Source organism: Chiroxiphia lanceolata, chromosome 12 (genome assembly GCF_009829145.1).
Source record: "Chiroxiphia lanceolata isolate bChiLan1 chromosome 12, bChiLan1.pri, whole genome shotgun sequence".
NCBI classification, from domain to species: Eukaryota; Metazoa; Chordata; class Aves; order Passeriformes; family Pipridae; genus Chiroxiphia; species Chiroxiphia lanceolata.
The window spans coordinates 20,486,083-20,556,756 of NC_045648.1; the positions used below are offsets into that span (position 1 = coordinate 20,486,083).

The 70,674-nt window shown below is 41.5% G+C and overlaps 3 protein-coding genes and 1 long non-coding RNA gene across 10 annotated transcripts; 2 read left to right on the forward strand and 2 right to left on the reverse strand.

The window, feature by feature from the left end:
• Window positions 1–18,968: 18,968 nt before the first annotated feature.
• LOC116793099 lies at window positions 18,969–21,400 on the reverse strand. Its single transcript, XR_004359377.1, has 3 exons — window positions 21,304–21,400; window positions 20,167–20,366; window positions 18,969–19,214 (listed from the first exon to the last, which is right to left on the reverse strand). It is a non-coding gene; the product is annotated as an uncharacterized LOC116793099 (long non-coding RNA).
• A 791-nt stretch (window positions 21,401–22,191) lies between these two features.
• On the forward strand, window positions 22,192–39,649 carry BNIP2 (BCL2 interacting protein 2). Of its 5 annotated transcripts, none has more exons than XM_032699697.1 (12): window positions 22,192–22,241; window positions 26,557–26,694; window positions 27,180–27,310; window positions 28,097–28,164; window positions 29,165–29,338; window positions 31,153–31,329; window positions 31,957–32,059; window positions 32,363–32,494; window positions 33,132–33,218; window positions 33,356–33,454; window positions 34,840–34,875; window positions 37,251–39,649. In XM_032699697.1, exons 3-12 carry the CDS (start codon window positions 27,261–27,263, stop codon window positions 37,297–37,299), a joined length of 975 nt encoding a protein of 324 aa, XP_032555588.1. In that variant the 5' UTR covers window positions 22,192–22,241; window positions 26,557–26,694; window positions 27,180–27,260; the 3' UTR covers window positions 37,300–39,649. The 5 variants fall into 5 exon arrangements, with proteins under 5 accessions (XP_032555588.1, XP_032555591.1, XP_032555590.1 ...); XM_032699698.1 differs by lacking the exon at window positions 22,192–22,241 and adding an exon at window positions 22,279–22,301; XM_032699700.1 differs by lacking the exon at window positions 34,840–34,875.
• Window positions 39,650–41,471: 1,822 nt separating this feature from the next.
• GTF2A2 (general transcription factor IIA subunit 2) lies at window positions 41,472–46,690 on the forward strand. Of its 3 annotated transcripts, none has more exons than XM_032699703.1 (5): window positions 41,472–41,755; window positions 42,523–42,644; window positions 43,318–43,422; window positions 44,670–44,796; window positions 46,388–46,690. In XM_032699703.1, the coding sequence occupies exons 2-5, from the start codon at window positions 42,573–42,575 to the stop codon at window positions 46,411–46,413; spliced, it is 330 nt and encodes a 109-aa protein (XP_032555594.1). In that variant the 5' UTR covers window positions 41,472–41,755; window positions 42,523–42,572; the 3' UTR covers window positions 46,414–46,690. The 3 variants fall into 3 exon arrangements, with proteins under 3 accessions (XP_032555594.1, XP_032555593.1, XP_032555595.1); XM_032699702.1 differs by lacking the exon at window positions 41,472–41,755 and adding an exon at window positions 42,025–42,126; XM_032699704.1 differs by lacking the exon at window positions 41,472–41,755 and adding an exon at window positions 42,175–42,193.
• A 4,705-nt stretch (window positions 46,691–51,395) lies between these two features.
• GCNT3 (glucosaminyl (N-acetyl) transferase 3, mucin type) lies at window positions 51,396–52,714 on the reverse strand. The gene is given in 4 exon segments (XM_032699696.1): window positions 51,396–52,343; window positions 52,345–52,667; window positions 52,670–52,688; window positions 52,691–52,714. Coding segments are annotated over 4 exon segments (1,290 nt in total). The 3' UTR covers window positions 51,396–51,419.
• Window positions 52,715–70,674: the final 17,960 nt, after the last annotated feature.

Here is a 70,674-nt window from a genome sequence, read left to right on the forward strand (position 1 = left end):
TGGCAGTGGGAAGCCATTCCCCCTTGTCCTGTCCCTCCAGGCCATTGTCCCAAGTCCCTCTCCAGCTCTCCTGGAACCTCTTGAGGCCCGGGAAGAGGTTTTGAGGTCTCTCCGGAGCCTTCTCCAGGCTGAACAGTCCCAGCTCCTCAGCTTTTCCTCACAGCAGAGGTGCTCCGGCCCTTGGGGCATCTCTGTGGCCTCCTCTGGCCTTGCTCCAGCAGGTCCATGTCCTTCATATCCTGGGGGCCCCAGAGCTGGCTGCAGCACTGCAGGTGGAGTGCAGGACCTTCAGCTTGGCCTTGTTGAACTCCATGATGCTCCCACAGGCCCAGCTCTCTTGCCCATCAGGGTCCCTCTGGGTGGGATCCCTTCCTCCAGGGTGTCACTCACAGCACAGCTCCATGTCACAGAGCTGAGGGTGCCCCAGTCCCACTGCCCATGGCCCTGGCAAAGATGTCAAACAGTGCTGGTCCCAGTGCTGGCCCCTGAGGACACACATCTCAAACCTCAGATGTTTTGTGGTTGGTATCAGGAATTCTCCCTCTCAGAAGGGAAAGCTGAAGGAAGCAGTCTCTGGGTGGGGGAGCTGTCAATGTGTGTGCTCTGGCACTCGAGACGTGGGACATGAATCTGACTACTCTCTCTGAATCAGCTCACTGCCTTTCAGTAGCAAACTACTGAAAATGCAAGTAATTTGTTTATGAAAAATCAACTCTTGTGTGAGAGTAGACTATACACTTAAACCTGTATGAGGCAAAGCAGCTATATGGGCCTTCAAAACACAACCATAATTCTCTCCGTCCTTTAACAGGACATAACCTGCTAGCTAAGTCACTAACTATTCTGATTATTTTAGACAAATTTCAGTGTGCATTTTCCTTGTGTCTCAGTAACAAGGAGCATGTTTGTTCCAAAATCACCCTACTACAGCTAAATGTGAAACATGTGTACTTGATTCATATTGAGCTTGGAGCTTCTGGCACCAAAATAAAACAGGAGCAGTCCCAACAAATAAATACTTAAATAAACAATAAAGCTGATGCAAGAAAGAGGAATGCTGAGTCCACAAAATGCATTATTAACAGCATATTAGTAGCCCCATTGCCTGAGACTCATAGGTAGTTGTGCCTGCTGTACATAATTCTCTGGCTGTCAAAATAGTAGTGTGCAAGATAATTGAACACATTGAGGCAAAATGGCATGACCCACTTTAATTTCCTTTGAAATCATGACTCATTCATGAATCAGTGGATAGCTCGTCTTAGATTTTAACAATTAAAGCAGTTGGGCAAAATCCTTCTCACTGGAGGATTACTGATGACCTTTGTTCCTCCTCATCTAAATTGGGGGTGTTTTTGTACACATATGAATGTGTTGATACACACATGAAGCCTTCACCATACTTCTAGATTTTCTTTCAGAGATTTCAAAGTGTAGTTGCTCTGCCCCATTGATTTTAATTTTGTTCTTGTGCTTCTCCACAAAAATAACTTCTTTTCTAACCTATCTTTGATCCTGTAAGAACTTTGCAAGGAGTAACCAAAAAGAAATCTGCTTCAAATTAAAATTCTTGAATTCAGGTATGATCATGCAAACAACAGGCCGAATTTATTTAACCTTCAGCCAGCTGCTTAATCCAGTTGAAATTATTGATAGCCCATCAGCAATGATCAAGATGGAGAGGCTAAATGAAGAGGTGCCTTTTCTTTTTCTTTTCCAGCCTCCCTCCACCCCCACTCCCCTTTTTTTTTTCCAAATAAGAGAACCATTGAGCTGGTAACAAGACTTGAAATGCCGTGTCAGCTCAGCTACCGTGGTCAAGGAGATCAGCTGTAGAAGGGAAATAAAACTGTTAAGTTATGACTGCCCTCCAATCAGTCACAGGGGTAATGATGTTTGGCTTTAGTCAGGTTATATGTCAGTAAATATACATCTCTCAGGCAGCCTTCAAGACAGCCTTAAGATCATGCTTATTGTTTTATATAGATAGGGGTTGGGGGCTGATATATGGTGGTCATGGGCCACTGAAATAAATTTCACAGCATTCAGCAGGTAAAGTTAATCTCAATAGAACAGCATGTGACTGCAGCTTTGATAGAACATTGATGGGGCATTTTTTCTCTGTTAGGTCTTGTGCAAATGACTCAAATGCAGATGATATTTTTCCCTGTCTTGATTCTAAATTTGTTGCTCCCTGAAGTGACCAATTACATTTGGTCTTTAGTGCAGAGCTGTGGCAGGATCAAAGTCCAGAATCCCAGTTTATAAACACCACTGTGTTCACCCTGCTCACATGTGAATCAAATCCAAAGGTAAGGAAACCTCAGAATTCCAAGTACTGGAAAATCCAGATGTCATTTCAGTGGTGTGAGTGATAACATGAACTTTGTCTCAGGAGCAAAGGACTGAGACAAGACTTTGCTGAAAGAGATGTTCTAGACCTACAGTGCTGTGAATTAAAATCTTACTTTAAAATCTTACTTATAGACCTAGACAAATATTTTTTACCATATTCTTTCTGATAATGATATTAAAGTTTTCACTTAAGCTTCCTGCTAAGAACTTTGTATCTATTTGCAAATATTGGATCACACCTTCCATTACTGCAGCTTGTCATCAGACATTAAACTCTGCTAAGTCTCTCAGTAGCATTTTTAGAACATAAATTGTATTGTTATAAAAAGCAGAAGGTTCCATTATGCCATTTTCTGCTCTTACTGTTATTCAGCATTACCATTCCACAGAGTAAGAAAACATAGAAATCCAGCCTACCTGCACTCCATGGAACACCAGTGCAATCAGACTGGAATATATTAATGCCATATGTAGGATTTATCCATAAGTAAAACGTGCTTTGGCTCTCAGAGCATAATGTAGTGTCCAGTTTTAATTCAGCAAAAGTATGGCTGTAAGCCTCAGGTTAAACTGAAGCACCAAGCTGTCCTAGGGTGTAGCAGCCTTTATTCCAGATCTAGAATAACAAAACTCTTCTGGTTTGATTCAGTAGGATTTATCAGAGCGATTGCTTAATCCTAAAGTTTTGGTTTGTGTTTTAATTGTCAAATATCAATTGAATAAATGGAAAATCTGTCGGGATAAAGACCAAGAGTGGAAAATCAACAGGTAATATATAGAATTGCAGGCAGATATTGTTGTAAGTTGATTGTATTTCAGGCTTTCAATGTTAACCTTCACTGATGATGTTTTGCTAGGTTTTTTTAAAAGATATTGCAGTCAATGAATCAGTTAAGCTCACAAAATGTAATATTCATATTACATCTGATCATATTTGCTGAATGCTGATCCAGGTCCTAAGAGAAAATTATTATAATGTTAATATAAACATAACAGATTTTACCTTTTAAATGTGCCAGGACAATTTTTATGAGACTCTGAAATGTTGAAGAAGCTTTTTTGTTTTTCTCTTAGATGGTATTAACTAGACCATATTCACAATATTTTGAATTTTTTTCCTAATATCTGACTTCCTTTTAAAGAAGATGCTCTAATATTGTGGGCTTGTAGAGCACTTTGCAGGCAGGTTTCCTAAGACATCACCTGTAGCAAATGATGCTTCGTAAGCTTCTTAATACAAATGTCATCAGCTGAAAAATTCCAACTATTACCAGGAATCCTACAGTTAAATGAAATCTTTTACATGTGAAAACTGAGTAAGAAATGAGAGTTCATGTTGTCTGAACTATAAGTAGGCATGAAATTATTCAGCCTTTCCATGTGATGATCATATGTGAACTTTCCCCTGTCTCAGGGAACTGCTTAGGTGGGGATTCCACCACTGCAAGCATGTGATCAAGAGCTTTCCTCACCAGTGACCCCAATTATCATTGCTGTGTCTTAAATCAGGTAGGCTGTGTCTGCACACTGACTGTATTTGAGGAACACACATTCAGCTGCTCAAAGGAACATATTAAAGGTTTGTGTTGTCCTCATTGAATGCACTAAGTTCCTTCAGGCATTTTTAACTATTTTTGAGCAGTTTGTCAGGGATTGCTGTATTTTAACTCCTGTCCCCCTCCCAGTAAAGTTTAAAAAGCAATAAGTTACAGGTCTCTGAATTTTCTATTATAGATTTTACTACTGGCAAATTCTGACTGTTCTTCTGCTTAATATTTGATCAGTGTCTGGAAAGACTCTCATCTGAAGGGAATGTGAGCAGTAATGAGTTTGATAATTCTTGTCTTGCTGAGAGTTGGCTCCCTTTTAGCAATGCATTTCAGGCTATGAAATTCCTTCTGTGTTTTGCAGTAGTGTCCCTTATATTGAGTTTCAAAACCTCCAAGTCCCTCATGGCATCCCTAATGTCAATGTTTTCTTATTTATTTTTATTTACCTTTTCCTAATTATATGTGTGCTGTCACTCAGTATCATAAGCAGTTCTCCTAAAAGCTCGTTTTTCAGATTTAACATTTATCCTTTTCTTTTTTTTCCTGTCAATTTAAAGAAAAAAAAGATTAAAACAATTCAGATATTAAAAGTGGGTCTCATTTAGGATGTCTCTAAGCTTGAAAAAAAAATTAAAAAGCTCCTGCTACTTTATGATTTAATGAAAAGTAAAAAAGTTTCCTTGATGCGGAAAGGGATCAGTATGAATTTTTTTGTATCGATACAACAAAGTCTCATGAAGGAAACACAAATCCTTCAAAGTCTTTAAAAGCACCTTTTAAATCACTGAGCTTTCATGTATGCCAGAATTTTTGCTGGCATGATATCAGAACAAACCCAAGTCACAACCTTTCCTTGGTGTGAGTGGTCAGTACTGATTGTTACTCCTGTGCTGATACAGATTCATCAGCAAAGGATGATGATCTGTAGAAAACCGTGGAAATAAATATTGGCTTTTTTTCTCACAAATTATTTTTGTAAGAAGAAAACTAAAACTTTTCCATCTGTTTGTCTTAAAGTATAATCACAAACATGTCTCCAAGAACTACCAATATTATTTTTTAACTACTAATCTAATTGCTAAAACTTCCAGTGTAATTACTTAATATTCCATGATAGGCTACCCAAGATGTCCACAAAATTGAAGGCAAATCCAGTAATAAATTACTGAATTTACATAAATGATCTGGTAGTAAAAATTCAAATCTATGCAAAAATGTTCAATTCAGCATTTTAGTTAGGCTGATAAATGAGATCTTAGCAATATCTCTGTATGGGTTTCTGGATTAAGTTTTTTCTATTTATATCCTCACTGTACAGATTTTCAACCCTCATACATAAAGTATATTTCTTATTTTTCTTAGCAGTGCTTAACAACCTACTTTTCAGCTTACTGAAAAAAAAAAAAAAAGGAAAACCTACTTCATTAATGCAGAATTCAGACACCCTTTAAAATGTTGATGTGATTTTTTCGTTTGTGTTCATGCAACAAGGGCAGGCTTTGTGCCAGCACTGGAAGGTACCCAAGGAGGAATGGAACTTAGGAACTGTGCATCCTATGTACTTCCAAATAAATAGCAGAGAGCAATTTGTTAGGTAGTTAACACAGAAGTTAATGAACCCACAGCTGGCCAGAGCCAAGGCACACGTGCCAAACAGTCTTCTGCCAAGGAACTGATGGAGGGATTCATCTCCCAACTCTAAGCATGACCAGCTCCACCAAAGGAGGTGTTTTCAGGGGTTACTCTCCAAATTCAGTGAGCGGGTGCAACATATTCCCTGCAGTGACCGCTTCTGCCCAGTCACTGAAGAGAGCGGTATGAAGGTTGGCTGGTGACTCAGTGAGCACTTCCCGGGCTCTCTTTGCAACCACAGTCAACTGCACTACAAGACACAATTTCTCAGTTTGCTTTTAGTGTCTGGTGGTCCATGGCCATTAGCATAGATTTGGCTTTGAAAAAACACTGTCTGAAGATTTCAAATTGACAAGATCTCTCGGAGCACGGACAAACACAACTAGAGAGAAACTGCATTCTCTGATGTCTGGCCATCCTTGTGCACACTAGTGATCTTTTGGAATTTAGTGGGATACCCTCATAAATGAAGGTTTCTAGAACTGACCTCTATTTTTCTTGCATCTGGTTACTGAAACACAGAAGTATTTCTATTAATTAAGATGAATTATTCTGCTATTTTCCATAGGCACAGTTTCTGAAGGCAACTGCAGCATTAGTTTCTGAGATATTTGTCTTGCCTCATACAAGGTGTTTCATCACTGTCAGAGAAGCTGCCTGTGCAGTTCCCAATGAAGCCTCCCAGACATTTCAATCCCCTCCATGGGGATTTAACTGTGAGTCAACAGACTTTTTAAACCTCACTACAAAAAAACAAAAAAACAAAAAAAAAAAAAAACACACAAATTTTTTTTAATCAGCTCTGGTCCCAAGTATGATTAACAGGAAAATCTCTCTACAGCATTACAAGGGATAATTAAGCTGTAAAGGTAGTCTCTGTTTGCCAAATGGGAAACAATATTTTTACCACAGGCTTCCCCCACCTCAACTTTATCCATCTAGATAAATATAATTAAGTAATGGATGATGGTTTGTTAGCATTTTATTACACATGTTTGCAAGGGCATTAAGAATAATCACAAAATGCACAACAAATATTATAAGTATTGAGGTTTTCAGCAGTAGAAAACGTGACTTTTTAATATCTGGGCTGGAAACGTACTCCTACAAATTAACTATTCCTCTGTGCAGAACAGCAATTGAGATGCTGCTGTCTTAGTTGATTTACATACACTAATTGCTAGTTCCTATTAAGCACTGAGTGGTCACCTTCTCAATAATATTAATAGATTCATATTTTCAGATAGCAGTTATTCACAAGTAGTAGGAAACATTAAATTCACTTTAGATTTTACCAATGAAACTGGATTACCCTTTTGTTTAGGAACCTGTTTGCTGCTTTGCTATTCAAACAAAATGATCTAGTGAGGCTGTCAAAATTTGCAGTGCTTTGTATGTGTATATTATGAAAATGTATATGTATGTATATAATTTTATAATGGGGAAAGTTTCAAATCGACAAGGATGAAAATATTTTTTCCCCTGCACTTTGCCTAAGTCACATGATCAAAATGTCTCTACTTAGTCACCACAGTACCTTTCTTTTAAGGAATTCTTGATTCTGTACATATGTAGTTTAATTTTCTAGGAAATGAAGAGAAAATTGCAAGAGAAACAGGTTTTTTACCTCTGTTAGTTCTTTGTGCTTTGAGGAGTATGTCCAGAGGCAGGAGGGCCTTGGTGCTCTTGCCAAAAGTATGACCACGTAACATATGATGGAAAGAACCATTAATACCCTGCCATAAGAAAGTGACAAATGAAGACCTTAGAAAATGCTTTTTAGAGATAAACACACTTGCTCAATTGAAGATTGAAGAGGCACAAAACTGCCATACTGGAATTTCAAGTGAAACCTCCAATTCCTCCTGGAAGTTAGTGATGTTCAGTCTCACCTGCAGCCGAAGGTCCTGAACTGTGCGAGTGTTGTGTTTCTGCTGACTCCACTGGGAACACTCTGCACTCCAAGGAGCCATAAGGAAGGAGGAACTGCAAATGACCCTACAGGACAGGACAACTCTGAGTTTAAGACAGTTTTGATGATAAACATTGGCCTGCATGAAGCAAAATAGTTAATAACTAAATTTGATGGCATAATTAGTTCTCTTTTTACCGTGTGTGTGTGTGTCTTTGTAACAGTTACTTATTCCTGTGATGTTAATTATTAATAATTATTACCTTGAAAAATACTTCATCCCAAAAAGGTGTGTCAAAGTGCATCAATCTTAAGCCTGAAAGCATTTATTCAGAGATTCTGTATTTCCTCCCTCTTTCATAGAAACATAAAATTTTTAAGATCAAGAGAGCAATTCATGATATCACTCAGTTCTGGGCTGTCCTACCATAACTTAGTCTCACTATCACTTAGCTTTTTTTTTCTTTAAATGGATATTACCTTTACAGATGAGTGAAATGTTTACAACAATGCAAATCTCACAAAGAACCTCCAAATCAAAACCACTGAGGCCTAGTTCATGATTCTTGCTGAAAAGAGATGAGATTTGATTCTGGTGAAGTTTCATTCTGAATTTGTTTAAATACAACTCTTGAAGCAAAATTTTTAGTGGCAGAATTTATAAAGGGCAAAAGCTAAAAGAAATATTCCTTAGGAGTAGGTGTATTTACTTCAGATATCTCTTTAAATGTCCTCTGTAATGATAATGTCTGGACACCAACAATTACAGTAGTTGACTCTTGAGTTCTTTAATGAGAGATAGTTATGGCTCTCATTTTTTGTGTCTCCAGATTTGAAAATATGAGGTGGACATCTGGGGCTCCTGACATTGAGCACTAGCTTTCAGTGTAATTTAGATGCTAAATATATATATCTAAAATGTAGGCTATATGTAATATTTGGACTGTTAAAATCAGAAGTCTCTTAAAAAAACCCAACCAAACCCCATAACTGTGTACGTGTCAGCAGAGGTACTATGGATTAAGATCAGAAAATAAAAAGAAGGGAACGAAGGTCCTTGCTTCTGATTTGCATAAACATTCAGATGATGTTTTCAATTTTGTCCTTTTGAAATGCTCATGTGGCAGTGGAAAGGCTATAAATCATTCCTGTGAGCCAAAATATCATTAGCTACCATTAGAAGGTAAGTTTATCAGTATTTCGACTTTGTTGAAATTTGAATGCCTTCCACGTTCCACGTTTGTAATAAGAACTGTAAATAACGGGCCATTTTGGAGCATAACAAACGAGCCTTTCCTGGGTCTAATGATAGCTTACTTCAGTTATTGCCAGCCTGTTACAGCAACAGACAGCTTTAAAAAATCAGTCTTGCTGCATACACATCATTTTAAGGAGCTGGCATAAAGTTTTGGAGCAAGACCATTCATTTAATTTATACAGATGTGACAAGTACCAGGAGTATCTTTGGTGACCTAAATCTCATCTTATCCAGGGAGCTGCCTTATCTTCTGGGGGTTGCACATGGTATTCTCTTCACAGGTATTTCATATTCTAGAGATTTCCTTTCTAGTCAGGGTATTGCTTATCCTCACTGATCAAACTCATCAATCTGAGGCTAAAGATTTAGTATGCCTCTGATTTACTACATTTTTTAAAAAATTAAGATTTTAAAAATTAATGAAGTATCTATTAAAAACTGAATTTGAAGTCTCTGGAGAATCCTGTTTTCCAAATAGTTACTGGAACCCTGAAGAGTAATATTTAATATATTTTTTTAATTAAGTAAAGCACCAATTCCTACTTAATCACTCAGTTTTGGAAGTTGTAAATTTCAAAACACAGCTAGATTTATTATATCATTGAGAGGTCAAAATAACAAGTCATATTATTAGCATTAGCTACAGCATCATAATGTTCTTTACCTATCTAATAGCAGATAGCTATTTGCAAGTGAACTAAGCTTCAAGTGTTCTGAAAAAATATAGAGAAGAAGAAAAGTCAAGTCCCCTTCAAAGAAACAGATGCATCTTTCTGCCCCTGGTGAGGCTGTCGTGTGTTCAGACCAAGACAGAGAAAGCAAAGGATAAAAAAATACCACACACATTAACGCATCATGGAAAGAAATGGTAGGATGGACTTCAGTTTGAAACCACAAATATCTGGCTTGGAAGAAGAAAACAAATTCTCTGTTGTTTAATGTTTTGACTGCTTGTTGGTCCTGCTCTTACTATAGTTAAAATAATGTATCACCACAACATATGAGCACATTGTGTGGAGACCACAGCCATGCAAAAACTCCAATTACAGTTGTGTCTGAGAAAAAAAAAAGAGAAGAGAAATTACTTGTTTTGTGCAGGTATTTTTTTTTCTTTCAGATTTTACTGTGTGGTCAGATTTATTCTGAAGAGAAAGGTGTGACATTCTTGCTTCCCAGCTTTGTTCTACAGGCCAATCACCAACTGGCACAGCCTATATTGTCCTTTTGGCAGCACTCTATTTTTTTACAAAGTATAACTGTTCATGATAGTTGAAAAGATGAAAAGCTATTTGTGGAATAAACAGTAACAAAAACTAGCCAACTCTGCACAGTGTAATGGGATTTTAATGTATTCTTCTTGTCGGCATAGTGTATTTCTGTGATAATTTTATGTGACAGCATAATTAAACTGGAAAACAATTCCCATTTCCTATGTATTTTATCTATTTATCATCATTTATTTCTTTACTTTCTCATTCTGCTATAAATATTACTGTAAGGAGAGTTAAATAAGTTAAACCAATGCAATTACTTTTACAGATTGAAATTAACTTCATATATCAATTTATACTGGTTTGTATACAGCACCTACTATTTGCCCTGTACAAATAAATGCATTTGTTGCAGTATATTTATAGTGTCACTATGGTTTCCATGTTTGCACTCCTTTTGACTAATGTTCTATATGTTAAAACTTGACATTTTAACAGTATTTTCAAACAATTTCATTCATTATCAAATAACCATTTATTACATTGTGGCAATTCCAAACCATTTACTGGACCCTCTAGACATTGCTAAACAATGATTTATCAAGGAGTGTGCAAATTTTAGTGCTTATCACAGCAAATACAAAAAGTAACATTAAATACTGACTTGACAACAGCTCTGACTAAATTATTTTCCTTTTTTAATCTTGATGAGTCATATTTAGTAATAGCAGTTTGTAAATGCATTGGATATTGAGAGCAATATTCTAGATTGCTCCATTCTATAAGGCTTTTTCTGGTTTGCTCATTTCTTTTGTGTGCTTAGGGGATAAACTGAAGACTGTGGGACACAACAGACGCATCTCTTACTGTCTTTTTATTTTCTTATGGTGCTTATGATGCCCCAACAATGTCCTGTCTGACAGTGGTTTTCACATTTTACTTGAATCTAACAAAATCCACCTCTAGCCAAATCTGTATTGATTTTTGCTTCCCTAGAGTGAACAGCGGTGATGCAAAAGATTTTCAGTTCTGTTTTCAGGAAAAATCTCCTCTTTAGCAATGTTCTAGCCAACAAGTAGGACTGATTTAATTTTGTATATGAACACCTGGCTGCAAAATGCTGTGCTTTTACCTCTGTTCCTTATCTCCCCTATTTCTGTTGAATTTGAGATCCACAGGATGTCTGTGAGAAAACAGACTGATACCCACAAATGATTTTTAGGTCTCTGGAAGAACTTAGGTGCAAACTTTACAAGGCAACAGTATTGGAGGGAGACATCACCATTCTCAGAGATCTCATTAATCACTGCAGAGCTCACACATTCAACTCAACGTGAACTAAATTGAAAAGCTTAAATATTCCAGAGGATATTCATAGGAGTTTCAAGGACTTGGGAGTATTCCTCATTTGTGAGGTTCATACACAGACTATAGCTGAACAAATATCATTAACACTGAATTTAAATGATCCCTAAATCAATAGTTTGGCATTGTTGGTTGATGCTACAGTATCATTAAATAGCTCCAGAGAAAGCCAAGGCCTCACTGTGCAAAACTAACAGCTTAACATCATCCTATGCAGAAGAATTTATAGTCTACAGGGCTTCTTTGTGAACTGGGGAAGAAGGAACCACACCTTAGAATGGGATCTTCCTTGACCAAGGTCCTGAAAGGAACAGGACTGAAAATTACACACGGATTTCCCATATGTCAGTCTTAATTTCAAAGGCATCCAAAAGGCTTTGATTCATTATCTCCAGTTCAGGAGGGGTTATTAGGAACTCTCTGTTACTGCTTCCATGGGAGAGCCAGCAGAGACAGCTTTTGCTCATTAAACTAATAATGCAGTAATTTAGTTCAAATTGCCACAGCTTTCAACTGGTTCTGATAAGATGGGCTTTAAACTGTGGTAGAAAAGAAATAGGTACCTTCTTGTTCTGCAGCCTGTGTCACAGTCTGACATCTTCTGCCACAAAGGTGTAGCTGGACTGGGCAACTGCAGCAGCCAAAGTGCACCACCTCATACCTGCAGAAAGGCAGAATCCTGTCTGCTTGCTGAAGGTCTCACTGCCCCCAGTTTCAGCACTTCAGTTCTTTAATTTTACCCACACCCTGCACATTTAACCCCAGGATCTCAAGGTTTCTGTGTTGACAGTAAGTCACACTTGGAATTTGGAGGGAGGGGGGTGGTTTCTTGAGGTTTATGTTTGTTTGATTTTTGCTCAGCAGCTCTCCTGGTATTTTTCCGAGAATCTTGCCAGACTGGTAGGGTATGACCAAGCCTGAAGGACACTTACAGAGTACATAAGGGAAGTTCATCCAGAAACAGTAAACAGTGATAAACAATTAAGTTTATCCCCTTGCAGCTGCTCACTTGTCTTCTCAAACTTCATAGATCTTTTCTAGAAATTCTTCATCTATTCCTGAATCTCAGTAATTTTTAACATGCTACTACTTCAAACAAAACTGTCAATGAAGTCTGCTAGGACAGATCAGGCACAAAAAGAAGTTTTGATTTAAACCAAACAATTTAAGTGATGCCATATGATGCCAGAATAAATGAACCATTACACCAATGTCCCTGCTTATTAAAAACAAAACAAACTTTTCTTAGAAAATGGAAGTGCCTGAGGACCCCGAGCAGTCAGGAGTAAACGTTTAATCCTGGGAGAAATGCGGGCTGGGTTCAGTCACGGGGCAGAGCAGAAGGGCTGCTCAGGACCAGGCACCTCAAACCAAACACTTGGGGCACAGAGGGCTATGGCCAAGCACCCCAGTGAGCTCAGGTGAGTGCCAGTGGGCTTGCTTGCTTTTATTTGAATCGGTCTAAATGCCAGACTCCTCAGACTGTCAGGTTTGTTCAGACCCAATGCTCGTTGGTCCAGGAATTCATCCTGAGGTGACTGGTTTGTTAATCCATTTCCAGCCTCCTTTTCCCCACTAGTCTGCCTACTGGAGGTTGATTCCCTGATTTCCACTACTTGGACTGATCATTTGGCTTCTTTTTCACTTAAGGCTATGAAATCAAGTTTGAGGGGGTTTGGGTGTTGGTTTGGTTTTGGTTTTGTCTTTGGTTTGGTTTTGGTTGGTTGGTTTTTTGTTGCAGACTGTACGTTACAATCCATGGAGCTTCAGCAACCATTAGCTACTGAGTGCCAGAGATAAGGCCTGATAAAGGCAAAAAATGGTTTTTAATAGAGTCAGGGTTACCAACACTCACCCTTAGAATCCAGCAATGGAAAAAGAGCTTTGTTATTCTCTGTGGTTTGCAGCCAAGGTGTGAGGGAGGGAGCTCTCTGCTCACTTAAGGAGATATTATACAAAACATTAAACTCAATGAGGGTATCTGTCAAAATCTAAGAGACTTCATCTCTGCTGTTACCTACCTTCCATTATGGATTAATTTGACACTAATTGCAAAAATGATTTAATTTAGCTAATCTTCAGAAAATACTGTTTGAAAATTAAAATTAATGGCTAGGATAAAATCTAGGCATTCTACCTGAATAAAATCTTGGACATGAAGGGCCAGGGACTGATGTAGAAAGCTTAGATAGGAATTACCTCAAAAAATTGCATTTCATACATAATGCAATAGACAACCAAAAATGAATTTAAATAAGAACATGACAGGTACCAGTGGAGGAAATGTCAAAGAAATCATTTACTGATGGAGAGGGATGGAAAAAAACCCAAATGTGAAACATTTTAGCTCTAAAAAGAACTTGGGGACTATATTTTTTTAGATCTAAAAAACCTCAAGAAATTACACATTTTTTAATTACACACTTATAGTTATCCAAGTATTTATCAATTATCCACTGGACAAACGAGAGAATGTGATTTTTGGAAGCAGTTTTGTAGTTCAAAAGTCAAATTTGTACTAGCAAACTAATCACAGCTTTGTGATGGTCTTCCAAGCTCCTCTTTCTGATAAAGGCACTGCGTAACATGATAGATTTTCATCTGTAGCAGATGGTACAAGTCCCTGAAGAATCGTACAGCAGCTGTTCCCAGGCAGAACACAACACACCCCGAGCACACTTCGTCTCTGCTCCCCCTGCACCCAGCCCAGCAGGGCTGCAGTGCCCCCGGCTCGGGGCACTCGGGGCAGCAGAGCTGTGTGCCAGAGGCTCTGGCCAGCAGAGGTGTGAGAGGTGCCAGCTCTAGGGCTGCACACCTTGTGCTCCTCCCACCAATGTCTTCCTTTGCATTCCTTTCCCCTCTTAAGTTTGACACAGACAGTCTGCCTTGTCAGGGAGCAGTAATGTCTGAGCACACAAAGAGCACGGCTTCGCTTTTCCTTGGCTTTGCACTGAACAAAAGGGTGACAATTCAGCACCTTCCCAGTGCCCAGCCTGGCTGTGCAGCGCAGTGGGAACCCTGCCTGGCCCAGCACAGCCCCAGTGCCCGTTCCCTGTGCCCCTGTGTGCTCACCCCATGGAATTAGCAACGCGCGCAGCTTGCAAGGCAGAGCAGGCTCGGTCCTAACACGCGGGTAATTAAGACATTACAGTTGGCTATTTGCTAGGCTGACTCAGGGGAGTGGTAATAGGATATGGAGTCTTTCACCTTAAGTTCAGCCATTTTTGCCCCCAGATTCCCAGGTAGTGATCAGTAATTCCTCATTAACCCTGACACAAGCTGAATCTGACTCTACTCAGGCATGTTGGATGAGTTCTGAGCACGTGTCTGCCAACAAGGACATTATCAGTCAGTGTCTCTGATAATTACATTTCAAAGTGAAGAACTCCACTGCTGTGAGTGAGCAGCAGAAGTTGATGTCTCCCTGTGGCATTATTTTAACTCCTCTTTGTTGTTGTTGTTGTTGTCACCAAACTCAACAAGCTATCATAAGCTGTCACAATAGCAGCAGATACAGATATAGGTTTTGATGACTACAAATTGACCACTGTTCTTAGGTTCCTCTGCAAACAACTAATAGGAATACAACATTGGAAAAACATTTTTTAAACAATACCAAATCCGACACCTAAATTATAATGAAACTCCAAGAGGTCCCTGATTTCATGATCCTACCTGCACTGCGAAGAACGTAAAGAATTGTTGCCTCTTGACATCATTCCCTTGCCAAAGGGCAATTACCTCCTCTGTATGCATTGCCTTAATCATGTCGTGTCCCATAAATTTGCATGTCTTCCAAGGAAGCACAGTGCATTGCCAGCAGCCTGACAGGATACATCAAAACAATTTCCTGGTGTGTGTTTACATCGGCTTTGGCTCCTGAGCTGCTTTAGCTGCAGTTGCTCCTCAAAACAGCACAAATTCCCTCTCTCCAAACTGTGGTGCTGGGGATAGAAGGTGGAATAAGCAGATATGGATGGGTACATTGTCCTTACCAGAACTGGGCTATACTTTCTAGATTAATGAACTGCAAATCAACTACACAAATGAAACCACACGCTGGATATAAACACAGTCCTCTGAGAGGGGCTTGTTGTCACAGGCAGAGAGGGAGGGAGTGTACACACAGATGTGTGACGGGGGTGTAATGAATGCCAGCTTCCCTCCTGCCTCTCTGGGATACACGGGGATGACAAACTCTCTGAGGAACAATTCCTTTGACTGGTTCGTTGAGGAAAGGAAACTTGTCATGCTGCCAAGAATAAAACTGCTTCTGGGCTTAGTTCTGAATTTTATAAAGTGAATAAGTGAAAAATGTATACACATTCACTTCAGACCCAAGTCATGAATAATTAAAAGAATATATAATTGTACCCGGTTTTCCCCTCAAGCTCAACCAGCAAAGATATCTTCTGTCCATGTAACAGGGTGCTTCATGTGTTTTGTGGTTTTTTTCAGAACCTGTTAGAAGTGAGCTGAACCAAGTATCACTGAATGCATCCTGCACCAAGCATGAATAACAGCCTGACCATCAGAGCACACAGAAACACAAACTGAGAACCCAACTGTTTCCTATGAAGGAAGCTGCAGGTTTTTTGATTATGCACAAATATTTTCCTAGTGTGATTCATCCACCCTTGATATTGGATTAAGACCACAATATGATAAAAATAATATTATTAACACAGCATTATTGTAGACATTAATCTGATACTGCAAATGGCAAAGACGAGACCTTTTTTACAAGGCACAGAAAGATAAGAATATTTACCATGTCAAAAATAACTATGCAGAAAATAACCTCAGAAAACAAAAGTTATCTGTGCGTATGTGTAACTGTCTCCTTTTTCTGACACAGGCAGACCTGCCAGTACAAATTAAGGACTGTGAGTTAACAGTACACAACCACACGTTTGTCTGCAGTGCTATTGGTGTATTGGGATTGTCTCACAGTCCTTATCTGAAAGAGTCAGATGCAAGAGATCTCCTATTGCTGTTATTTTTCCACATTATTCCCACAGTTAATAGGTCCCTCAGTTTTCAGCCGAAGTGAAATTAATATCCACTTTTCTTGAGGGCATAGAAATTAGCAAATATGGTATTAATAGCAATGTATTTAGTACCTTTCACTTGCAGATACAGAAATCTTATTTAAAGAGTAATGAAGAACATCAATAGATTCTATAAACTAAATAATCATAACACGTCCCCCCACCAACACAGACAGAAGGATTCTCCTGGCTGCTAAGCTGGCTCTTGCTTTCTCTCGTACCAGTATGGCTGTTTGTAGCCAACTGTCATGGTTTGAGATAGCCCAAATTCCAATTCCCTAGCTCCATCCCCCCCCTCCCACATCTCAAACCAATGCGAGATGGGTTTTTCCAGACAAAACACAACCAGACTCAGAATGGGGAAAGGGAATATATTACAATGACTATACAAATAAATACTACAATACATTATACACACGACTACAACTATCTCTACCATGACATAAGTATTTACAATGGATCAGATCTCTTCTCCCCTCCAAATAAAAGTCCAGGAGGGAAAGAAGGACAGATCCCTTCCAGTCCCTCAGAGCAGCAGCTTCTTCAGAGTAGCAGTCACTAAGCAGCAGCATCTTCTAAGGCAGCAGGTTTCTCTCTCTCTCTCTCTTCTGTTTCTTGCAGCAGCTGATAGCTGGATCTCTGCCAGCACACACGAGGGGGGGTGGGTATCCCCCTCAGCCACTCGTCTCTCCAAACGAGTGGTCTTCCGTGGGCTTCGTCACCCCAGACAAGGTCGTATCACCACGTCATATCACGAAGCACAGGGGGTCTTCGTGACGGTCTGGTATCTTCAGGAGATTCAAGCTCCTTGCAGGGCCTCTGTGCCCTGTCTCAGGCTGCGAGCTTCTTTGTAGCTTGCAGCAAGGGAGGGCCTCAAGGCCAACCTCCCACACCGTCCTGGCTGAGCTCTCAGGACGTCCGAGCTTCTCAGCTCCTCTCTGCAGTGCATGTTGCACTTCAAGGCTCTTTCAAGTAAGAGTCTATCAACTTCCTCCTTCCAGGAGGTCTCAAAGGAGTTTTGGGGGGTCTGGTATCAGTTCTTACCCCCAAGAACTCTGTAGCACTCAGCTGCTGACTCTCTTTCCCTCAGGTCTCCTTCCAGGAGTCCCTTCTCTGGTGCTGCATGTCTTTGTTGCTTCTTCGGTTCAGTTCTTATCTGTCTTGGCTCTCTGCCACCGTTTCTCCGGTCAGTGCCGGCTGCTGCTCTGCGCCCATGGAGAAAAACATCTCCCGGCATAACTACAGGCACCTAGCCCAGCTTTATGCTGTTCCAGGTCCCCACAGGCCCCAGCTGGGGCTGGGGGCCAAAGCCCCCCTGTGGGGCTCAGAGCCCCTTCCTCGTGGCTCACAACATGGCCACCTTCTTCCAACCTAAAACTACAACTCTTCTCTTCCGTTTGGTTGTGGTATGTTTACATTTTTGCAGGAGCGCTCATTGGACAGAATTTCAAAACTTCCAGGGGTTTCCACCCCTTGGGGTCTACCACTTTTCTCATCCTCTGGGGGAAAACAAAGTCCAAACCACTACACCAACAAACTGTTCTCTGCTAGAGAAAAATATATAAACACCCCTGAAATCATACCCATAGAGGATGAACAGGTTCTCATTTGTGTGTAGGTAACAGCTCTGCCCCTGAAATGGCCAAGGTCTGGGTTTTGGGTTGACTCTTAGAAAGATGTGCATTCTCTCTATTTGTTGTACTTTTCCAGCTGAATTCCAAACACAAGTTCTTCACTGAAACCTGGCTTAGACCTTGGCTTCTTTTCAAAAGTCAGGGATTTGTTCAGAGATAGAAAAAGACAAAACATGGGGGTAGGGGTGTCAGGAGATGTGAAGTGCAAGTCTGCTGAAGAACTAGTCCACTGCAGCATCGTGGGGTGGATCTGAAATAGCTCAGGGGGAGTTGGGAGAGGGGATACAGAGACACAGAAAGACTGTGAGGAGGGTCACTGTAGGATCAATAATCTCTCATGATATACCAAGACCATGAAATCCACCTACTGCAGTGGGACCTACTGCTGATTCCAATAGAACGGCTTTCCAGAGGTGGTGATAGGAATAGCAAAAGTGAAGCAAAATATTACACACTTCCTGCCCACAGATCTGAAAGCTGCTGCTCCATGATGTGCTGATCTTGTAATTTTGTATCACAGGTGTCTAAGACAGGAGCCAAATTATTTGTATGGGCTACAAAACCACAGCCCAAAGACCTTACCATCAAAAAAGGGCAAAATAAAGTTGGGGGAAAAAAAATCCCACAACAGTATTTGAACTTCCTGCATAGGGAAAATAGCAAGAAGAAATTCTGTACAAATGCAGTCTGTACATGCAACCCCACAGAGACAGACATTCAAATTCATGTTTTCAAATTCCAACATTTCTGAGCTGTTGTTTGAACCACTTGAAAGGGGGGCACTTTTCATCTAGGTGGTGGGGTTTTTTTAGATTACTAGAAAATATTTTTCTAATCTGTAAAATGTGAAAGGACTATTAAAAAGATGAATGTTTTGTATTCTGTTGCTTTTGATGACTAATTTCTATTTAAAGGTTAATTGTGAAATATGTGATGCCCCAAAATCGTGTAACAGTTTATTCCTACCATGTACAGGACAAAATCATGCAATAGAGCATTATTCCTTCAAGCCTGTTCTCTTTAGTAAAGTTTTCGTGTTAGAAAATGCTTATATTTGCAATTGTCTGATGTTTAGAAATAGAATTATTCAACATTGCCTCGTAGTTGGCTCTGACCTCTTGTTTGCGTGTGCTCTGGGTTCCATTTCGCACTCGATGGATTCCCAGCTATGTTGTGCCACCCCGTGTCAGAGATGCCGAGTTGCACAATTTGCTGAGCATTGTGGCACGAGCTGAGCGTTGGAGTCCTGCAGACGACACTTGTGCATTTAAAGACAGTTTTATCAGCAACTGAAGCACATTTAGAAAAGCATTAGAAGTATTTAATATGACATTTAATTTTTCTTAAAATGTTACTTTACTGGAAAACTTTCAACCTCTTGACTTTGTAAGTCATGGTGGTCCAATACTTATGACTGCTCTGTTGAAAGACAAGGAAAATTATCTTTTGGGTAATAAAATTATTCTCTACAGAAATTAATCTCATTTTCTACTTTATCTATACCAGAAAAGAACAGTACTGATTCAAAATCTGTACTCTGACAACTGGCAAACCTATGTTTGCTGATAAAACAAGGGGTGTTCAGGTAAGTTTTGATCCTTGTTAACCGAGTGGCCCCTAGAAGGGAACTTTTCTTCTCTGAGGTGCAATGTGCCCCTCTAGGAATCACAGACACCCTCGATCTTTACAGCTCAGCCAGGCCCAGCTCATTCTGGAATAGTTCCAACTGTCACAGATCCTCTGACAACAGGCTGAGCTCTCTTGCCATTCAGTCCTCAATATCTGGGCAAGTACCTCACAAACCGATCACAGAAGCCTCATAACCACACCTTCACTATTAAAAGCTGGGCTGCTACAGACACAGGAAGTTCCAAAGTAGGAGCACTGCTCACAGGTTTGGTGTGCAGCTGGGAGCAGCCAGAAAAAAATCACATCCTTTAGCATGGAGCATTTGGTCATCTTCTTGCATCCTTACCTCCACAAACAAACACCAGTGACAAACAAAGGTGGCAGGATACATTTTTTCCTTTTTGTTGCTTTACTGTATTTCTCCCTACTAGTGGCTACATACTCTTTCTTTATACTTAAGCAGTTCTTGCTTTACATTTGTAACTTTTATATGATAATGTATACAGGCCTCATGCTGTGCATGATACTAGTTTTTTCTGAATATAGTTTCAATGCTCTAATTAATTTACCTTAATAATTGTGCTTTTTTTCCTGTTATTTGTAGATTTTATCTTTGCTGGTTGGTGGTACCTGTGCTTTCTTTTCTTCTTTAGTGTTATTTTTCTTTCTCATGTTTTCCTCCATGCTTTTTCTGCACCTTTAGGCCACTTCTTAATTGTTTCCACACTTCTCCACATCTGTCACATTCATTGCAAGTTCCTTCAGCACCCTACAATAAAAAAAATTTGTTACTGTTATTGCAGCTATCAGGCAGTAGGTCGGCTGTGATTAAATCAGTAGCTGTCTGTATATTATAACAGTATGTTAGTGGTAGGTTCTAAACCTTAGCAAAGCCTTACTTCCATCCTTATCTCCTCCTCCGTAACGGTAAGTAACTACCATTAGCGTTCTGCGGTATGTGAAAAACATTTTAAAAAATAGATTTGTGTAATGTCCTGAGCTTCTACTGTGCATATGTGATGAACAAGGTCTGTATTTTGGATGCCATATTTATACAGCTTAAGTTGTAGTGGCAAATGACGTGGAGATTCAGGGCCTTTGCTCCATAGCTCTGTAAGCAGTGCCTCACTGGTTTGTAATACTGACATTATCTATCCAGTATCTGAAGGGAACTTATGGGAAAGATGGGGCAAAACTAGCCACAAGAGCATTTAGTGACAGGACAAGGGAAATGGGTTCAAACTGAGAATAGGTTTAGATTACATACTAGGAAAAAATTCTCCCCTGTGAGGGTGGTGAGGCCCTGGCACAGGTTGCCCAGAGAAGCTGTGGCTGCCCCTGGATCCCTGGAAGGTCCAAGACCAGGCTGGACAGGGCTTGGAACAACTGGGGCTAATGGAAGGTGGCCTTGCCCATGGCAGGGGGTGGCACTGGATGATCTTCAGCGTCCCCTTCCACCCCAAACCATTCTGTGAGTCTCATGGAGAAGGTTCCACTCCTGCTTCCGACACTGCTCTCACACGTCCCCCACTCAAGTTCAGGCACAGCACTGTCTAACACACGGAGCTCAGCGAGGGCACTGCCTATTTCCCGTTCTGTATCCCGGGCTCGGTCTCTCGGGTAACTCTCCTATGACAAGCGGCCGGGCGGGCAGCGGGCAGGGCGGTGCCGATGCTCAGGGGCAGCAGCTAATTAGGGTTAATCACCTCCGGCCGAGGGCTGCCCGGGGCGGGGCCCGCCCGCGCCGCGATCCCGCGGGGGGGCAGCGCCTCGGCCCCGGGGTCGGGGGGGCGAGAGCCATCCGTGAGCCGTCCCTCAGCCATGGGGGGAGCCATCCGTGAGCCGTCCCTCAGCCATGGGGGGAGCCATCCGTGAGCCGTCCCTCAGCCGTGGGGGGAGCCATCCGTGAGCCGTCCCTCAGCCGTGGGGGGAGCCATCCGTGAGCCGTCCCTCAGCCGTGGGGGGAGCCATCCGTGAGCCGTCCCTCAGCCATGGGGGGACTGGCCGGGGGCACTTGGTGCGTTCAGCCTGGAGGAGGCTGAGGGGAGACCTCGCCGCGGTCTGCAACATCCTCGTGAGAGGCAGAGGAGGGGCAGGCACTGAGCTCTGCTCTGTGGGGACCAGGGACAGCACCCAGGGAATGGCTGGAGCTGTGCCAGGGGAGATTTGGGCTGGATCTCAGGAAAAGGTTCTTTTCCTAGAGGGTGGTCAGGCACTGAACGGGCTCCCCAGGGCAGTGGGCACAGCACCAAGGCTGCCAGAGCTTCAAGAGGGTTTGGACAACGCTCTCAGGGAGAGGGTGGGGTTGTTCGGGACGGCTTTGTGCAGGGCCAAGAGCAGGACTGGATGATCCCGCTGGATCCCTTCCAGCTCAGCAATCCCAGTCCGTGTCATCCTTCCCTCCTGGCGCCGGCCCCGCCCCCACAGAGCGCGCGGGTTTACGCGTGCGCGCGAGTGCCCAACCGCCACGTGACGGGGCGGCGGATGCGCTTCCGGGTGAGCGCGGGCCCGGCCCGGCCTGTGCCGTCCGTGTCCCGGCCTGTGCCGTCCGTGTCCCGGCCTGTGCCGTCCGTGTCCCGGCCTGTGCCGTCCGTGTCCCGGCCTGTGCCGTCCGTGCCGTCCCTGCCCCGCGCTCTCCCCACAGGTACGGCCGCGGGGGGCGGGAGCGGCCAGCCGGGAGCCTCGGGCCGCGGCCCGGCCGCAGGTGCGCAGGGGGCTCGGCCGGGGCCGGACCGGGCGGCGCTGACGGTGACGGGCGAGAGGGGCGGGCAGGGACCCCGGGGACGGACAGGGCCCCCGCGGCCCTGCCGTGCCTGGCATGGGGAGAGCTGTGAGCAGTGAATCCTAGCTGGAAGTCCCCCCTGCCCCGGGATATCCCTGCCCGGACGGGCGCGGAACCGGGGCGCGGAAGTCAAAGGGTTGCTTTGGAGTGCCTTTTGTCTTAGTCCCTCTTTGTTTCCTGCTATTAACGCAATACGATAAATAGTAGTTGCTTGTTTCTAGGTGACTCGTGTGCATGTTTAAGTCCTGCAGAGGAATAATAGTTGTATTTAGGCAGGCTGTAAATTCTTTGTGACAGAAGTCAGTGTTTACATGTAGGTGAGTCTGAGTGGCACAGAAATGCAGATCCCTCTGTGGCTGTGAGTTTGGATTTCAGAGCAGTGTCGGAGAGGAGAGCAGGAGTATTTTCAGAGGTTTTATCTTTTAGCTGCCTGATTTCTCTGTGCTTCAATGCTGAGGGAAAGGAGTAAAAAGGAGGCAAAGAATGACATGTTTTTAATGAAAGCCCTTGTGTTACCTGATGCAAACTTGCAACGGATAAAGTCTGAATGTCTGTCTTAGGTCTGGGAAAGGTGTCTTGGGTTCATGGTCACGTTCTGAAAGCCATTGGAATTATAAAAACATTTAGAAATTGCCGTGAGCTCCATCACGTGGGTTTGTGCACCAGGAGATGTGTCTGTTCCTTGCTTTTGGCTTGCTATAAAATCAAATGGGAAAATTACTTTTAGAGGCACCTCTTTAGTGCTTGGAACCTGGAATTAGCAGATAATGTTTCTGTTGACACAGTGAGGTGAAGTGTGTGGGGGAAAAGTAGGCTAACCTTTGTTGAGGTTGATTTTGACTTTTTCATGTGCAGACAGCTTTCTGTTCTTGACCCATCAAATGCATCATTCAGTCTGTGCTTGTCATTGCAATGACTTTGCAAAGACAAATTTTATATCTGTTGTACTTCAGATGCAGAGATGCTGATGGAGAACTGACTGTGGGTCTGTGTGTTGGATGGGCAGATGGGACCATGGAAGCATGGAACTCCTGTTTATTTGTGTGTTTGCCTGTGAACTTAGAGGGGAAAACCTAATTAATTTTTGCAAGGAGTCTTTAACTTCATTAATAAAGTGATCTTAAGCTTTCTATTGTCATTCTTCCTCTCCCCTTTTATTAAATATTTGGGACAGACTAGAGTCCCTGTTTAGCTGTACAGTAAATTTTAAAAACTGACAACTTTTAATAGGCTTCTTAAGACTGTTTTACTTGATATTCCAGTACCTACCAGCTAAGGCAGCTTGGCGTTAATGAAAGAACTCTGAAAATTATCTATTCTTCTAGGAAAAAGGATGAAAACAGTGTTGTTTGACCTCTGGTGCAAGCAGTGTTGTTCTTCAGATGCAAACTACAGTGGGTTTAACCCACTGTTCTGGAATGGAAATGTGTTCATTAGCTGCAGGGAAGGAGGGGTGGCTTTGAGTGATGTGTTCCTTGTGGTAGTTCTTTTTATAATATCACAACTTGCCTGTTGGGATACTTAAAAGAATGAAAGGCATTGTTGAGCACCAAAGTGGCTCCAGTAAGAGGGCAGAACCACTTGGCAACCCTGCATCAGATGGGCTTTGATGTGTTGAAGTTTCTGACCTTTAGATAACTTCCAGTCTTCCAGTTCCATTTCTTTAAGCAAAATAGAAAGTAATGAGCAATGGAGAGTAAGGTCAGGTTTGCTGTTCTCAGAAAGCACGAGTGTTTGAGTTGACCATGGAGAGTGCCTGGATCAGGTAGAAATTAATTGCTTTTCTGTATGACTGATAAATACTTGCATTATTACAATATAAGACATTTTTCAAATGAAGTTTTTAGATTTTAGTTTTACAGCTGAATTAAAAAGACTTTGGCTTATTAAAAACAGATGTCAGCACTGCCACAGCACTGGTAGGAAGACTGTTCTAAACTCAGCTTTAGTTTGTATACGCAGAATTTTTTTTCCCCTGCTTGTAAGCATTTATATTAATTGATGTAAAATTACTTTATTCATCACTTTTCTAACTTTCTTGAGAAGATTACCCTTCCTCCTTAATTTCTCATTCTTCTAGTTGACAAATGATAGTGCTTTTATATATGAGACTTGAAGTAAAAACATCTGAAACAACTACTCAGTCAGCACGTTAAGTAGGATGCTGAAAACCTAAAGTCACTTATCTGATGTTGAACTCAGAGGTTGCCTTGTAAGTTGTTTTCAGTTGTCCTGTGTGGTATTTAGCAAATGATTGCTTTCTGATCCACCTTAATAAGAAGCTGCTGGCAAGAATTCTGCAAGTAATGTGGAGAGTGTTTTGTAAAAGTATCTTAAACTTTGATAACAGCATGATAAGTTTATCTCAGTGCAATGAAATGCAAGCAGGTAGGAATTGCTTCTGCACTGAAATATTGTACCTTTGCAATTAATAGGGTTACTTCATGTTTGGTGTTTTTTCAAAAGTGTGGTGAGAAAACTGAGAGTCTTGGAGGAAGACTTTAAACTGTAAGGGAACTGTACTGTGAGTGCAGTGCAGGTGAGCTCAGGAGGAGCATCTTACAGCCACCAGCACGGTGATGGGGTTGGTTGGGGGGGTGTTTGGGTATTTTTCCTGTCAGTTTTCTTAATTTTTCCATCTGTCCCCCAAGAGTGGAGTCAGCAGCTCAGGTTTTCTTTCGGGGTTATAGTCAGCTGGGTGTTTACATCAGGTGGTTCATTCCATCCTGGTGTAGCCACTGTGTCCTGACTGTGTAGGGTCCCTGGTGGCACTCCCTGTGCTCCATCCCCGTGTCCCGACACTGCAGAGAGAGCTGCCCAGATTCCCTGGCAGTGCTGAGCACAGCAGGGTGTCCTCTCCCAGCACACATTTCCAGTCCCTGGTGCAGTGGCAGGGCAGCACCCACACACCCACACCTGCTGTGCTGGGTGTCATCACCTCGGGGACAGGCAGGACTTGTTTCAGGAGCACAGGCCCATCATTCAAGCAGCAAGAAACTGCTCCAAACAGGGTCTTAGTCAGAAAGGACAAACAGAAAGAGGGACAATTGCCAGGGGCAACTTCTTGAAGGTTGTGTGCAGCAACTCAGAGGTTCAGGTGCTGAATGATTCAAACAAGGAGTCTGACCGTTCAGAGGAACTAGGCTGTGATGCCTGTGCAGCTTATGCTAAGGAAAAACAAACTCAGGAGCAGTTAATTGAGGGTGAGATAAGGAAAGAGTTTAATTTGTGCCAAGGCATAGATGTTACAGGATGTGCTGGCTGTGCCTGAGATGTTACATTTTATAACACTGCTTGACCAATCCAAGTTTTGTCCATCCCGTTGCCTTTGCTCTGGTCCACCCCCTAGCCCACCCCCTGGGAATTGGGTCTGTGGGCTTTTGGGACCACCTCTTCATCATTCTCATCATCCTCAGAGCACAAAGGGTACACGGTCACCCAGTTCTTGACTCTGTTCTGTTGTTCAGGCCAAGATATGAACGTTCTCTGAACAGTATAGGCCTTGCCTTGACAAAAGACTAAACATTTCTACTGAATTCAGGGGTAGATTTGATATGGGGAGCATGGAATGGGGTAAGAGGGTTGAGGAATGTGTAAACTACTTGTGCTACAGGGTAGGGAACAAGGGCTGCTGCTTCTACTTCTTACAAAACTTATAAAGCTTACAAAATTAGAAAAATAAGAAACTAAAAAGGTCTTAAGGCATCAATTGCTGCCTTCTAGAAATTTAGTTTCAGTTTTCTGAGTGAGGGAAGCGGGGAGATGTCAGTAACAGGTTTAAACTGAGGTCATTAGTGTTTATTTTGTCTATAGTACTGCAGTTTTATAAAAAGATCAGCCTTTTAATTTTTCTTTATTAATCAACTTATGTGGTGTAGCTCTAAGCATTGCAGGAAGTTTTAAGATCTGTCTGTGGTTGGAATCAGGTCAGGAGAAGAGACATTTGGATTTGTTGTGAAAGGAAAGATGATCCTACAGAACAATAAGTGTAATTTGTTTCTTTTTAGCTATGTAAAAACCCCGCATCTCTGAGATAATTGGCAGTGTTGTTGCATTTGAATTTTGTACTTACTGGTGTTCAATGTTGATTGCTCCTTTGCATTTAAAAGTACCATTGTTTCTTGTTTTGATCAGTGTTTCATCATTGATAAGTTTACCTGTTTCTGCCAATATTTAGAGCCAACACAGCCAAGAACTTCAGCTGGTTTGGACTTCAATGTCAGCAGAATGGTTTATCATGTTCCATTACTGGGGATTCCTTGTTGCTGGTGATGGGTGAGCCTGAAAAAACACAGCTTCCCTTGCACATCCCAGGGTGAGTTCTCTGAAAGCAGCCACTTAAACAGTTATATTTTAAGTGTTTGGGTTGGTTGGTTTTTGTTTTAATTTTTAAATGGGTTGTATTTTAGATCTGACTGTGTGGATTTTTTTTCCTCAAAATATACACTTACTTGTTATCTCCTATAGAATCTAGAGACATGTCAGGTTTCTTACATTTTGGAGTAAACTGCTGTAATCATAAATGATAAATCAGGTTGCTCAAGGGCTGGATTTTAACTGAGAGGTTGATCCTGCTTGATTACAGGAAATCCCTTCCAACCTCCATTACTGTATGATAAGCCATTCCATAAGCAGTTTTGTATGGGGAAAAAAAGTAAAATGGAAATTATAAACTTTTCCCTGTGCTGTTTTGGTTTCTATTCTGCATAATACCTCAACCTGGGGATAAGTTAAAGGATATGTTGCCAGTATGGGAATTACAGTAGTATTGAAGTAGCATTTTCTGTTATGTTCCTGCAGCTCCTCTTTAGCCCGTTGTCCTGAAGACAAGAGGTTCTGGCTGACCAGGAGTCTCTGTTAGCAGTTCAAGTTGGCTGGAGAATGGAAGGTGTTGAGTTTAAGGAAGAATGGCAAGATGAAGATTTTCCAAGGTTTTGAATTTTGTTTTAAAGTCATTCAGATCAAACACACAACATCCACAATAAGCCACCTCTCTGTCTTCCTGGTGAACTAATACTCAGTAATGATCTTGAATGTAGTATTATTATATATTAATAGTATATTTTTAATAGATATTAATACAGTAGTCCTGAAAAGGTTTTGTGGTGTGTTTCTTTGTGGTCTGGAAGGGGCTTGCTTTGTGTTCTGTGGAAGTGAAGTAATGCAGGATTGCCACTGCTGACGCTTCCAGTGTTGCTGAAGTGAACATTTGTAAGCTTGGCTTTGTTTATTTTCTGTGATAATATTTTGCAGCTACATTGTTTGCATATTATTACCAGTGTCTCAAGGCCCAAATATTTCACTGAGCAACATTCCTGAGCAAAGTCTGTACCAGTTAAGGCTGCTTCTGATGCTTGGGCCCACAAAGGAACTGCATCAGCTGACTTTGGAGGCATTTCTGTGATCATGTGACTAAACTACTCCTGTCATGTACTGATGTCAAAGTTTGTCAAGCAGGGATGTTACAGGTTTGCTTAAGGATGACACACTGGTAGTAATCAGTGTTCTGTCACATCACCAGATGGTCCTTGAGTGCTGTAAAGGAATTTTCTGCTACTTTGGTGCTTTATTTACTGAGAACTTGAACTTAGGCTAGAAGTAAATTTAGTTCAGTACTATCCCACGGTGGTTTTTTTAGCAGTGTGTAAGTCTAAATATTTGGCATTAAAAAAAATGTAAAGAAGTTTTGTAACAATAATTTCTACTTTGTGCCCCAGGCCCCTGCCAGAGGATGATCCTGTTGAATCTGAAACATTGGCTGCAGCTGGAACAGAAAGCCAGGCTGGTAAGAACATTCCACTCCAGTCAAGCTGCTTCCTACTTAGCTGCTGTTTTAAAGCTCCATTTTGCTTCAGGGGGGGTTTCGATGTGGGGGGTTTCTTCGGTTGGTTTCTTTGGTTTGGACTTTTTGGTCTCTTTTGAGTCAGGCTTGAGGAAACAGCATTGTAAATGGCACTTCTGTATGTGAAGGGTATTATAAATATCTGATCTAGAAAGAAAAGGGTTTTGGAACAAAAATACGAGAGTCTTCATGCTCTTTGAGCAGAGCTATCCAGGTAATGCTGGACGACAAGGAATTATTGCATTCACTTCCTGATCTGTCTTAAAATCTTTGTTCATTATTTGACTTCTGTTCACCAATTGGGGCCTGCCTTGGTTTTGCTCCCAATTTCAGACCTTTGTGGCTATTTAGGAGCATTGCCTGTTTCAATGGTCAGAGGGGAAATAATATAAATGGCTTTTTTTTACATTTTAAATTTTTTTGGATTTTATCTGTGTGCTATACTTGTGGCATTTCTAGTGCAGGATCAGTAATTTGATGTTATTCCCTGCTTTCAAGTGCTGTCTAAATCACACCAGCATTTGCCTTGTGCCTGAAAGCATTCTGTGTTTTCACAAACAGGTTCTTTGACTTTCTGTCCTCACTGTTGTCTGTCAGGTTTTTTTTTTTCAACTTGTATGTTATTTTTTATTTCATCAGAGGTTACTGATGTTACTGATACCTAACAAAAACAAGGGTAGGGACATGAATCTGTTGTATTATTTGCAGGATTTATTTGGTATAATATCTGCAACAACTAGGTAAACTTACAATCTTACAACTTGAGATCTTTTACCTTCTGTTCTTTTCATCCCATATTAAAGTCTTAATCCACAGATACATTGTTTGAATTATTGGCATTAGCATACAATCTCTTAAGAAAGAGGATGGTGCTGTTGTGTGTTATTAATTTGCTTGTCTGAACTCATTTAGCTTTGGGAATAAACCACTTGCTTTTTTTTAGATGCAGATGTTAATGGAACCAAAGTGAGGAAGAAACTAGTGGCTCCAGATATCAGCTTAAATTTGGATCCCAGCGAGCAACCTGCTTTGTCTGATGACTTGGATGAGAGTGGAGAGATTGATTTGGATGATTTAGATACTCCTTCAGAAAACAGTAATGAATTTGAATGGGAAGGTAAGTATTTTGGTCCTTTGCTCAGATGCTCTAAAATATTTCTATTTTCTTATGTGCAGGTCAGCAGTTTCTCAAGTAAGAAATAACTATAACTTGAAGTTACAAGAGGAAAAACGTAGAGGGAGTGATTAGATTAGAAACTGGAAATGGGTGCAATGAATTTTTAAAGAGCAAAAGGCCTCATCTGATTAGTAAACAAGCAACATAATAATAGCTGTAACTCCAAGTAAACTTAGCTGAATAGTATCTATATATACATCTGTCTATCATCTATATATAGATCTATGAGACTTGAAGTTATGGGAAATCCTCTCTGTTGCAGTATATTTTTAAAAGCCACCCTGTCGAAAAAAGTCTCAAAGGTGTTTTCCATGTGTTAGAGGTGAGTTTAAATGGAGGGAACATCCAAAGGGATAGAGATTGGCTGTCCAGGAACTGATGAACTGCAATTTAAGGAGGACTGAGTGGTATTTTTGAAGACACTGAGTAACACCTGTCTCATACCTTCCTGTGGTAAGAATGGCAAAAGCCTTAGGGTTTGCTTGCTAGTAGAAGAGCCTCAATTTTGTGACAAGGAATTCTGAAATTACTTGATAGGAAGTTAACTTAGCTGGAGCCACAGTAGTAATGATCTTAATTTTAAGAAATGAATAGATGCTTTATCCTACTCTTATAGACAAAACTTGGAGATTCTGACAAATTTTATTTGAGGCAAACATTTTGTGTAGAAGTTGAAGCATAAAGTTTAAACTTAGAGTTTAATTATGTTTTAAGGCCCTTTTATGTAAACCAAGAACTGTTGCGTTGGTCAGTGTGTTGAAGTCTCTAACATCTGTAAACTTCATGGCTTAAAAATGTCTCTAAGTAAACATGTAAACTCAATTATTATTTTTTTTATTCTGAAAATAATGTTAATTCCTGACTGAACAGGAAGTTCTGTTCTCATTGTTATGTTTGAAACAATACCTGTGGAGAAAGAAACACTCTTTAGGATAAGGGGGTAGTTTTGTTTTTTGGAATAGCTAAAGACACATTGCAGGTGAAGTTTTCTTAACTGAGACTGGGTGTTTACCTGGATAAAAGGATTTTCCTTGTTTTAAGAAGAATTGGTATTTAGGGGTAGTTTTGCTGTGACGCGAAGGAACTGTTCCAGATGCTTGTGTCTTGTTTTTAAAAGTGGCTGAAAAGGGTTTCTGTCTTTTCTTCCTTTAATGCTGCTGCCTTCATTTTCCTGGAAGGATAGTTTCAATTAACAGCTTTGTCTTGGGAACAGACAACTAACTTGCAGTAGGTTTTTCTCGCTTTGGGTAAGGTCTGTGCAACAAAGTCAAGAATCATCATTGAATTGGTGCAAATTGTCTTACAGATTGCTGTCACATAAATTTCATATATATTGATTACACACATGTGAATTAGATTTAATTTCTGATAGATTTGCCTGCATGTCTGCTTGCAAGGTACCATCAATGTTTTTAATCATGCTTGTATGTAAATCTGTGATCAAGCAATCTCTGTAATTCTCATTGGAGTTAACCACTTTGTCTATTTTGGTGACATTCACTGAGGTCTGTGTTCTGAAAGCCTACAATTAATTAGGCTTCCTACATGAATGGAAATTTTTCATATCCTTTTAACACAGAAAATTACTGCCAACACGAGTATGTTGATAAAATATCCCTGACACCAGCTGGTGTGTGTGACTGGCTAAAGAACACCAAAATAGATCAGACAGCAAAGTGGTTAACCAGTGCTGTACCTGATTGGCAGTGTAATGGTGTTCATAATGGATCTTGAACGTGTTTTACCTTTGGCAGATGATCTTCCCAAACCAAAAACTACTGATGTGATTAGGAAGGGCTCCCTCACTGAGTACACTGAGGCAGAGGAGAAGGACGATGGGCGGCGCTGGCGGATGTTCCGGATTGGAGAGCAGGACCACAGGGTGGACATGAAGGCAATTGAACCCTATAAAAAAGTTATCAGTCATGGGGGTAAGGATTGGCCATGTGGGGAGGGGAACTGCTGAGCAGCTGCTTCTGTAGGCTGAGCTGGGGTGGCACAGGGAGAGCTTTGGGCATAATGGCTTGTGATGGTTCGTTTTTTTGCAGTGTTAAGACACTGCTGATTTAATAATTTTTTTCTCTATTAGACTAAAGTTCCAAAATGTTCACATGTACTAAAGTGCACATATGTAATAAGATGTATTCAATCTGTTCTACAGTGTCACTGCTACCAGTACATTTTTTTTGGTTTTAAGTGTGTTGAAGGCAGTAACTGTAGATCTACTAAGGCCAAAATCAATTCGTGACTTCCCAACAGTCTGTGAATTTTAGGTTGGAAGAAAAGTTGACTTAACTTTAAATAACATAAGGTGTCATTAAATATGCTGAGATGTTGGTTGTAGGTACAGCATTTGATTGACTTCAGCTATTGCTTTAGAAGTAGACAAAAAAGAAATCTTGAGGTTTTCTGTAACTGTAAGAATCTGTCCATGTAGATGTTTGTAAATCTCTTTAAGGTAAATAATGAAAGAGCTTACTGAATGTGCTTGACTTTGTGTAAATGTAGTCAATAGTAGTCATCTTTGTCACTACTGTTGCTCTTTTCTTTGGTTTTAGGTTATTATGGTGATGGGTTAAATGCCATTGTTGTGTTTGCTGTTTGCTTTATGCCTGAAAGCAGCCAGCCTAACTACAGATACCTGATGGACAATCTATTTAAGTGAGTCATCATCTGCCTCTGAATACTGTCTTAATTCCACATTCTGAAACATAGCATTCTAATATAAGGACAGTTACTTCTCTCTCTTTTAAATAAAGCTTTTTATATTTCAGATGAGGGAAAGGTAGCAAATAGAAAAGCAACTATATCTGCTTCCTGGGGAAGGAAAGAAATGAATTAGATGATGTTCAACAGTGTTGCCAACTCTGTTTTTTCGTTATTTTTAATATATTTGAGCATAGGAATTATTAGGAATTACTTTCAAGTGAAGGCTGTGGACAGTAAAGTTTTCTGTCTCTGCAGGTATGTAATTGGCACTTTAGAGCTGTTGGTAGCTGAGAACTATATGATAGTTTACCTGAATGGTGCAACCACACGGAGGAAAATGCCCAGTCTAGGCTGGCTCAGGAAGTGTTACCAGCAGATTGACAGAAGGTAAGAAGCTCTGCAGTGTTTTCTTATAATATTCACATGCTCAGTGATAGACATATTTGGGATGAAGTGCTGTTCAATGTGGTGTCTGGTCCCTTTGGTTAAGATTTGATTAAGGAAATTGCTTAGCCTGTTGAAAACCCCTTCCTAAGCTGGACACTGTGGGATAATGCTCCGGACATGCCTGGGGGGTGCTGTGTGGTGTTTGGATTTTTTTGTATGTGTTTTTTTTGTGTTTGTTTCATTATTGTTGTTACTTGTAGGGTTGAGGGGTTTTTTTAGGTGAAAACAGTAGTCTTAGAATATTAAATATTGTTATCTTGTAAAATATAGCTAAAACTTAATGTATTAATATAAGGTTAATAACGTGTGAGCCACTTCAGTTGTATAAAAAGATTCAAAGAAACTTCTCCTTGGAGTGTTTTTTCCTTGTCATTCTCGTTAAATGGATACTGTGTCTTAAATTTTTATAGTATTTTTTCTTCTGCCAGATGTTGGTTTCTAATAATGGAATGTCAGAATACTAGGTTTATGTGACAGGTGGGCTTGCAAAAACACACTTGTTTTATATTCAAAAACCCCTTGTTGTCAAGCTGCTTTTTTTCTTCTAGTAATTACTTTCATTGTTTAAATTCTTCAGGTTAAGAAAAAATCTGAAATCATTGATTATAGTTCATCCTTCTTGGTTCATCAGAACACTCCTGGCCATCACAAAACCTTTTATTAGGTAATGCTCTGGAAGCTTTTTCTGTTTTTAAGTAATCCTGACAGCTGTTTACTTTGAACTTGAATAACTGTTTTAATACTGGCCTAGTTGAAAATGTTTAAGTTGTAACCGTATACCCTGCATTTGTTCTTCCACAGCTCAAAATTCAGCCAAAAAATTAGGTATGTCTTTACCCTGGCAGAACTAGCTGAGCTCATCCCCATGGAGTACGTTGGCATCCCAGAGTGCATAAAACAGTACGTTTTATTATTCTCCCTGTTCTCACTGTCCATGTGCTGGAGCTGGGGTGTGTTGTAACCAGGGTTTGATTTGACTGTAACACTTGGGAACTTCAGCTCAGATCCCTGCTGTCCGTAGGCGGGTCCATGTCTGACCTCACCTGGGGGTGGAGGAGCTGGAGGCATCATGTTCCTGTAGAGTGACTTCCACGGGTGGTGTTTGTGTGATCACTGAGTTCTGATGTGCAAATTAAGTCTTCTAGAGACAAGGCAGTTGTTCTACACCTCATATATATGCTAAACTGGCTTGTGAGTGAGAAATTCTGGGCATGTTGGTACTGAAGTTATTTATAATACCTTCAGTGTTCTTCAGAGGAACAAGTTAAGTGCTGAAATATCACTTGGGTTGGGCTTTCATTTAAAAGAAGAGCAGTGGTGGGAAAGTGCTGAATCCCTACCCATTACAGTTCTAAACAACTTTGATAAATAAGTGAGGGCAGCATAATGTCATTTTTTTCCCTTCCCTCCAGATATAAATGTCCATTTTAACATCAGCACAATTCTTCTCTCAAAAATGATGATGATGCTTTTGTCAATGGCAGTTGTGGGTGCAGTAATAGAGTAGAAACCGTAAACTTGGGTCTTAAACCAGATGATCAACTGCTCAGCCTGTCAGAGGGGATAACATCCAACTGCTCAGCCTGTCAGAGGGGATAACATCCAAAACCTATGGCACGTTCTGCACTGTCAGAGGCAATCACAAACTGGGAGGACATGGCCTAGTGTGTGCAGGCAGAGGGGCACATCCATGTTGGACAAATCCTTGTGCTCCCACAAATAGCTGGGCATTGCAGGAAACGTTCAGCTGGATCAGTTCCACAGTTGAACTCTAAAATAGAGAGAACTGTTTTCCTGAGGTGGGGATGAAAGAATGCTGAAGGAGCCTGGTGCGCTCTCTAGAATTTTTTTTACTGGGTGTTTTTAAGGATGTGTTATGAATATTCAGACTGTCATTCCAACTCTTGAAAGACTCCTTTCTGTGTTGATAAATCTTTAACTGTTCTGCAGAAGCTGAACTTGGTTAACTTAGAGAGTTAATTGTCAGATTTGGAGGATTGTATCTGGCTCCAAACTGTTATGAATACAGACTTTAAATTTTAGTGATGAATGTTGATACCGTGCAAGAGGTCTCATTGAACTCATTTGTTACGTCATAATAATTAAATGGTTTTTGTTTAATGCTTATAAATACTGGAACTACTATGTATTTTTTCTTAATTATATCAGTTTCAACACTTGATAAGTTTCTACAAACTGTATTGACACTAATACTAGTTTGCAGCTTCTGTTGATTTTGGCCTTCATATGTTATATTTACTGAAATGAAACTTTTCCTCACCAAGGTATGAAGAAGAAAAGTTTAGAAAGAAACAGAAAAGGTATATTCATATTTTGATTAGGGTTGCATCTAGATAAGACAATTTGCACTGCAACTAACTCCCAGTTGATTGGCTTGCATAAAGGAATAAGCATTTGTAAATATAAACATGCACTTGTGCCCAAGTTTTTATGCATGAAAGGAACCCTCTTGTACTTGCAGGCAGTAAATCATCTACAGAAGCTCACCCTGGGGGTTCAGACAGAGATTTGAGAATAGTTTCTATTACATTATTATGGGAGATGCTCACTTCTGAGGGGATACATGTGTTCTCAACTGAGTCTTCAAGAGGCACAAGTAGTGTTTCTGTATGAATCTGCTAAATCCAATTTCCCTGTTTCTAAGGAGAATGATACCTGAAGATGAGCTGTATTTAGGTGCTAAGCTGTCTGTGCATTAGCAGAGATGCAACTCTGTAAGAAGTTCTAATATTGAATCTTGTATTCTTGGTATTCACTACCTTTTTAGTTATTAACTTGCACAGTTGCAATCTAAATAAGTATTTTAGTGCTGTTTGTATTTGCAGTGCCTATGTTCCTTGCTAATAAACATTGGATTTCCATTTTGTTAATTTTCAGTCTCCTGCTAACTATTCAAGCTATTCCAGCAGCTGATGACATTTTTTTGATGGATATGTTATTTTTTCACCCACTAACAATTGTATTGAAAGATTTTGCTACTAACTTTGGTTTTCTTTTTTAATTACTTTTTCTGTGTTTGCATAACTGTTAAGGGAAGCTTATTGTCTAAGTTGGGTAGAGGAATACTAAGCAATTAAAGTAAATGTAATTTAAATTCTTTCTGGAAGCTAGAATGTAAACCTAGTGATGTATTGGACATTCTTGAGGAATTATTCCAATGAAGTGATAATTTTGCAGTGTGTGACCTGAAGTACTAAGCCTGTCAAATTTAAGAAACCCTTTCAGTAAATGTCAAACAATAGTTCTGCTTGATTTTTATTTCCCCAGTGTGCATAATTTGGCCCAATTCTGTTGCAAGGCCCAGTGTATTCAGGATACAACCCAGAGACAGTCAAACAGTAATGCAGAAAATTTTAAAAATCTCAGTACAACAAGCACTTTTTAGTGTCCCGTGCACTACCATCGCTTTTGTACAAAGGAGGGTGTTCCTCAGTGAAAAATAGATGTAGAGAAGAGATCACAGGCAGAATTTGATCCCAAGTCTTCACCTAGGCTGAAAGCAGCTGTAGCATTATTTACTGTATAACAGAGGCAAGGGAGCTTTTCTGAGGCACTGCAGGGAGGTCAGGGCTGAGCTGCAGCCTCAGAGCACCCTTTGCACTGTGCTCCTGACTGGCTTTCCAGCTGGGCTTGTTGCTTCCAGACCTCAGTGCTCCAGACCTATTGGATCCCAATGTACTTGGTTCAGTCCTTACAGCTGCAAGGAAGAGGAGGGGGAAAAAAAAGGCAAGCAAACAGAAAACTTGCCTCCCCTTTTTATGGGTTCGTGGCCTAAAGGAGCTGCCAATGTTTCTGTCATTTTGGAGAACTGGCTGGTAATAGTTTGAGAGACAGGTTAGACAAGTTGTTAGAGGGCAAACTCTTTGTCTCTCTCACTTTGGAACTGCTGTTGGTTTTAAAATTAGTTTACCTCCATGCGCAGCTTACTTTATAGAAGATTGAATTAAGACTGTAGCTTGTTCTTACTGTAGAGAGGAAAAGAATGTTTTGTGCAGGGCTGTCAGTCATCCACTGGTTCCTGCAGAGCAGCATTTTGTTTGCTAGTTGCAAGACAGATGTTAAAAAGTAAAACACCAAGTAAAAACCACCTTTATCAGCATGGTGGTGAATTTTTCCTGGGTAATTCCAAATGTCTTAAACTTAGTAGAAAAAATATTGCAGTTAAGGAGCCTCTTCGCTTTTGTTGATTCAACTAATCCTGTTACCTTCTTGGCTTAATTACTATAACTCTGAAGATAATTCAGTGCTTATTCTGCAGCATATGAATTCCCCAAAGTGGTAGTGCTTGCCAGTATTATTGTATTACCTGTAAGCTTGTATTCCTGTTCGCATTTTTTAATAAAAGCACAGGACCTGCTTTTTTCTTCTGTAGTCAAACTTCACTTGCACTTCTTTTAAATGTTTTCTCTCAAATGCTATAGTATTTAAATGGTTTCCTAACAGTTCTTTTAAATTAATTAATTTCTACGGGGAGGTAGGAAAATAGATATTTTAAAAACTCCCAAGAATGTTGTGACTGCATTAAATAAAACCCTTAATTTAATATTTAATTACTAAAACTTTTCCCATATGAAAACTTTGTGTTTTCCTTTTAAGACTAATAGTTTTTTCTTAATATATGAACTACCTCTCTATGTTAACAAAGTCTTAATTTTAGTGTTTCTTTGCTGAGCAGAGTTGACCAAGAGCTGAATGGAAAACAAGAGCAGAAAAGTGAACAGTAAGTTTGGAGCACAAACAAGACTGAAGAATGTGCAGATGGGATGATGCTGTTTCCATTTCCAATGTGTTCTCTGTGTGTATGTATCATATAACCTGTTGCAAAAGGTGCTTTGGACTAGCACAAGAACTGCTTCCTGCTGTATTGGTTTGTCTTGACTTTAATAGCTGTTTATGTACTCGTTTTATACTGCTAAATGTCAGAGAACCCTATGTTTTTCAGAGGATGTTCTTGCCATTGTTTATCTAAATGATGCATGTTCTTCAGTAAAATATTTATATACCTAAATGTTAAAGGAAAGAGATAATATATATTTTTATGACTGAGCAATATACTGTGTGTGCCTGCTGAAGGAGTTCATTTGCAGGTAGACAAGGCCATAAGTTACTTGTTTTTATTGTATCAATCTGTTTTGCTGTAAATGGTCAAGTGCATTTCTTCACTGTTGCAGAAAGTTGTTTGGTTATTAACAATCACATGAAGTCTTTCACGAGTGCAGAGACCCTTCTTTTTGCTCACACACCCAATACAGGCTCACTCCTTACCTTGAGAGTCCTTCAGTCCCCTGTCCAGGGTGCAGAACTTCAGTTCTGGGAACATCAGGCTCTTGGCCAAAGGGTTCAAGCCTGAGCCACAACAGAAGCTGAACTGTTTGAATGACTAGTAAAGTATCAGACCTTTCTCAGCTGAAGTTGTGAATTTAGGATCTGCTTCAGGACATCCAGACTGTCTCAGCTCCTGCTATGAAGCAAGTTCTTTGCAGTTCTTTCTGGATGCACCTTGGTTGTCCGTAGTAGGAACTCTGGTCATACTCAGTAGAACTTGGGAGTTACACAGTTATTCCAGCCATAATACCATTTTTTTTTGGCAGAAGTATGGGGAGTCTTATGCTACCTGTGTCATCCCTGGAGATGAAACATCTGTTTCTAAAGCTCTTAAGTTTGGTACGTGATACAGCAGTACTTTACTTTTACAAAAGTGATTTAAAGGTTGGGGTTTTTTCTGCTCTCCACAACGGTGGTAAACCTGTGTCTGTAAGAGGTGTTCTTGGACACATCACTACTGTTTATACGTTTATCGAGGCAATCATAATGCAGCAGGGAATATGTTGAAGAAGTTTGTAACATCTTCTGATAAACATTGCAATTTCCCTGTAAGGACAGGTGCATGCAAATAAATTCATTCAGGAGTTGAGCAATATAATGTTCTAGCAAATATATTAAATCTTTGCTTTTGATGTTTATTGTGCTCACAATTTTGTCTTTGCCAAAAAATATCACTTCTCAATTATATTTTAAGTTAGTGTTACTCAGTTACGTTATTAGAAAAAAATCTGGTTGTGTTCAACCAAATTACTGCCTGACACTGCTAAACAGCAGCTGAGAAAGAGTTCTGGGGTCACGATTTTGCAATTAACAATCTGCTGTCTCTAGTGATACCTGTACAGACTCTGGGAGCACACTGATGTCAGGTGAGGGCAGCTTGCCCATGTCTCTGGAAGGTTAAGTCTGCAGTTTGAAGATGTTCCTCTCCAGATCGAAGTTCTTTTGTTACAGTAGTTTCAAAGAGATTAATAAGCAGGGTGTACTTGTATAAGAGGCAATACCAATGTCAAGGTGCCTTGCATACATTCCATCAGGTTTGGCTCTTGCTCTGAGGGCAGAGCACAAATGCTAACAGTTTCTTTTGGGCTGCCTTATCTCCTGCCTCAGTTTCCATGTTGACCCAGATTAATGTCAAGTTTAGTCAGTAAACTGGGCACTTACAGCCTTCTGATCCTTTGACAGTGTGGTGTGTATGTACATGCAAACCTGATTTTTACTGGGTTTCCATGCATCCTAAGCTAAACAGTAAGCATTCTGATGATCTGATTTCCATTTTTTCCTAACTGAAGAAAGGTTTATTCTCAGTGGAGGGGTTGTAGTTCTCTCTGCCCTGTTCCTCTCTCTGTGTATAGTGCAGTGTGGAGAAGCCAGTGCTCTCTATGTGCCATATTTACCAAATGATGGGATTGTTGTTGTGTTTCCTGCTGGCCAAGTGAGTCCACAGTTTCATGCTGCAGGAGTCTGATTTCTTTTGGGGACATGTATGTGCTTCCCAAATGGTTTATTTCTCTAGTGAAGTTGTTGTGAGCACAACAGCTCTTCTGTCCCTAAAGATGCGCAGCCTGCAAAAGAGGTGTGCTGAAGAATTATCCCCCTCTGACTTCTTGCAGCTCATCATTGAATGGTGAGGTGGATGTTTACAAAAAACAAAGTGGTCCCAAAGTTATGAGTAATGTTTTGTCAAACTTATCTTTTTTTGAAATCTATAATATAATGTAATATATTTTAATAATTAAAAACATGAAAAGTCGGAATGTCGTACTTTAATAAAAATGATTTCAAAACTTGAATAAACTTTGTGATAAGATACAGTATTGTAGGGAATTCACCTTTCAGTGACACTTCCTTCTAAAAGTAATACTCATGTTGCTAGAATTCAGTGAGCACTGTTAAGAAAAGCTAATTTCATGAGTCACTAATTTCCCTTTGCCTTGGAGGTCTCGTTAGTTTATATATAAATGCACAGCAATAAGTCATTGCCTGTCTCCAGTGGACTCTCCATGGATGTGACATTAAGTAAAATGATTTCTGCAACAGGGTAAGTCTTCAGAAGTAACAAAGGGATTTTGGAGAAAATGTCATTAAAAACTGATGTGAGTAGACTCTGGATTGAATGTTCTTGATGTTCTGTGTAGGATGGCAGAGCCACATTATGTTGGAAAGGAATGGAAAGGGATCTGTAAGGATTTAGTGCTGCAGCAGGTTGGAGTCTTTGAGCTTCTGGGATGTTGAAATGGAGAATTTTTATTCCAAAAAGCATGGAACTAGTTGGAGTAACGTGTAACTGTGTTCATAACAATGCAGTTTATCATATGTTTCCTTTATTTTCAGTGATGAATAGCACTGACCGCTGTGAGGAGCTGTGTACTGACAGTTACCCTCTGACTGCACGTGACTAGGGCAGAGCCTGTCTTTGTTAGCATGTTGCAGGAGATTTCTTGCATCACACACTGAAGTGCTCTAATGACACCTTCAAACCTTCCAGCAGGTCATTGGTGTCACTTCAAGATGAGATTACAGGTCAATCTAACGACATGACCTAGAAGTGTCACAGGGAGGAGAAGGTGGCATTGGTGCCTGCTCCTGTCAGCTTCACTGGTGGCATCTACTGAAACATCTGTGCTGAACTGAAAATAATGGAGATACACTGGGAGTGAGCACTTTCTAAACTCAATCTGTCACAAAGTTTCTCAGTGAAAAGTGCATTTCTTTCAGTGTCAAATTTTTGTTGGTGTATCCTACAGATTTATACTATACTTACTGTCTAGAAAAATGGTTTAAATTCATGTCTTCTCAAAAGCTGTTGTTTTTGGAGATGACTAATTCTCAAGTCATTCCAGTCTCCCTCAGAAAAGCCTCATGTGAGGAACAGAGGAGAGGGATAACAGCTGGTGTGCCTTTTGTAACTGCAAAGTCTTACAAAGCTCTCAGTGAAAATTTTTATTCAGTCCTTGTGAATGCAGGTCATTCTCTAGGACTTGTTTCACCGACTGGTTGTTGGAGATGCTTGAAATAAGTGCTTTAATTCATTAATACTTTTTAAAGACACCTGGTTTTAGTCAGAGTAGCATTCTGAAATATAACAAATATTTAAATGTTTGTACTCTGAAAGACCTGTGCTGCAGCTTTCTTAGCTTCAAAATTCTAAGCTGAACTGCACTGTTCCCTTTATCACATCTCATTCCCCATATTGAGCTAACAGGAAAAAAGGGCATTTATGAAGAGAAGAGGGTGCAGTTATGTTGGTTTTTCCTGATTCCCTTCAAGCATGACTGAGATCACTGACATTAAAACCATTCTTTGCTCAACTAGATCTTTTTTCAGTTTTGCAATCTGGACTGCCCAGATTACTCTGATTTTAAAATTAATGGATTTTTTTTTTTTTTTTTTTTTTAGTATTGAAAATAATCTGAGAAGAAGCTGCTGGAGTGTTTTGCAAAAGTCAAATCTTCTCTTACCATGCTCCTTGCTCAGCTTGCACAGCTGATAGTTAATACTTATGACATGGAATTCCAGGTTAATAATTATAAATAAGAATTCATGGAGGACAGATGCTCACATTCCTGCAGTTCTGCAGCATTTCTTAGTCGTCGTTAACAAGACAGGGCTGAACAGTGGGGTGCTCTAATGGTTGAATGGTAGATAAAGGGTTACCTGAGCAGGATTACATTGTCAGTTAGTATCTGTAAACTCTGGTATGTGTGATATGGGAAATGAGCAGTATTTAACACAACGGAGCTGCGTAATCATAGAGCACAGCTTGTGAATCACGGATAATAGAGCTGGCATGATTTGGCTGCTGCCATTCTTCACCGATGTGACTTATTTTCTTTTGCCCCTTTAATATAAAAAAATGTAAGTACCAGACTCTTCACCTACCTCTTAAGAATATTATGACCCTTTCTTTTTAAATAAGGGGTCGCGGGGTGACAAACCCACCTGCGAATGAATGTGCGGGCGGTCATTGCTGGGGGGGAACCCGCGTGTCAATAAAGGCCTGACGAGAGGTCTGGGGGCGTGTCACTGGAGCGGGCGCTGTATGTCTGTCTGAGATCGGCCTCTGTCTCTTTGTGTGTCTGTCCGTGTGGGACCGGCCCGTGTCCGTGTGTCTGTCCGTGTGGGACCGGCCCGTGTCCGTGTGTCTGTCCATGTGGGACCGGCCCGTTCCGCTTCCGGGTCACGGGCCGGCCCGGGCGGGGCCGCGGCGCTTCCTTCCGTGAGCAGCGGTGAGGAGGGATCGGGGCCGGGATCGGGGCTCACGGAAGGGGCTTCCCGGGGCCGGCCCGTTCCCCGGTGCGGGGAGTGCGGCGGGGCCGGGGCCGCCCGTTTTGGGGGCGCGGGACCGGGAGGGGACGCGGGGCCGAGCAGGGCCCGGCTGTGCTGGGAATGCCCGGGATTCCCGTCACCTCCCGGGGCCGCGCAGGGCCCGGCTGTGCTGGGAATGCCCGCGGTTCCCGCAGCGTTCCCGGTGTCGGTCCCGCGGCCCCGGGCGCTCCGAGGGCCGCGCGGTGTTGGCGAATTGGCCTCTCCGGTTGTGTTGGCCCCGCTGTGCAGGGCCCGTGGCGGGCCCAGCTGTGCCGGGACAGGGTTCTCTTTATTGTTGGTCGGTTGGTTGTTTTCAGTGAGAGCGAGGACACCGCCGGTGCAGGGCCGTGGATGAGCCGGTGAAACCATGGCATACCAGCTGTACAGGAACACCACGCTGGGCAACAGCCTCCAGGAGAGCCTGGACGAGCTCATACAGGTGTGTGGGATGGGGATCAGCTCAGGGGAGCCTGGACAAGCTCATACAGGTGTGTGGGGTGGGGATCAGCTCAGGGGAGCCTGGATGAGCTCATACAGGTGTGTGGGATCAACTCAGGGAAGCCTGGATGAGCTCACACAGGTGTGTGGGATGGGGATCAACTCAATACAAACAGGGGTTAGTCATTAAAACGGTTCTGTAGTTGCTGTAAATAGGGGCATTTATGGCCAAGGTTTGGAAAACTTACTGACTGAAATCTAAAGCCTTTTGTCCTCCATTCACTTGACATGTATTTTTCTTTATGTCCTGGATGAAGGAGAATGTCTTATGTAAATGGCATGATCCCCAGTTGTGTGGCTAGTAAATGAACAGCCAGATTAAGCTGGAACATTATAATCAATTTACTGCACTTCTGTTTATTTCCAGTGAATATTTATTAGAAGAAATCTTTGTGTAGCACAAAAAATCATCATAGCACATCATTTCTTCTCTTAGAAATACAGAGAAGGAAATAAACACAGGAATGTAATACTTTTGAAAATTGTTCCTCTAGAGATCTGTATCATGTGAACTTCATAACTTTGCTTTGATGTTTTTTAACTTTTACTGCATGTTTGAGTTTGCTTTGTAACAACTCAAAACTTTTTTTTTTTTTTTCTTGAAACTACTTTAGTCTCAGCAAATCACACCTCAGTTGGCCCTTCAGGTGCTACTTCAGTTTGATAAAGCTATAAATTCGGCTCTGGCACAACGAGTCAGGAACAGAGTGAATTTCAGGGTAAGATAATCAGGTATAAAAGTTTCTCCTGAGATACAGTAACTGAGTGTTGATGCAGAATGTCATTAAAAGCTGTGTCCTCCTAGCAAAAACTTCAGCAGGTCCATTTTGATGCTGAAATAATGACTGTTTACGTGTGTATTCCCCATGCAGTTGTGGGGCTTGTTCCCTTATTCTGCCAGGGATCTTTTGAAAGAATGCAAAAAGTAGAAATATTGGTGGGTGGATGAAAACAGGGAAGAGGGCAATGCTTTGATGGACAGCATTGCCATCCTCAGTGTCTTGCAGATTAGGGGGGAGACTTTGCTTCTTTTAGCTGTACCTAGCAAAAGTGGGATGAGGACAGATTTTCAGCCACATCTGTAACATGAAGAGAGTTTTAGATCCACCTTTTCACTGGATCATTTTGTAGCTCTTTTCTGTAGGTATCATAGAAAAAAAAAATTTGAGGGTTTTTCCCAGTCAGCTGCCCTAATTAATATGAAATAGCAGCAAGTTGTTAAATGTCAGCTTGAAAGTAATTCTGAGGAAAAAACAACACAAAAACCAGCTTCCTGTTAACTTCCTCTGTAGTCTGTGTAGAACACATTAATGAAGTGAGCTCTTAAGATGTTAAATTTTTAAACAATATGGATACGTTAAAAGTAGCATAATTTCTTTTCTCTGACAGATTTCACTTGTTTTGTGTGTGGAAAACTGTTCAGATTGTGTTTAGTGAATAAACTAAATGTTAACTGGAGCTTAAGTTCAAGGGTATCAGTTTAAACTGTGTGAAGGTGAAAGCCAAAATGTTCACGTTGACATCCTCAGTAATACATCAAACATGAGTGAACCCCTTTATGTCACATAGGGCAGTTTTGTCATGATTTATCTAAACTAGTGCTTTATTTCAACAACTGCAGAATTCACATCTTGTTAAGATCACTGCTGTAAGCTACTTTTCTTATGGCACAGTGTTTTAAGAAATCTTTTCTGATACCTATGTTTTATGCACATTAGAAAGGTTGTAAAACTTCTTGGCCTCCCTGTGCAGCTTCCCCTTGGGTAGACTGCCATGGTCTTGAAAAGTTCAGCCACTGGAGGGCATTTAAGCTGCAGTTTCCCTCAGAATTGTTGTCTGCATTCAGGTTCACTGGGGGCCTTATGGCAAATCTAGTTCTAGAAGGGGCATAATTCAGTAGATACGTAATATATTTTCTGTTGCTTTTGGCGTGTGTCCTACAGAAAATGTCTCTTGTCTTTTTAAGGGGTCTCTGAATACATATAGGTTCTGTGACAACGTGTGGACATTTGTACTGAATGACGTCGAATTTAGGGAGGTCACTGAACTTGTGAAAGTGGATAAAGTGAAAATTGTAGCATGTGATGGAAAAAGTAAGTATGGAATATGATATAAATAAGCTGGGACACAAGACTTGATCATTTATAGAAAGCTTTGGCCAAATGTCTGATTGATTGTAGAGCTCTGCAGTCCCTTTTACATGGGATGAGAGAGGAAACAAAAGCAAGTTAAATGCTTCCCAGAGGTAGGACTGTGTTGGAGCCTACTGCACACCTCTTGTTGGGAAGCACATACTAAAGCAATTGCAAAGTCAGTAGTGGTACTTTTTGTGTGGTGATTTTTCTACTGTTAACCTCTTTGTTAGGATAGCACCGTGCTTTATTAAATCCAAAGAGTGCTTCAACAGTCTGAGCAAGGAGTTGTCTGAGAAAACTGTCAAGCAATCCTTTGCTGAATTTGATAGTAGGAGACACAAGCACATGAAAAGCTTATGCCAGCGTTTGCAAATCATGTTTTTAAGACTTATATATTGTCTAACAGCCCCACTGTACGTACACTGCTTGCAAAAGTTTACATTCCATATCTGGATTACTTTTGTCAGTGTTCCTTGAAATTCTTTACTGGAAAAAGTAACTTAGTGACTTTTGTGGGAAGCTGGTTTATAACTTTTAAAACCATTAAAGTGAGAGAATATTGCTAAAAATGTGTGAAATGGTGCCACTTGTTTTGTCCTTGGGGAGTGATGCTAAAAGGAAGAACTGAGAATGGGAAAAGCTTTATTTAAATACCCCACAGACCTCTGAAACAGATTCTTCATAGCTTCCTGATTCTGGCATGATTACAATAATCACTTCAAGTTGTACTTCTAAAGAGCTGACAGTATTTATTGTTTTCTCAACTTCTGGTCTCAGCCAAGCATAAAATCGTACCTTTTTTTTTTTGTGTACTTACAGTTAATGGAGGAAACCTTACTTTCCAAGTATTAATCCTGCTCACTCTTGATAAAGTGTGCAGATAAGATTTAGAGAACTGGCTGACTTGAGGTTGCTATTAACATTACAGGGGTTTTTTTCCCACGAGAGGTTGTCCTGCTGAAGGAACACAGTAAACACTGCCTTGTCATTCTCCATTTTGGAGTGACATACCTTTTCCATAGTTCTAAAAACAGTATATTATCAGAAGTTGCACTGGTGTTAATTGGTGGTTCTGACAAAAGCTCAGAACAGAGAGTTGCTCTCAGTTGGTTTATGAAGATCATGCTCATTCTTGCACCTATTTCAAAGTGCAGACTAAGCTCTAGCCCACACTCCATCAGAGCTTGTGCTGCTGGGTGTGCAAAAGCCTTTCTCTTTAGTAGATCTTGAGCAGATGTGCCTGTGGCTGACTGCAGTAAAGTGTTTGTGTATCACAAGTTAGAACAAAGCTTTTGGTATTTTAATGTGTTCATAGCAAATGGTGTGTGTGCACAGCCCTGCAGTTGTGTGCTGGGCTGACTGAGGGGAAGCAGCACAAGCAGTTCATGCAGGACAGTGAGGGCAGTGGGGGAAGTTGTGGAGGTCCAGAACAGGTTCTAAAATGCCTGGGGAATGCTTTTGAACTTGGGGAAGGTATTAGACATGCTGTTGGTTCTCTTCATACTCAGTGGGGGTATGTGTTAGTCTCATTCTCTTTTTTCTTTCCTAGACACTGGTTCCAATACTGCAGAATGAACTGTGGGTCGTCTGCAATATTTTCTGTTAATATGCAGCACTTTCTGGAGAGAAGCATGGAAAGGGACTGTTCATCCTGAATTCTTGTGGTGCAGATGTCAGTTAATCCATACTAGAGAGCGTCACAGAATGACAGCAGAAGAAATACCTGTAGCATTTCTTCAGTTCACTTTATAGGGCATGAATACAACATTACTTTTTTTTAAAATTACAACAGATACTGTTGCCTTTTTTGTTCAAAATAATTTCTGTAATAAACTTTTATTTAAAAACTTTTGAAAGAGTCATCATTGGAAAACATTGTTTAAAAACAATCATTAATATAATATAGTTTCCCCAAATTTTCTAAGTTCTGACGTTAACTTGTAGCACACAATCTCTTTGGCTCTGACGTTTCTTGGATGTTGTTTGTCCAGGTCCCGGATCTGTTCCTTATGTGGAGGTTGTTTCAGTTCACTGAAGGAGGGGGAAGCAAAGGGAAGTTAATGGAATCTGCTGTCAGTGTTCTTTCTGCTTTTTGTTGCTTTGCTCTCCATAACTTTCTTGCCACTTGCTATGTTTTTGTTTGAATTTCAGCTAATCCTGCCAAGTTCATATGATTAATGTCCTTTGTGGTCCTGGAAGATTTGTTGAACTTAACACCTGAAAGTGCGAACTGCACTTTGTCGTTCTAAGCTATTGTAATACCCAGCAGAGCACAAATCATCTCACTGGCTACAGTACCAGCATATTTGCTGCTGCCTATTTGGTTCTTCTTTGCCTGTGTGTTATGGACTGATTTGTTTATTCATTTATTTTGTTGATTTTCTTCAAGAAAATTGCCTCCACTTCTCAGCAGCAGCAAGAAAGTAAAAGATAAACCTTTACACCTTGATGTCGAGCTGGAATGGATGTTTCTATTTAGAAAGTAAATTAACTAAAGGAAAGTGAAGAAAAGGGAAGGATAAGGAGGGGCCATGGGTGACCTCCTGTTTAAACATGGTTTCCAAGAAAAAGGATTTTGTCCATTTCATAGGTGTGCAAACCAGGATGTTCCCTGGTGTAAGCTGTTTGCTCAGGCAGGGCTGTTAATACCTGCCTTCAGGTGTTACCACAGACAGAGTAAAGGGAGAGCGGGAAGAATTTATGATGAATTTCCAGAAGACGAGTTTAATCAGGATCATTATGTACTTTTGCACAATGACTTGGCACAGTGAGACAGACTGAAGTTACAATCTGGAGCACAGATACTGCATTTAAGGGTCTCAGCAGCTTAGGAGGGAGGATTTCAGTTAAAGTACTACTGACTTGGTTTTGCTTTTCTGAAGTCTGAAGCTTCAGGGTGGGGAGAAATGTAGAAGTGGAAAATAGTTCACTGAGAGACTCGTTAGTGTTTTATGGTCACTAATGGCAAGAAAAAAAACACCCTAACACTGCTTCCTGAATCAGTTTTGGTCATGACTGCAAACACTTTACTGGTATTTTGTTCATATTATTTGTGTTTGCTTCTCATTTCTTCTGAATTTATTACCTATTTTCCTCTGAATTCATTTTAACTGACCCACCTTTTTATTATAGGACATCCCAGAGATAATCATGTAGAATATGAAAGAAATCCAAAGCAAGAAGGAAATAGAGCCTCCTAACTAGAGTTAAAACGAGCTGTTTGTGGACCTGCTATGTCAATATGTATTAAGCCAGATGGAGCTCACATAGAGTTGTTCTTGTAAAAATAACGTGAAAACCACTTGGAAATAAAACATAAATTAAAGCCAAGTTTAAACCAGAAAAATAAGTCTGGTATTAGATTTCAGAATTACAGTTTCATCCTCCTCCCATGCATATCTTGAAAGGTAAATTTGAAACATATTTCCTCCCTAAACAACTGGAGGTTTATTTAAAGTACAGGTTGTTGGTTAACAGTTGTAGACAGAAGCATTAAATTTTCACTAGACAAAGCTAATATTTCTGATAGGACTGTATTTCCAATTTGGACAGCCCATTATTTCACTGATGAAGTTCATATGGGGTTTAAGCTATTTTTGGAGGTGACCCTGTAATCTGATGTGCTAGTGCTACCTTGGGCTAGAGCTGGTCCTACTCTATTGCAAGTTTATTCTTTTTTCGGTTCTGCAACCAGCCATGGCAAGTTACGTGATTTCTCTGTGCTCTGTTGCAAACTTTCTGAGATGCCAGATATCTTATTCCTAAGATACTTTGAGATCTCTGGAATGCAAAGTTCTCTATTAGAGATGAGTCATATTTTTTATTGCCATTTGTAATGTTAAGCAGACAAATATTTTTTCTGTATCACTGATTTGACGTATGACTGCACTCATGAATCTGACATTTCTAATGTCTTTGGAAGAGGAAATGCTAAGAACATTCCTTTGTAAGAATCTTTTTGTCTTAGTTCACCTCTAGAATTTGGGAGTTGGCTTGTTCTTTCAGAAGAAATTAAGTCCCTACTAAAAGGAGGTGAGTTGAAAATAAATTTGCACAAGATGGCCTTTGTTTTTGCAGCCAAATCATCTGAGATGAATTGTGAGTAATAACACCCTCAAAACTAGGAAATTTTCTTTGGATCAAGGAAATTGGATTTGACCATAGAACAGATTTGAAGTGGCACTTTCCCCCCTCCCCCAGATCTAAATACTTGTCTCTGTCTCTCCATCTGTAACATTTTTGTGTCAGGGAAGTGTCTGTCAATAGTAGATGAAACACTGTTATTATAACAGTGTATACAAGCAATACGTCATGTTTCTGAGCTGAAAAAGTTAAACATATTTACAAAGCGAAGGGGATAAAAATGACAACAAATCTGTAAGTAACTTTGTAAGTATATATCTTACATACATTTGCAAAATAATAGAGAGGTCCCTCATTCAATAATCTTTCACTATTTCAGGCTGGGATTCCTTCCACCCCTCAAACACCTTTGTAGAAGGTTCTTTGAGAAATAAATTGTTTAGATCTTCTTACAGACATCCATTTCATGGATGGGTCTGGTTTTGATGCAATTCCTTAGAATTCTAACTACGGGGATTTTTTTTTTTTTTTTTTGGTCTCCATGAATGTGCACCTCTTTTTTCCATTTTCCAAGGGAAAAAGGCAACACTTTACTGTAGTTAGAAACACAGGGACACTGCTCTGCCTGATTTAGTCCAGAAACTTGAACATATCCCAGTGCCCCAAGGAACCCACTGGCAGTAGTTTACCATTTTGAGCTAATATGTGTTAATTTAAAGTAAGTGAAAGAGCTCCAACAAGCAAAATCAGATTAGGCAGCAGGGATTAGATGCAGTCTGCTGTGCTGGGAGATTTGAGTTCTTACCCTAACTAGGTAAAGAAGTTCTGTTTGTTCTAAAAGAATGTACTAGACATGGAGAGATGTAATGTTGAACTTGCTGCTGAAACCATTTTTGAATTTTCTGTGTCACTGTCAGGTTAGGATAAAGCTGTAATCTCTGTAGTAAATGTCTGCTTACATAAATTGGAAAGAGTTCCCCCCTAGGACCAGCAATCCTATTACTGTATTTGCTCTTTCTGAATAAACAAATGCCAACAAATTGCTCTTTCTGAATAAATAAATGATACCTCGGGTGTTTATATTTGAGAACTTTCCTTATCAGTACTTGGACTTCTTGCCAATAAAGTTTGCTGTGAAATCATCATGGCATTTTAAAAATCGCTACCTTACAACCAAGTTCACTTTAAAATGTCTAACAAAATTGCAATGACACACCTTTTCAAGTCAGTTATTTTGTCTTCTCCTCCTATTTAAATCAATGTTTTGAAGATCTGTGTGATTGAAGTCCTAACTTCATCCAAATGTAGCCTGGTGCTATGGAATTGCTTCCGATATTCTATGTATAATGATAATTCTCCACTGTAGACCTTAAATTTATAAAGGTGAGTATGCTTACTGACAGAAAAATTACTTTACCAGTTTTTTGGTAGTATAAAGACAATGGAATTAATCCCTCAGCATAATCCCTTAGGTAGTGAGAAGCTGTTGGATTCAAGGAAAGTGGCAAGCTTTAGTATAAGAAGGTGAGGAAAATACATGTGAGTGAAATACAGAAGTTCACAAATCTTTTGGCTTCTAGAAACTTAAGAAAACAATGTGTTGGATGAGTGGTTTGGTCATGTAAATGGCCACATCTACTACTGGATATGATAATTACATTGCCAAAATACCACAAAAAATACCTTAGGGGGGAGAGAGGAAAAGAGAGATGAAGCTATTGGAACAATGTAGGTTTGCACACTGTTGAGCACATGAGCATCCCTCTCCCACGGAGAAGTGGGGTGCTGAAGGGTTAACTGGTTTAATGGCTCTGCCTGGGAGCACAACCGTTCTCAGGGAACCACAGGACACAGAATACCGAAACGCCATCTGTTTCAGCATCTATTTGATTTTATTGAAGGCTGGTGTTTTTAATGGCTATTGACAGAGTCAAGGTTTGAAGTGGAGCACGAGCAGCAGCCCGGGTGCCAGGGGCGGGCGGGAGCTGCAGGTGCTTCGTGGAAAAGCAAATTAATCCCCCTTTCAGCTCCGCTCCTGGCAGGACGTGCAGGCGCCTGGCCCGTGCCCCGGCCCTGCCCGGGTACGAGCAGCAGCCCTGGGGTCACTTCTGCGAACAGACCCCAGCAAGGGAAGGAAAAACGCCCCGCGCGCTCCTCCAGCCGGTCTGTGCGAGGAGCGGCGGGAGCCGCAGGGCGGGGGCAGAGCAGGGCAGGGCTGAGCCTGCCCGCCCTTCCTCCCCTCCGCCGAGCCCCGGCCGGCCCTGCGCGGTCACCGCGGCGCCTCCCTCGGGGCCCGCCGAGGTGCGCGCCCGGCAGGGATCGGGGGGAGCAGGGGGATCCCCTCTCGCTGTCCCCGAGGTCTGTGCCCAGCAGGGATCGGGGGGATCAGGGGGATCCCCTCCCGGTGTCCCCGCGGCGCCCTCGGCTGGGCTCGCCCAGGAGAGCGGCAGTGCTGGCCCGGGAGGGCGGCAGTGCTGGCAGGGGTCCCGCGGGTCCACTCAGAGCCCGCGGCCGTAGAGGGCCCTGTGGCGCAGGTGCTCCTCCAGGCACAGGATGGCGGCATCGTCCACTTCGGGGTCGAACTTGTTGGCCAAGAGATGGTGCTGCTGCAGCATCCAAGGCACGTCGCCCGCCCCGTAGATGCAGACGGAGCGCTGGTGGCGGCCAGTGCAGGGCGGGTACGGCGCGCCCTTGCTGGGGTCGCCCTCCAGGTACTCCCACTTGACCAGGCGGGGAAGGGCGTTCATGTCCGACAGCTGGAACTTGTCGTTGTGGGGTACGGCCCCCGGCACGCCCGGCATGCGGGTCAGGGTGGCCCACACGTGCTCGTCAGGGCTGTAGGTGTCCTTGGACCACTCGAGGAACTTCTGTGCCGTGGGGTTCTCGAAGATGTGCCGCACGAAGCCCCGTGTCACCACGATGTACGCGTTGCCTGTGAACATGGGGCAGTTGAGGGGCGGCGGCAGCTTCTCTATGTCGGTCCGGGAGATGGCCTTTCCCACCTCGTGGTGGAACTGCCAGCGCGCCCGCTTGGCCGCCGAGGGCTTCTCCGACTCCAGGCTGTTCCGGCCCTGCAGCACCTTCAGGGCGCGCACGATCTCGGCGTTGGTCTTGATGGGGAAGTCGGTGCCGCAGGTGTTGAGCAGGTACCGCCAGGGCACGGGGCTCCGCAGCAGGTCCCGCATGCAGTTGAGGTCGGCCTGCAGCCGGGACCAGGAGGCGTAGACCACGTTTTCCAGGCGGCTGGCCACGAAGACGTTGGGGAAGCAGCCTGCGATGGCCCGCACGGCCTCCTGGAAGGCGGCCGGGGACTTGCTGTCCACGTGCACACAGTAGACGTTCTGGGGGGCGTAGAGGGAGCGCAGGAGCCGCTCGAACATCTCGATTTTGTTGTGGATGACCATTGAGTAGGCGATGGGAACTCCGTCTCCTCCTGGCTTCAGCGGGAAACTCGATGAAGCGCCGGGTCTGCCTGAAGGCGCTGCAGTCCCTCGTCATGTTCAGGTAGTGGCCGGGCGTCAGCGGAGCCCTCCTGTTCGCCACCTCCAGGTTGCGGAGCTGCGCCTCCTCGATGGCCCTGCGGTCTCCGCGGACGACGCCCGAGCAGTTGATTGCCGCGGCCGGGGGCAGCTCCAGGGCGCGGTACAGGCGCTGCCGGCAGCGGGGCCGGGCGGCGGGGCAGGGCCGGGCGGCCTCTCGCAGGGCCAGGGCTGCGGCCAGCAGGGCCAGCGGGTGCAGGAGCAGCGCCAGCGCCGCCGGGCCCCCGGCAAACCGCCCGCTCCCACAGCCGCATGGCCCCGGGGCCCTCGGGGGGCTCCGCCGACCCGCACGGGCAGCCCCGGGACCGGCGGCTCCCTGGGAGCTGCTGCAGCAGTGACAGGGAGATCTCGGCGTGACCGCAGGTGAGCAACAGGTGAATAAAAGGGAGTCTCCTCCCCCTCTGTGGCGTGGCTCTGGTTTTACCGGCACTGGAGGTGGTTATCTATCTTCTGTGTCTGTTTAAAAGATAATATTTCATCTTACCCCTGTCCAGCACGTAACGCAAGGAAAATTCCTCTAGAATTCAACCCCGTGTAACGCACGTTTTCAAAAGACTTTCCTAGATCAGTTTGGGGTCTAACCTGCTTTTCCAGTGTTGAGATCATTCTCAGCTCCCAGGTCGAGAGAGAGCGATCGTGATAGTGCTGTGATCTAGAAGCCCAGCTGCAACAAGGCTTTCTGCTGGCCTGCAGCATTTTGAGCTTTAATGAAGGATTTATTGCAAGAGATAACTGGGCAAAGTGGAATCTCTGCTTCTGCAGTGGAAGCAGAGGGTGAAGACAAGGCCATTTGCCACAAAGTGTCTGTTCGACATGAGGAGAATATTGGTGAAGGGTGTCAGGAGCTCATGCATGCACATCCTGGCTAAGGAAGTCTCACATAAAGAGAGAGACAACTGCATATGACTAAAATACTTCTTGCACTGTCATGAACAAAATAATGTCCCCTCAGCTCCCTCACTTTGTATTTGAATCAAACATGTATCTGGTACCATGCTTGTAAAAAAGGACCAGTTTCAACAGTTTCAATGATGAGTAAAAAATCTCTAAGATAGTTTTTAAAGATACAACACAAAGGCATTTTTATTTTTCTTTCTTCAGGTGTATCAAGAAGCCAACTCGGAGAACCTGCAGCTGGACTGAGGACAGTTTTTGTCAGTGTAATTCTGCAAGGGTTCTAGAAAACAGCAGCATTTACTTTCCCCCAACTTCAAAACTATTTGTTAAATTAGTAGCTTTAACCAACTCAGTAAATGATTGTTTTAGACATCTGTCTAAAGTCCAGAGACTTCATTGGGCATTATGAAAAGCAATTATATGATACCTACAGTGTTTCCTATGTGCACAATGTCAGGGTGCCTGTCCTGAGTGCCAAAGGGAATGTGTTTGGGAGAAATATGGGGAAAAGGGCTTGGGGAAAGTAAACAAGCTGCCGGAGAGGGGCTAGCTGCTTTCTCAGGCAAGGAAGGGATTCACCTCATTTAAACGTGTACTTTGCACCTGAAATTTGTCTCTAAGCTATGGTCAGCAGAGACTAGAGAGCTCATTCACCTGAAGAAGAGTCAACAATTGCTAAGTCTGACCTGAGACTTGAAAAATGTGTTTTCAGTGTTCTCAGCTATACTTTTGAAGCCAACAGTGTATTCTGTTTCTGAACAGGGCCAAAAGCTAAATAAAAAAATAACCCCACACCCCAAATCAGTGTATGAAATGACAGCAAATTGCTGCTCTGTTTCAGTTTAGTGTGGCCAGTGGCTGAAATCACATGCGTGGCCAGGTAGAGAGGAGGTCGTAGGAGTAATACACTGCTTGAAAATGTTGTCATACATGTAGGTGAATATCAACCACTTGAAAAATTATTATAATTATTTTGAATTAATCTGTCAACATTATGTAAATTTAGTCAAATTCACCAATGTGAAACTTCTTTGGAAGAAGTTTGTCTCTTAGCATTAACATCTTGAACTTTTTCAGTGCGAGAAGATTGAAACTTTTGAAGGTTTTTACAGTTAGCAGCATGGCCATAGGACCCCACATCATCTACTCTGTGGTGCACAGCTTTTCATATATAAGCTCTTACCTCAAGTTCAAAAAAACACAGCAACCCAAGCAGTCTGAAGGGCTTATGCTTCTACTGACTGAAATATCTTCCCTGCCTACTTTTAGGGTGAAATTTTAAAACTATCTCCTCTGGAAAGTATGAAATGTAGATAACCAGCTAAACACCCTTCTGAAAATCTGAAAAAATGGAATTAAATAAAGCATAATTAATAGCATGCTTTCTGCAAAGCTACCTTTTTTTCCCCCCCATAACAGAAATGTTAACCTACACAAAATAAAGTCATATTGGTAAAGTCCAAGACTTGACAACTTTTTTTTCATTCTAAGTAGGGATTAAAACCTGTTAAAATTTATATTTTTATCTGTAATTGTAACTTCCAACATACTTCACTTTAAACTCTGGGCTCAAATCTTTGGCTTATCCTTTAAATGATGATACATGTCTCAATGAATATAACAGTGAATATAATGATTCTGCTTAAAAATGAGTGTAAAACAACTGTCCTATGGTGAGGATATTATATAGTCCAAGCACTGTCTCCAGGGTAATCAGCAGCCATGTGATCCTTACATCAAGAGATAAATAGCCTGGATATGTGACAGTGAATCACGATGTAAGAGGAGGATGATTTAATCATATTTAGATAGTAATCTTGCAGAACTATCTGTGAGAAGTTTCATAATTTTTCTTGTGTGCTTTTTGCAGAAATGTACAACAGGCTGCAGAAGGTTGTTTTATGTTTGAAACGGTGAAGAAATGGCACAGAGAAGAGTTGGAAGTGCTTGGCAGACATGATGGCCATGGCTTAAAGATCACTGTGCTGTCAAAAGGCACGCTGGTGTTGGAATTCATTTCCAGAATTCCCCTGTCCATCTCAAAGTGTGAAGAGTTTTCATCAGTGTGAAGATTTTCAATTAAAATAATTTTGGTAAGTCTAGGTGCCACATGTTCCCAGTGCCCTTCTGTACCTGTTTCCAATTCAACAAGACATATCAAGTCAGAGGTTCCTGCTCTTTTAGCTTTCCTGTTAAGGGATAAAAAGAATCTTCACAAGTTGACATGTTACCTACTTGCCTGATTGCACAATTGTAGGTTGTGGCTCAGATAGGTGCACTGGAGAAGAAAAAAAACATGTATTCTGCTTGCTTCTCCAAGGGGAAAAAACAAACTATGGGATTGTTTGCTGATGGTGTCAGACCTGGTGAAGCAGCTGGTAGAAATTTCGACTGTGATGGCAGGGTCATAATTTCACCAGGTTCACCTGTACACAGTGAGCTTGTAAAGCAACAGGGTTTTCCCAGGGAAAGCAACTTTGGTAAAGAGGGACAAACAAAACTCATGGGGAGGAATCAACCTGAAGTTGTGATTGCTAAAATCTGTAAGGAAAGATTTATATATATATATTTATATGTTTATATGTTTATATTTATATATATACCGCCAGCTGCTTTAGCATGACTTTTAAGAAATATATGGAAGTAGTAAGTTTTTAAACTTAGTCAAATAGACATCTGAGACCAGGCTTGCACATGCTACAAAAAAATCTAGTGTGTTATACTCCATTGGTTGGGAGGGATAAGAATTTTAGTTTTAGCTTCTTGGTCACAAATGCTTTAGTAGTTAAGTGGTTTGGTGGTTGGTTTTTTTTGTCTGTTTTTGTTGTTTTTAAAGTTCAAATCTCTGAAGTCTGTTACAGGCCAGCCTGTGTGGCTTTTGAAGGACCCCACCTGTAAGCTGTAATACCACTTTTCAGCTATCAGGGCATTGCTGTCTGTATAATTCTACTGCTTTTCTATTTCATGTCCTCTCAGTTTTCAGCAGAGAGCCTTATTTCCTGCAGATTCATTCAGAGCCATCCTGTGCCTTGCAGTGTGTTGGTGAGTGCTCTGCAGGCATTACCAGCTCACAGCTGAGTTCTGTGTTCTCCGGGACTTCTGTGTAACAGGAGCAATTTTGTATTAACAGCATGTGACTCTTTTTGGCCTCTGTGTCTGATTGATAGCTGTTTGGTTTTCATGTGTCACCTAGATAGTGAAGCCTTACATGGAAGGGAGTATGGGCATGAGGCACAATTCCAAACAGAAATCAGGGCACTTTCCTTCATGAGCTGTTCCACTGTGGGTCCTGTCCACAGGCTGCATTCCTTCAGGATAAACCTGCTCCACTGTGGGTCCTGCAGCTTCCTTCTAGGCACACCAGCTATTCCTCCTCATTCTCCCCCCATCACTGGCCTTGGTGTCTGCAAGATTGGCTCAGCTTTCTGTGTCTGATGTGGGGCAGCTTCTGCTCTCTTATCAGAGAGGCCCCTCTACCTCCTTACAAAATCACTGCCACGTTAACCCCGTGTATGAGCCTTTGCAAATGGAACCTCTTAGACTAATGGCAGGGAGAGAGTGTGCAGAGGTGAGTGATAAGGGTGTGACTAAAATAAGGAAAAGGTTGAATATGATTTCTTTTCTTGCTTTTATCTTTCCCTCACTCCCTCTCCCACCCTCAGCTGCCTACATATCTGCACAGAGGGGCTGATGGCTCCTGTCTTCTCAGTGTCCACTGCTGTATTTTACAGCTGTAAGATCAGAGAATGACAGAACAGACTAGGCTGGAAAGGAACCTCACAAGATCATCTGGTCCAGCCATTTGTGGGAAAGGGAGCCCAGGTAGGATTGTAAACACTTTGTACAGTGGCATCCTGAAAACCTCCAGGGATGGGGACAACTACATCCCATATTTGAAGTTAAGTTGTGTAGTATTTGTAGACACTACATGGAACGATTTGCAGACAGAATTTGAGATAATTTTAGCATAACCAGTTCAAACCTGCATACATAACTGACTTATTTTGCCAAGGAAAGTAAAAGGAAAGCACATGGATCTTTGCTTCATTGTTTGAAGCACTGCTGCTGAAAGTGAAGGATCTGGATTTCCCTGGAGTACCACCTTGTCACATGGTTTGGTAACCATAAAATGATTTATGGTTTGGTAACATGTCAGAGACATGTAGCTGCATATACAGGTTTGCAGATAGCAGGTCACCTACACCCAGGATGAATCACCTCCAGAGTTATATGGATTAGTTATGTGAGGAATACCTACTAGCATGAGGCCTGGAAAATTATTTTGCAGGCCTACATCTAAAGATACTGAGGGCTGGCTCTGATCTTCCTGTAATTTTTGGTTATGTAGTGAAGTATCATGAAACAAAATTAGTGATACTCTCACTGACTGCTGCTTGCGCAGAATTGTTCCTAAGTATACTCTGTACATGATTTGCTGTTAAGTACACATCTTGTGGTAAGATACAGTATTTGCTGTGAACAATTCTACTTTTTTCATTTGTGTTCACATAGGGAATTTTCTTATTTGTGTCAAGTACTAATGGATATTTTAAAAGAACTGCGTTTTTTTTAATCAATACTTATTTGAACTATGACAGAAATTGAGAAGAAATTACATTTCCATCTTCTTGGCTGTTCAGACTTTTTTTTTTTTTTTTAACTTGCTCTGCCGGTATTGTGATACTTATAAGCCAAATGCAGTTCTATGATTTTTAGATAATTTTAAGATTTATAGTTTAAAAATTATTGGCAAACATTTGGAAAACATTATGATAGACTTCTCATATATTTTCAGAGAACATAAGTTCATTGTTCTTTTTGTACAGAGTCTTTGGCACATCTTGCTTTCCTGGGGCAGTGAGGAGTGAACACAGAAGTATTGAGGTTTCAAAGTAAATAAACCTTATGCAAATATGTGTATATTATACATGTACACTTTATATGTAAAACTTTAACGTCATGAACATGATCTTGTGCAAATTTTGCTTTTTGAAATTGAAAACTGGCTAATTATAGACTTTAGCTTCTCTTTTCTTCCCATTATTTCAACTGAATGATGTGGCTCAGTCCTGTGCTCGCTGACAGGTCGAGCGTTATCTTTTCAAGCTGAGCCTGCACCCACACTGGCACAGTCTTGGGTCGTTTGGATGGTTAGTTAGAGATTAAGTTCATCTTTGAGGAAACTGTTGGATGTCAATGTTCTTTTCAGAGTTCTGGTTCACTGCTGGTTTGTGACAAAGGGTTTGAAGGCACAGTGTGCAGTAGCTCTGGGTTTGCCACTGCATGAAGGTGATTCAGAAAGCACATGAAAAGGCAGCATCCAGTCAGTAAAACATCCAAACTCAGTCATTTTGGTAGCATGCACACCAGGTCCTGTTTTGGCACTGAGCACTGCCTGATGCTTTTCCCCTGACAGCTGCAGGCTCGTTGCTCTGCTGTTTCTGGACTCTGTGGCACTGTGACACTGAAGGGCAGGGGATTTCTGCTTTTATCCAAGGCAGAATATCTGGGCTGAGGAGCCTAACAGTGAGTATGGCTTTAGAAGAAAGCTTGAGCGGATAGTCATAACTGACATGTAGTCTGTAGGATCTTATTCATTACTTGGTATTTTACCCAACGCTGAATTCTGCTCATAAGGTACAACAAGTTTCCTCAATTACATTTTGTATAATAAAGCAAAAGAGGGGGAAAAGACATTACTCACCTTATGCAGGTTGCTGAAGAGACAAGCAAATAAGTGGGATGATGCTGGTAAAGGTGTTTAAAAGAATTGCCTTTAAAACCAATGTTAAAACTGGTACTGTTTGTGACTGTGGCACCCAGCACTGGAAACTGGACTGTGTCCTGGGGGAAGAAAATAACCTGCTTCTTCTTGAAGGGTGTAACACAAAGAAAACACAGTGATACTGGAGATAATAAATACATTGGGTCATTGTTTCTGGGAAAGGATTACTTCATACAGCATGGGTAATAAAAAAAAAACAGCAAACAAAACTCTTTTAGATAGATCATAGAGGGAGTTGAGGCTCTGGGAATAAAGAAGCAAAAAGAATGAATTTAATTTTGTACATTTCTCACAATGAAGAACCCATGATAACTAACCTACCAAAGAGGTTATTTCTTAAGAGACAAAGGACTTTCTGAATAGACACAACTCCAAACACCACATTTCATGACCCAGGAAATGTTTCTAAGAGAAGTTCTTATCTGAACAAAAAAATACCCTTAGAAGCATGGTAGTTTTGTTTCTTGCCTTGTTTTCAGCTAAATAATATTCTGAATTTTTAGGTGTTTCTCTTCTGTGGTAGAACAGTTATTAATTTATCCATGTTCTGTGCAGTTTGATTTGGTCACAAGTGCAGATAAATCAAAGATGCCCTCATACATAGGTGCATGCACAGAGTGAGGGCTAACACATGAATGGTGTCTGAGGCCTCTGTGTAATGCAGTGTTTGCTTTCTGGGGAACATCTGAGCATGGTCAGGCCTACACTCAGTCTGGTTGCCTTTGAATGTCCCACAGCTGGGTCAGAATACTTTGACCGGGCAGTTTATCCAGTTGCTGAATAGGTGTGTCCAAGTCTTTAGTGCTTGGAGGATTCACACAGTGCACTTCTTATCTTTGCACTGTAAAATGCCTTGTAGGAAAAGCCTCCTGAGGAGCCAGCAGGGAAAGGGGATTGCTCCCTGGAACTGTTGCTGTTGGGTACTCAGCTCTGCCTGAGGTTCCTGCAGGGTGCTGTCCTTGTCCTGGCTGCTGTTCTGCAAAGAAACCCGAGTATTTCATAGCAGTCTGACTGCCCTGCCTCCTCTGCCACACGTTCTGCTACAGAGCAACAGTCAGATGTGAAGTTACTTTGTAGGGGAAAATGCAGCTCTGGGCGAGTATTTCACTACTTTTTCCTTAGTTCAGGTGACCCGTTTTCCGCCCTTTAAAGTTCTCCTACAGACTGACATTTTTGCTTCCTTATGCAAAGCTAGGAGAAATATTATCTGCACTTTTGTCAGAGAAAATCCTTAAGGTTTTTGCTGGTTATTATTTCATTCTTTCCATGCTCATAGAATGTCTCCACAGTATTTGTCTGTCTGTGGATGTGGTTCCACACTGCTGTGAACCACCTCCAGGGAAAAAGACAGCAACAGCAAAGGAGAAGCTTTCCGTGTAGCAGGTGAGCAGCTGAGGGCTAGAACCACTGAGGTATTTGAGCACTCACCTGAGGGTAGTAAGTGCCTGAATGCATGGACCTGGACTGTGGAGCAGTTCTATATGAGTAGTGCTGATGAGGCAGACAGCAGCTTCATCTTCCTTTAGCAGCTGCTATGTGACAGTGTGTCCTGCCCCTGCAGAAGGGGCCGAAGGTGAAACTGGTTTTTGAGGAGCACTTACTGTTCAGAGACTGAACTGCCAATTCAGCTGACTGAGGCTGTGTTTGTCAGTGTGTGCAGATGAGCATGACTGAGCATATTTTTGTGAAAAGAGTACTTCATGGTAGTGATAGATACCAGTATTTCCTGACTCATAAATCAAAGATTAGAATATGTATTTTTACTTAGTAAGATTATTAAAAAAACCCCTGCAACGCAGAAAGCACAACCCCCACCCACCCAACAGCCTAAAGCATTCTGACATGTATTTTCTGTAAAAAAATGCCATTCTCCATGATTTTGGCACTTGTTTTAGACAAGTAGTTCACCTTACAGGAGTACCAAACTGTAGGCATAAGGTAAAACACCTTAATTGCAAATTCTTTGGTGGGAAGCAGAGTAGTAGTTTATTCTTACAAAGATATGACACTGGCATGCCCCTCTTTTCATGTTATTTTCAGTTATAAATTTGAATGAAACCAGGATAATTTCAGTAGTTTATATCTAGACCTCTGAGTTCAAGTTTACTGTGTCATTAGTTGGCTAAAAAATGTGTAGTGTCTTAACTTTTCCTGTTTGAATAGTCCATATACCTGAATGAGAGTTTCAGTGATTAGCCATTCTGCTGGTTTTTAGATTACTTTATTATTGTTTAATGCCAGCAATGAATAGCATTTCCAGTTCATTTCACTCACCTTTTTAAAGCAATTGTGCTGTTGCTCTGAGTAGCTATTAATCACTTATCTCTGGACTCTGTCGTGTCCATTGAAAATCACAGAGCCAATGTCTTTAGGTTATGAAATAAAAACACGTATTTGAATATATATTTGCATCTCTAGTTATTAGGCAGCTTTCAGAAGAGTGCCATGGTACTGTGAAATACATTTTCAGTTAAAAATCGATTCACGTGACTTAACTAAGCCAGTGTGTAAGGCCATTTTTTTTAGTCATAACTGAGATGAAATTTTGCAGTTTGTTTCAGAGAAGAAGTGCTGGAATTGTCACTAAAGCCATACCAGGTTCCTGAGGTGTATATGTAAAAAAGTTTAGGCTGGAAAGATTTTGCCATGTTTAAGCGTGTTAAAAAATTGGAATGTTTGCAAAATGTGTGTTTGACTAATTGTGGAGCAGTTCTTGGGCAAGAAAGGTTGGGTTCAGCCAAGGTGGTAAGTTGGAACTGTTCTTCCCTCCCCTCTTTCCCAGTTAGACTTCCAAAAAACAAAGCTAAAAAAAGAACACCAAAAAAAAGTACCACACTTTGCAAGGGGATATTTTAGCAAACAATAGATTACATACTGAAACAATGTGTTCTTTAAGGGCATTAATGTTCCTTTATTTCAGAGAGGGCTAGGGTTCATGGTCTAGAAACTATTTGAAAATAATACAGCAAGAAGGGCAGCACTGTTCTGCATTTCCAATGGTGAGATCCTCGCCCTGGAGTGTGAATCCTGCCTGATGCTGAGGCAGGATGGCCTGTGCTGTGCCACTGGAACAGAAGTGCTGAAATGCTGCCAGCACTGTCCATCTGCTGCCCACACAGCATTAGCCATTAGTGCTAAAGCTGATGGACAACAGACAGTGGAGAGGATCTGCAGTCAACTTTGGGGGTTTGTAATTTCTTTTTTCAAAATACATATATATATTGTTTCTTGTAAGAGTGTTGGTGTAACTGAAACCACAAGTCTGATTAGCAATGCTGTCATGTTTTTTTTACTGCTGAGACTTGACAGGCATACGTACACTGACTAGTGTGAATATTTAACATGCAGCAAAAAAATTGGGCCAGGAAATGTGTTTGGAGTTGTGTTTCTTTGAATAAAAAAATACACATCACAGACTGAACTCTCCTCACCAAAGGAGAGGAAAAACCTCCACACACAGGAGGATCTGAACTATGGTCTTCATATCTGGGTAGTTTTGCCGTTACTTCCTCACCTTCTGCCTGAAGCATGATGAAAACACATTTGACTCTAATAGAAACTAAAATGACACAGTTTTTAGCAGCCAGTGAGAGCTGACTCTCCTGTTTTCTGAAGTACCAGAAATGACCAAATGTAATGGTAAAGCAAATGCTTGTCAATAAGAGATAAAAATGTAACAAACACGCACACTGAGTTCAGAAAAGGAGTTTCGTGCCTGAGTGAAAAGGTTTTATGATGGTGCACTCCTCTAGGCTTCAAGGAGTTGTATGGTTTTGATATGTGTGTTCCCACCTCGGATTGGTAGGGACCAGTAGGTGATGGTGATGCAATTTGTGATTTGTGATTGCCATATTTGTATTGTTTTTAAATCTTTTAAAGTGTGTAAGGGAATGAGCACAGAAGATGGTCAGGCTGGTGTGCACTTTCACAGCTGAGCGTGTTATGGAATGATGTATTTTCTTAGCTTTGAATCTGTCACCTGCTAATGACACTTGAGGACCCTGTGTGCTTTCCCAGAGGAGACAGTGCTCAGTCCCTGGGCCAGCAGGGACAGGGAAAATGTGCATCAGTGACTGCAGAAAAACCCCAAAGGAGTATGGGCAGTATGCAACAAGCATTTAAGCTTTTGGGAATCTCTCTGAAAGATTTTTAAAGGAATAAGGAACTTGCTGTCAGGTATTTTTTCTGACTGTTGTATGTGCACCCCCCAGCCCCCATCTAAGAGTTAAACTTCAACACGAATATTTTACCACTGGAATTGGTAACAGAGTTTTCATGGGCAAACAGAAAACAAGCACAAACAACAGTGCTCTCACTTGAAAGAAAAATAATCAGTAGGCCTGCGTGCTCTTTTCTTTAATTTCCGTTAATCAATTAATAGCCTGAGGCATGAGGTTTTTCACTGAATATTAGTGACTTTTGTCTTCTGAAGGAACAGTGCAACATATCAAGAGCACAGCTCTGTGATTTGGGAATTACACCTAAATTAAGACAAGAAGAGGCACTAATTAGAGAAGAGACATGAGAGGAAGGCAATAGCGCTTGATGTGGAGAGCAGAGCAGATATTGGTTATCGAGTTCCATCCCCAGGACCCCTGGTGGTCTAGTGGTTAGGATGCAGCACTGTCACCGCCGCAGCCCCGGTTCGATTCCCGGTCAGGGCACTCCCCCGGGCAGATGGAGCTCGCCAGCCCTGTAAGGCCATCCATCTAAGAGAAGGTCACTCTAAACAAACCTGCGTCCTGAGGACCTCACTGCCGCCGTCCAAGCTCGCTCGGCCCCGGCAGATGAACCTTAGGATTAAAGGGTGGGCTCAGCTCAGCGCACACTGTGTCTCACCTAAAAAATCCACTGCGCAGGCTCGAAAGGTAAAGACCTTTCCCAAATCTTCGTTCACGAAGACTGGCCATGATGATGATGATGACGAGTTCCATCCCCCCAGTGGCAGGGGGATTACAACTGGATGATCTTCAAGGTCCCTTCAAACCCAAACGATTCTATGATTCTATTACCTCCATAACAGCTGTGGTGAGCAGCATCCTTGGTTAGAAAGCATCTTTTTTGAAACAAGGTACTAAAATAGCCCACTACAAATACTAAATAGTCAGGAATCTATAGAGTTTTTCAGTAAGATTGAAGAAGAGATTTTCTTTTCAAGGCTGATGGTAGAATTCCATTTTTCTTCCTTCTTAAGAGAATTGATTTAAATTGTTTTTCCAACCCCTTGTCTTCCAGTTGTGCTTCCATTAGTGATTAATTTGGGCTTATCTATATGCCATCAGTTTTGTTTGCTACTGATTTTTTACACCTGCTTAGAACTGCAGATGTGGTCAAAAGAGTTCCAGATGGAGTGCCAAGTTACAAAAGTAACAAAGTTACCAAAAATACCTGCAAAGTACATGTGTCCCCTTTACAACTGTTTCTGTGGCATTTTCAGTGCGAGGTGAGTGAAGCCGAAGGGAGGATATAACAACCAACCAACCCCAAACAATTTTTTGTTTTAAATCACCCCAAAATGTACACTTGAAGCATGGCAGACTTCTAAAAAATTCTGTGTATTTATGAGTCATCTTAGCATTGTTTGCTTTTCTTTTTGGCTTCAGAATCCATGAAAAATTGGCAGAGTCCAGTGCTGGTGGGTATCTCCGCAACCCTCAACAGCAAGTGAATGGGCAAAAAAGTGGGACCAAATTAGACAAAGAGCCATTTGAAGTAGATGCAGCATTTCCAGCTTACTGGCTGTATCATCAACAGCTCCTGTCTGCCAGCCGAGTTAGAGGATCTGGCAAATCCAAGATATATTGCAGGATCTACCTCTAGTTCTGTTCCAATGTCAGCTCGTATTTCTGACTAAACTGAAGTTAATTTACAGCTCAGGGAACTGGCTACATTCCACCAACCAGCCCTGTTCCTCAATTGTAGGTGAAGAGTTCAACTGCAGTTGAAATTCTTCCATTGTTTCCAGCAGATGATTCAAATAATGAGTGTGGGATGTTCTACCAGTTGCTAATTCTGAACTTCCAGTAAATAATTCTTTTATTGTATGCATATACGGATAATATGTCTCTTGTGGGCAGTGCCAGGTGTGATAGTTGGTAGTATTACACTCTGCTATGGTGATAAAGCTGTGTGTGTCTCAGGGAGTAACTAGATTATATTTAACTGTGTTCCCTTGCAGCTTGCTACTGGTTTCCAGTGTGCTGTTGAGTAGCACCAGTGTGAAAGTATCACGAGAGAGAACTTCCTTCCAAAGGAATCAAATCCTGTTCTGGATCTCAATGAGTGTTTGAACAAGACCCTGCCCCTAAGTTATGTACAGCACATTGCCTGTTGCCTTCTGTGTTCTCCATGTACATCCCTGAATATTCTCCCTCAGCTGGGTATGAGTGTTTTCTGTGTGCACAAACCCCTGTCTGTCCAAATCTCTGCCCTGCTGAGGCACAGGACTCAAGCTTGCTTTCAGTGTGGAGTTTATAGGTTAGTTCTACTGAAAACAAATGAAAAGGGAAGTTGTTGTTTTTCAAGAAAAAAAAACCAAATAAACCCTGACCAAAATAATCACCCAGAGCAGTACTGCTGGTTAGAAAGGAAGAACAACTTTGTGTCAAAACTTTTCTCAAACATTACAGGTCCTGGGTGGATTTATTTGCTTTGTGCAACACTGTTTTCCAATCAAATCACAAAGTAATCTGACAAACTTTATCTTTTTAAGTTAAAAACTATTGTTTGCTGTATACATGTTGTTCAGGAAACACCAGGTGTCTTTTCTCTTGTAGATTTCCAATTCATTTTATGAAACAAGTAGACAAAGTTAATTAGTTTTTGCCACCTTGCAGAATCATAAATTACTATAGAACAAGTTTTATGCTTTTAAAATATGTGAATACAATGTTCTTGGGCAAGTGCCTGCTTAGTAATGCAGGAGTGACTGAATGGCTCTTTTCCAAAGAACACCGTGGCTTTTAGCACAGCCCTGACCTGGATGAAGGAACCCTCCTCACCTGGTGGGTAAAGGAAGGGGAAATTTGCCTGCCCCATGTTCTGTGGGAGCACAGGATGACTGTCATGGGAACAGGAAGGATTTCAGCTTCATCAGGGAGACAGTCAGCAGGCTCTTCATATAGTCACTTATTTGCACCAGATTATCTCAGAGACCTGGGAGTCAGGGTAACATAAGCTTTTTTTAGGGGAGTGGGACAGGGATGACAGACTGTCTTTTCTCTGCACCCCTTATGCTTTCTCTCACAAGCATTTGACTAAACTCCAGGAAAGAATACACTAGAAATGTTTTTTCATACGAGCTCGTCAGTTCATGCCCATACTTGGAAAAATCTTTCTTTTAATGTTATTTGAATAACTAAAATGAAGTTATTTGCCAGGCAGATTATACATTCTTTCAGTTCTTTGTCTTTTGTTATATGTTGTGGTGCTTTTTATTAGAAAATAGAAAACTTTTCAATTAAAAAGAAAAAAGTCTGTGTCTGTGAGAGATAAGGGGAGCCTTTCAGTTGCCTCTTCTATTTAGTTAACAGTTACAAGTCCACTTTATGACCAGTAAAATACAAGTGTGCACATATCTGGGCTGAAATCTGCACTTCTAAATAGTCTAAAATTTGTATAGATTTCAATTAACAGAGAAAAATGCTTTTCAGATTATTTTTATAGCTTTGTCTGATCTTACTTTATCCCATTACTGACATAAATTTTGGTCATGCCATCTTTCAGTTAGATAGCCTACACATTTCACAGAATACTAATCTGGAGCTAATATTTTGAGAAAAGGTGTGGTTTGGGTAGAATCTGTGCATATATTTCAGTATTCTTCCAGTGTTGTTACCCTCTTAAGAATAAAGAAAAAAGGTAAGCAAAAAGAAAAGAGACTGTTTCTGCCCCAGAGAAGACAAGGATGTTCACAGTGTTAGCCTGGGACTTTGGAAAATAAGATTAATTTTTATTTTTAGTGGCAAACTTTGCCATGGTAAAAAGCAATGTAATGTAATTTTTAGATTCTTCATTTTTGTGCTCCTTTTGTGGAACTGATCTTCCATGTGTCACAGGGCTCTTCTGAAGTTCAGTATTTTTACTGTGTAATCTCTTTTACAGTATGAGGTGCCAGGTGAGTACCTAAGCCTTAGCTGTAAAGGTAATCTTCCTCATTTAGATTGGCATTTTGGGTCATGAATATTCTTGGGCACCCAGAAGGATCAAGTCTTTAAATATATGAGATCTGCTGAAAAATGTGCAGTTAGTATCTTCCCTGACTAGGACCTCTGAATTTAATCAGAACACTAGATATACAATAGAGACTTTCAAATTGTCTGCCTCCTACAGAAGCCCCTGCAGCCCTGTTACAGAATCGTGGAATTGTCTGGGTAGGAAAAGACCTTTAAGATCATTGAGTCGAGCTGTTAACCCAGCACTGCTCAGTCCACCACTGAACCGTGTCCCCAGGTGCCACATCTACACTCCAGGTGTCCGCATCTGGTCCTTTAAATATCTCCAAGGGTGGTGACTCTGCCAATTCCTGGACAGCCTGTTCCAGTGCTTGGCAACCCTGTTGGTTATGCCAGTCTAAGCCTCCCCTGATGCAACCTAAGGCCATTTACTCTTCTCCTATCCCCGTTACTTGGGAGGAGAGATCCCTCTCCATTCTCTTCAGTCTTATGCAAAGCACATACTCCCATGGAAATTGTCTCTTGTCTGGCATTTCCTTGTTTGCTTTTGGGACAGCTGCTTATTAGCCACAGATTTCTCAAGAGTGGCTTATGTGCAATGAAGCTGAGAGCTGTTTTTTTTCCTACTGTCCTGTGTTGTAAAGATGGGAGGATCCAGCAAAAGCACAAGTCCCACAGTCTCTGGCCTCTCTTTGCTTCAGTGTGCTGTGAGTAGTTCCTTGTGGGTTGACCTGAGGTGCAGGTCACGAAATGCTTTCTGATACAGCTTCTCTTAGTTACAGGACTGGGTCACACCTGTATCTCTGACACTGTCCAGAATGGCCACAAGTGTCATCCTGCCTGTGGAGGGGCAATGAAGCTGGAATTCTGTCAGTGGAAGGCTGATCATGAGACAAACAGCCTGGCTTCCCAAGAAAACTGCCAGCAGTCATGCTCACAGGGCAGTAAGGGTGAGTGTCCCACAGCAGAGCTCAGGGTTAGCTGATGCTGGGATTCTGAGTGCTCTGGGGTCCCTTGTTCCTTGTTTCTCTTCAGCTGATCCCCTGCTCTGTAGTGGCCCTGCTGCAGTAAGAGTGTACTGCCATGTGTGCAGGGCGTCAGAACGGGGAGGAGGGAGGCACATTCACAACCAAGTGGAGGAGCTTTGTTAGGAAAGGAAAAGGGAGTAAGTAGAATATGATTCTCACTCAGTTTAGATGTTAAAAATATCTACCACCTTAAAAAGGACATTGCTGGAATGGTTTCGTCCTCCACCTCAGAGGAAGTGAAGTGTAATGAGCTAGGGAGGTGCCCTGTGAGTACCTGGGAAGATATTGGAGGTGGCACTTCAATAACCACAGTAAACCCTCCAGTGTAAGCATAATTTGGTCAGCATAGAAGTATGTGGTTAGATCAGCTCTCCTTGTGGTACTTAAGGAGGGGGCACAGTAGTTCATTTCAGGATGAAGTGCCCTCAGCTCCTGTGATGTGGTGACACAGCCCATCCTCAGTGCCACAGCTGTGCTGGGAAAGGCCTTGCAGTGTGGATGTGCCCTCAGGATTTATTTGTGTTGCTTTCTGCTCATCCTGATATAAAAAGAAGATTCTCTTCTACTTCCCATGGGAATAGTATCAACTTAAAGAGGCTACATCACTATTTCTGAACTTTATCCAGGGAAGCTATTTAGTAACTATATAGCTGCATTACTCAATTGTATGAAGGATTTTATATTGTATATGAAAAAGGAATTGACTATAACTGAATTATTGTTACTCATTTTCTCTCACGAAGAATCAAGCTATTATTGGATTATTGTTGGACTTCCATTCTGTCTCTTAGCATCTTTGTTGTTTATATTGTTGACATATTTACTACACACTTCTGTTCAATGCAGTGCAGGGGGAAAAGGGCACACTTGGAATTCCTATTGGGCAGTTTAATTCCTAATAAATCCCACTGTACCTTTCTGAGGTTGCCAGTTCCATTTCCCTTTGCCAATCTTGTAGAGTTACAGACTTCATGACTGATTTTTTTAATTTTATTTTTTTTAAGCAGAATAAATGTGTTCATAATAATAAAAGGCTCAACAGCTAAATGTATAAAGTATGTCCAAGAAATATTCTTTCCTATAATGAAAGCCACAAACCCTGGGGGAATTCTATCCCATGAATATATCCAGAGTGGGAAGAGCCTTCTCAGTTTGGTTTCCAGGTCTCAGCTATTAGTATGTTGGTCCCAGTCTCCTTTCTTTTCCACAGCTGCTTTCTGGTGTTGCTCTCCCCAGCTCCTGTGCTGCAGGGGTTGCTCCCAGTTCCAGCAGCAGTTCCTGCTCTGTTCTGGAGCTGTTCAGGTGTCCATGTCATGCAGCAGGTTTTTGTGTTCGGTGTTGGGTTTTCAGTTTTTAAGGTTCGTGTGGCGAGTAGCTATGGCTGGGTGGAGGTTTCTTGCCTGTGAAAGGAAGGTGTGTGCTTTCTGTGTGCTCTCTCACATACCTGATTAATTAAATGGTCTGTTTGACGTCTACCAGCTGATAGGAAGTTTACCTTGTCTACATGGCTCACTTCTAATGTTACCTAACCAGCACTTTCCTTTTTCTTATAGGCTTCAGTGCACATTACTCATAACTTTGCTTATAATCTGTTTACTGATGATCATTAAAACATGTTTCTCGGAATAATGTACACTTCAGTTCTGCTGGTTGAGAAAAAAGTAAGGTCAGATCTTCCTATGCTGTGCATCTAGAACTGGAGAAGACATTTTGTTTTACTAATCAGTTTAACTTGACTTGTTAAGTTAATGAATGGTTGCTGGCACTCTTGTTAAATGTTTAACCAAAATCACTGAAATAAAAATTGAGCCATTCTTCACCACTGGTACAGGCATAACTAAGCATTTTAACTGCATGGCAATACATTCAACCCACCAGGATTTCTTCAAAATCCAGAGCTTCAAGAGATGGAGTAGGAGGCCCTAAAAGAGGAGCTGAGGGCACAGTAAAGCATTTCCTGAGTAACTGGGTCTGATACCCTGCAGTGTCAGGGAAGGGACTTCTGAAAGTCATCGTAGCTCATTTTAAGCATAATCAAAATGTATCTGTTTGAGAGTACTGGAGGCCAAGGCAAATGTAGACCAAACTGCTCTGTGTCTCTCACACATGCACTAAAATTCTCTACAGTTTTGGAATATGGCATCATTTTTCCTTTCAGCATCTGTCTGAGGTTGCAAGTACTAACCAGCAGCTTCATAATTTTATTTCCAGATGAGAACTGAGGTGCCATGAGATTAAGCCTTGCTTTAGGGTTTGCTGAGTTAGTCTGGCAGCAGAGGAGAGAGCTGGGTTTGTCTGTCATAGTGATTTCATTGCTGGTCGCTTTTCCT

Coding starts and splice junctions, on each gene's coding strand:
- BNIP2 (XM_032699697.1), top strand. CDS start 27,261: ATGGAAGGTGTTGAGTTTAAGGAAGAATGGCAAGATGAAGATTTTCCA. Junction 33,219..33,355: donor ATCACAAAACCTTTTATTAG/GTAATGCTCTGG, acceptor GTTCTTCCACAG/CTCAAAATTCAGCCAAAAAA. Junction 34,876..37,250: donor TTTAGAAAGAAACAGAAAAG/GTATATTCATAT, acceptor TTTGCTGAGCAG/AGTTGACCAAGAGCTGAATG.
- GTF2A2 (XM_032699703.1), top strand. CDS start 42,573: ATGGCATACCAGCTGTACAGGAACACCACGCTGGGCAACAGCCTCCAG. Junction 42,645..43,317: donor GCCTGGACGAGCTCATACAG/GTGTGTGGGATG, acceptor AAACTACTTTAG/TCTCAGCAAATCACACCTCA. Junction 44,797..46,387: donor TGTAGCATGTGATGGAAAAA/GTAAGTATGGAA, acceptor TTTCTTTCCTAG/ACACTGGTTCCAATACTGCA.